The sequence below is a fragment of the Callithrix jacchus genome, chromosome 5 (genome assembly GCF_049354715.1).
Source record: "Callithrix jacchus isolate 240 chromosome 5, calJac240_pri, whole genome shotgun sequence".
Taxonomy (NCBI): Eukaryota; Metazoa; Chordata; class Mammalia; order Primates; family Cebidae; genus Callithrix; species Callithrix jacchus.
Window position 1 is genome coordinate 35033443 of NC_133506.1, and position 72089 is coordinate 35105531.

The window sequence follows — 72089 nt, forward strand, 5'->3', positions numbered from 1 at the left end:
TAACAAGTTACCCAATCACCTGCTCTGTGTGGAAAGAGGAGTATCCCAGGGTGAGACTATATCTTGATTCTGAGGCAGTGGCTGATGGCTTGGCCATGTGATCAAGAGCCTAGAGAGAAAAGTATTGGAAGATTGAGGCAAGAAAGTCAGGGGTAGAAGCACTTGGATACACATGTGTGAATGAGCAGGAAAGGCAATAAGATTTGTTTCATCCCTCATCTCACTAGAAAACGTTACCATGAAAGAAGCACTCAACAACCAAGTAGACAGAGTGACACAGTGACATTGGGTAGCTTTCATTGTGAGCCACCTCAGAATTGATACGATGAGCCCATGGACAGAGTGGCCATGGTGAAGAGATGGAGGCTACTATGGGCCCAATGGCCTGGGCTTCCACTTATCCCAGATAATTCAAATGCTGCTGTCCCTGGATATTTACCATGTCCCCAGTAGTAATCAACATTAAGCCCCCAGTATGGCACTATTTATTGGAGAGTCCAACCAGTCATTTGGTAGCAAGTCAACCTCAGGTGATTCCTCCTATCTTGGGAAGGTCAGCCAATAGTCCTTGTGGGGACAGATACATACTCTGAGTATGCGCTTGCCTTTCCTGCCTGCAAGGATTGAGCCAGCACCACTCTGCAGGGGCTTATGTAATGCCTGATCCAAAGTCATGGAATTCCATGCAACACGGCATCCACACAGCATTATAAAGAGACCAACTTTTCACTATGAACAGGGTTTTGGAATGGGTTCTTGTTCTTATCATCTACTAACTTAAGTGGAATTCTCCTAGAATTGCTCAGCAGTATGAGACTCTTGTCACCTAAACCTCCCTTCTTCCTATGATCTTTCATAGGTGTCAGACCAGCATCACAGTCTGAAAGCTCTTTTCACCTTCTCTAACTCATTCTCCTTTTACTACTGAGAAAGCTCTTGCATTTCTAGTCCTACTTTGGTATTTGCTTCTCTGAAGACTGGAGCAAATAAAAATTCCTTCTCAAAGAAACGTTTCTCTTTCCCATTTGCCTATAATGTTGGTCAGCTTTCACAGGTGAATTGATTCTATTTATGTCCTTTTATCACCCAGTATGATCCTACTTAAAAGTTCTAACTTTACTATGACTTTGCCAAAAGTATTAGAAGAGTTTTATTTCACCTTTTCTTTAGAAAACAATAAAATAAAATGAAATGTTGGCTCAAATCACTTAATCACAGAACTCTTCTGTTAATGCATTATACATAATTATATTTGAACTTTCTGGCTTAGAAGGAAATTAAAATTTCTACTAATGGAAACATTCAAATTATTTTTAAAACTTATCTTTGCAATAGTGGTAGAGTTTTAGCCATTAATCTTTCATGACATATTTGAAGGAATTTGTAATGTTACGCAACCTAAATTTCAGTGATGCCTAATCTGCTTTTACCATCTACGAAAACCAGAATATGAAAGTTTTCATTCATTTAACATTCTATGTTTTAAATATATTTCACTCTTAGGACACTATATACTGAGAAGTATAAAACATCAATCAATGGATTCATAAAACATATGTATAATTGCTTTATGTACTGTACTTACAAATTTTCAATTAATTTAAATTTAGCAAACTTCCATATTTTGAGGGTTTCCAAAATAAAGTATTTTGCCCAATTCATCATAGCAAACAATCAACTTATTTTTTTCTAATTTAAAAATAACTGCTGATTTTCTTTAAATGACTTTCTAAATCTTCCCAAAACTACAGACAATAACAAATCAAAGAAATAAATAATAAAAATAAGAATTTATTTTTAAAAAAATTCTTGAAAGCATGCTTTCTCAAATGTTTACCTTTTTAAAGCAACTTCTGAAGCTTCTAGAGAATTGTGAGATTCTTGGAAACAGACAGAGACTGGGTCATTCCTCTTTCATTTCTGTGATCCCTAGAAAGGCAGTAGGCAGGTAGTTAGTTTTCAGTAACTGTTTCCTGTTCTTCTGTCAGATGCTCCCCATTCCTCCTCAAGAAAAATCTTGCTCTAAGGAGCAAGGACAGTAGAGATGGACCTGTGTTTCCTGCATGGGTCTTGCACAAAGAGGAAATGAGAAGAATTTTAAAGTGCTTGTGAAAAAGGCTCTCCGCTTTTGATTTTTCAAATTTTTTTTCTGCTCCTGAGCTAAAGCACAATATTAGAAAATCATAATGCTTGCTTCACAATATTTGCCTGTGAAATCCCCATTTAATCAAAATAATGCTAGACGGTTTCTCTCTTGATCTATTTAGAATCAAAATAAGACAAGATAAGGTCAGGCATTGATTAATATTGAATTACCAAAAAATTCCTATGGAAATGCATATGACAGCTACATTATAACCATAATTAGCTAATTAACCAATCAATTATAATGATTAATGTGATCATAATTAATGTATGGCAAATGGTTATTAATTCATAGAGTTTCCAAAGTGAATGCATTAATCACAGTTGAACCTGTGGTATAATGTCTTTTTGTCTTTCTGAACTCTAGGTGTGATGTAATAATTTTCATCTGCTTAGAACTTTTGTCACACATTGTCTTACTGTTTTCCCTGCAACAAACTTGTGAAGCACTTGAAGGAAAGTGGTACATTTATTGTTGCTGTTTCCATTTCACAGGTGGTTAAACTAAATTTTAGAGAGGTCAAGTGATTTTCCCAATATCTCACATCTTCATGTTCTTCCTTCAATAGATCTTCCAATGATCTTTGTTGATATTTGGAGTTCTAGGCTTGAACGTTTAGACTAGCTTTCCCCATACCTTCCCAGATATTCTGCTACATACTATGTTGTGTTCACTTAGAAAACTAGTCAACTTGTCATCATATTATAGATATAAGGTGGAAGAGTATTTCACCTTACCACTGGGGGAGAGAAATTGTGAGTCATCTACAAAAGAAAAGGGACTCTGGGAGCTGGGGTCCTGCTGCATCTACTGTGTGGTTGTATGTGAGAGGTGGAAGGCATGTGTGTAAAGAACCATTGAATATTTTTTTTACTAATTTTCCTATAGTACAAATCTCATAGCACTGAGCATGGTTTCAAACACAGAGCAGCAATGAACAAATGTACTTGCTAAATTAAAGATACTTAACTGGAAGAGAAGCTGAAAACATAACCAACTAACCAACCAAAACAAAACACTGAAGGGTCTTTGGAATCAGATACCAAGACTTATAATGAAAAAAAGATCCTTAGAGCTTTTCATTCATTTATTCTCTGATTTCCCCTGGGGAAATGGTGTGACTTTGGAATACGTGATCACTATATGTATATATGGAGTAAGTCAACTAAGGAATGCTGTAGGAGGTAAACCTGGAGCTTGCAACAGTGTAAGGCTTGGAATAGGATGAAGAAGATAGAGGGTATTCTAGGTCAGAGCAAGAGCATCTATTCAGGGCAGAAGTGGGAGCAAAAACAGTAAGGAGAAAGGCCTTGCAGAAGTCAGGATAGTGCCAGGAAGAAGAGACATGAAGGGGCTGGAGACCAACTGAGGGAGAGTCTATCATGGAGGTACTTGAATACCAGAGAAGGAGCTGAGGCAGCACATGGTAGAAGAAAACCTAGAACAGCTTCGCTAAGGGTCAGTTTTCATAGCACTATACAAGAAATGCTTTCACATTAAAGGGTTTTGGGGCAGTGGATGAATTTTTGAGGTCTTGCTCTACTTCAAAGCCATTTACTCTCAAGTACTTCAGAGGCATTTTAAAACTGACTCTGAACCTGGTGCATATTTTAATGAAAATTTTGATAAGTGACATCCGCAGTTTCATTTCAAAGTGAGAGGGGCTACCCAGAAGAGGATCAGCAAACCAGGATGATGTCCATGTTCACCTGTGCCCTGACTGACTAGGAAGGGCAGCTCTTGCCAACTGAAGGGCTAGCAGTTAATATCAGAATGTTTGTAGGTATACTTACATGAGGCCACAGTTAAATTCTGTTGCTTTGGAAAAAATTCTATTCTGTGGTTTATTTATTTTTGACTAATTATCAAGTTGTAGGCATGAACACTAAATTTAAAGTATCTTTTCTAATATTTAATTTGTACAATAAATTAATATATATTATAGAATTAATATCTATTATTAAATACATGTTAATTATAATAATATATATTAATTTTATGTATTCCTCACATATTTATTCAGTGATGATACCGTCTGAACACTGTGCCTTTCCAAAACGTATATGTTCAAATCTAACCAAGAAGGTAATGGTATTAAGAGGTGGAGCTTTTGAGGAGCGTTAGGTCTTGAGGGCTCCATTTTTCACGAGTGAAATTAGTGCCCCTAGAAAAGGGATTGAGGGTACCTGTTAGCCCTTTCCACCCGGTGAGGAGACAGCAACAAGGTGACATCTTTAGAAGTGAGGGCAAGCCTTCATCAGACACTGAATCTGCTGGCTCCTTGATTTTTGGACTTCCTAGCCTGTAGAACTATAAGAGATACATTTCTATTGTTTATACAGTAGCTAGTCTAAGGTATTTTCTTAGAGCAGGAGGAGTGGACTAAGGCAGGTACTTACTAATCTATAATGGGCCCCAGGAAGACAAAGATGAATACAATGTATTTTTCCCTCTAAGAACTCTTAGTTGAGCAGGTCAGGAGGACATATCTGTGAATAAGTGCCTTTTGGAACTGGTTCCACATGACAACTGCAGTCCTGGCTAACGTGAGCAGAGCGTGTGGAGCAGAAGCCATCCCCCTTACAGACCAGGCTTAACTAGGCTGATTCAAATCTATGTGATTTAGATTATGTAGGTGAGCATGCTGGGAGAATTTTACCAACAATTCTCCCTATTTTTAATGGTATCCAGAAAGTTCTATCACTATTTGGAATAAAATTGTATGTAGTAGTTAAGAATATAAACATTGAAGTCAAAAGAATATATGTTTATATTATGTATAAAATGCACACAAAAAAGTGCCTGGATATTGGATTCTTAGTCTGGATACTCCTGAGACAGAACATGAAACAAGGTTCCAACACTAATGTTTCATGGGAAGGTGTAATTCCAAGGCAGTGAGGGTGAAGAAAAAAATAAAGAGACGCTGGGAAGGGTGGAGCAAATACCTATGTGATTATTGCTTCATGAAGATTTGGAACCAGCCATTCAACCACGCAGGAGATCTGTTTAGAAACAACTATGCTTCAGAATAATCCCAAACACCCATGCTTCCGAGAAATGCATGCAGAGGGACTTGTCGGCCAGATCCCTTCCTTCTCCTGTTGTCTGTCAATCAAAGGGCTCAACCTGGTCTAAGAAATGTCAGATTTTGAGGTGGTGATGTGGGAGCAACAGCACTGCTGAGAGAGTTCCCAGGCTGGACTGGCCCTAGAAACATCTGCTATAGCATCAGTGTGCTGCCTGGCTCCAGCCTGGGGTATCTTGTTTTCGCCTGATACCTGGTTTTGATTAAAGGCACATGTTGTGTTCAAAGGCCCCTTGCTCAGCTCAGCCTCTGTGTGCCCTTATGTAATTAGTTTGTTTAAACTGTGTCTCTGGTTATGTCAGGTCTTGACTGCGGCCCTAAGTACAAGAGTGTAATAAGATATACCTATTAAACAGATGTTGGACTTTAATGGATATGTTTTGAACAATCAATTGGAATTAAACTTTCAATAACTACTGTAGAACAAGAAAAGCTATCTCTTTACATTAAACAAAGCAATATGGCCTCTTACTGGTTCTCTGAAGCAGTGATTTTCCCAGATGGGCTGTGGCCAGAATCAATGAGAGAAACTTTTACAATTCAGGTTTTTGGGTCCTCAATTGCCAAGTATTTCAGTTTGTGGCTCTAGGGTGAAATGTAGGCAACTGAATTTTTAAATCGTCCTAAGCATAGAGATAATCAGAGTTTGTCATTTGTAGACAGATGTAGTCATTTATCAAAAATCAGTTTATGTTACTATAGGTCAATTATTTCATTCACCCATTTATTCTATATCAATTGATCAATTCATTCCCTAGTTCTTCATCTATTCTTCATTAGTTTAATATCTCCTGATTAACTGGTAAACATAGATTGCTAGACTAGACTCCATTCAGTTACAAAAGATGTCTACCTAAGTAAGACATGCTTCTGCTCTAAAATGTGTTTTCCATTTAGCTAAAATGGAGAGTCCAAATATCTATTCAGCACCTGTTCTGTTTCATGCACCAACGACTTGCTTTTCCACTTGATATTTTATAATAGCCCTAGGGAGGAGATCATATTGTCTCCATTTTATAGATGAGGATACTGAATTCAGATAGTTTAAGTAAACTGTCCATCGTTACTCTGTTTGTAAATGCTAGAGAGGAGGAGATAAGATGTGTGCAAGGAAAATAAGCACCCCAAAAGGGAGAAATTAATCTTATAAGTCATTCAAGATAAAGGGGTATTAGAGGGTTATTAAAAGAGGAAGTCACTTTCAGCCCAGCAGGGCAAAGGCAACTGTCTAAACTTAGAACAAAGTGAAGGACATTTCAGTCCCAGTGGACATTTGAGCCAGGCGTTCCCAAACTGGCAGGTGATTTGAATCACCTGGGAGCTTTAAAATGATTCTGATGTAGTGAGTCTCAGGTGGAGCCCCATAATCTGTATTATTTAGAAGCACTTGAGGTGATTCTGAATTATCAGCCAGGATTAGGAATAAGATACTTGTTTACAGAATGGATTGAGACAGAAAAGTATATTTTTAATCACATACTAACACTGCAACTTAACTCTGGCTGGAATTGAGTTGTTCAGGAGGAATGTGTTGCCATCACCCTCCTCGTTAGACTCATCCTCAAGTCCTACCTGTCCTGCTCGCAGCCTATCACTCTAGTTCTGCTCTGCCTTCTCCAGCTCCATTGCTACTATGTGGTGTCACTCATCCTGCTTTTCAGTTCATTACCTCGAATCTCTGTCTGCTCAGTAGACTAAGCTTCCATGCACAGCAGCTTCAACTCTCCTTCTAAAATTCAATGGATCATACTACATAATTCCCGTAACCCACTTAAAAACCCTTCATACTCTTCCTCGTTAAATTCTTCACAATGGGCTTTAAGGCTTTTCTCAACCACTTCACACCTTCATTCATTTGTTCATTAATTTATAAAATGTACTTAGTGTCTATGATATGCAAACACCATGACAGAAATTGGAAATACATGAAAAGAAGACACAATTCCTTCTATTAATAAGTTCATACGGCACAGTAAACACTGCCAGGGGGTGAACTTAAGGGGATGAAAAACACATAAGAGGAGGTGGTGATCTTACCTGTAAGAGGTAGGGAAGGTTTTCTGGAGAATATGATGCCTGAAGGACAGGCAAGAGAAATTCACTGGGTAGAAAAAGAAAGGCCCTTGCAAATAGGGACACAATAAGAGGAAATATGGTTTGTCCTGCATGAATAACAAGTGTAGAAAGAATAAGTATTGAGAAATAAGCATACATGTCAACACAATTCTGAGATTGATTTGGGTAGAGTAGGTGCAATGTTCAGATCCAAATCTACCTGGGTAGATTGAAGTAAGTGATTAAATTTTGTATTTTAAATGCAAAGGATCATACATTGATCTAAAACCCAGTTACACTCTAGGAGCGGGGAAGGATGTGGCTTAACATCAGCAGTGCACATGTAAAATATTCATAGTGGTGCTAATGTCAATGGTATGAAGTAGCCCTTGTGTGGACCCAGTTTTGGAACAAAATGTCCAGAAGTCCTAGGACACTGGTGTCCTTGTGTTCAGGGTTAGTAGCCACAGTATAAGTGGCACAGAGAAAAAAGAGGCAGAAATCTCCAGAGGCAGATTACTGGAGAAGAGAAGAAATGCTAAGCCATAACACATGAGAAAATCTTGGGGGAATCAGGATGGCTTCTCCTGGCGTTCTTTACCAGCTAATTATCCAGAGAGCTGCCTTGTGGAAGAGAAACTGATCTCTGGAACTCTAGGGTGCAGGACTGAGCCCAAGGGACAACAGTCATCCATAGGCAAGTTTCTGATAAGTACGAGGAAGAAGTTTACTAGAATGGCATTTGTGTTCCCAAGGTGTCTAAAGGAGAACCACACATCTAAGAACAGATAACATGCCAGTGCCTTTCTTATCTCTATGAGGTTTGATTCTTTGATCGAAGACAGCGGTTTTTAGTAAATAAATGGTTGTCTGATTTCCAGTGGTCAGGAGAGTCAAGAGGATGTTTTAGCACATGCTCTTGACTCTCCTGACCACTGGAAACACTAAACTTTCTGTAAAGTGTTAGGTAAATAACAAATTAATGTGGCTGGAAGCTAATGAAACTTAGCTTACAAAACCAGGCAAGGACAGGGTTTGGCTTATGGACTGTACTTGGTCAATTCCTATTTTAGCAGATGGTGAGGACCCCACCACTGAGGTTATTCAAGTAGCACTGGGGGTTTGCACTAAAATGATCTTCTTAAGAGATGATAACTATAAATGTAGGTAATCTCTGTAGCAGACACAGACTAGTGGGGTCTTCAGAATAACTTAGCTCAATTCTCCCTCTATAGAAAATGAGACTGAAGCTCTACCTCCCCTGAAAAGGATTTGCCCCTGAATGTAGAATTAGGTAGTAGGATTTGCTAGTTGAAAGAGATCTATGTTGCTCATTTTATTTACATCTGTATATTCAAGAGATTAAAAAAAAAGAACAACTTGTTTTTATGATTTGTAAAGGCTTCCAACTTTCCTGCCTTTGATTAAAGCATTTTCTAGCTGGAGCCTGAGCTTTCCTCCGAGGTGTGCGAGCCTGCTTCTCTCTGTAGATTAACATGTGCATTATGAATTCACTGTCAATGTCAGCAGGCTAGCTTTTCCAATTTTACAAACGTCTTTTCTTTCAGGAGCTGGAAATGTTCTCAAAACTGTCCTGAAAGCAACTAATGCTTTCAGTCGTTGTCACCTTTGTGAGGAACACGCTGCAACTTCGCTTTCTGACTTCATTCTCCCGGTGACATTTTTCACACAGGCTCTGACAGAGACAGCAATTATAAAGACATCCAGGTTGGCATTCAAGGATTCTTGAAGTTAACAAATTGTCCAGGGATAAATGACAATGAAGTTGGCAGACTACACATTTCTTCATGAAAATGTATGCTCCGGGGGATCAGAATATGCCTTGGAAGGAGATGGTACCCAAGCTCATGGTGGGGCCTGTCGGAATGACCCCCAGGGCTTGTGTCTTCAGGAAGCTATTTGGCTTAGGTCGGCTGGACTGTAGACTTCTGGGTAGCTGTAAGGGATCAGAGGAAAGCAATGAAAATACATACTTAAATACAATGTAGACTTTTGATTTGCTGACAATACCTAAGTGTAGGGATGGTGTTTATTCAAATCTAATTCCCTCTTGCGTATATTCACCATTCATTGGCTCTCATGGCCCAAAGCCTGTCCTCTCTGTGCAGCCCAGGCTACCCTACATTCCAGTGTTTTGGTCTCATCCCATCACTCCCCATTCAAGTATCCACTTTCCCAGCTATTCAGAACACACACTCCACACAGTCTGTTCCCTCTACCTGGAATTGCCTCCCACAATTTCCCACTTAGCATTCATCTCCAAAGGCACCTTTTTCTGTGAAGCCTTCTTATTCTCATAAGAACCATCTTTTTTCATGAACAGAGATAGAAGGTGGGGGCGGCGGGGGGCATCACCAGTAATGTCCCAGAAATCAAGGATGCTTTACCTTAGAGGATAAGAGTTGTACATAACTGAGACCCAGGCCAGTTTCTAGAAATAATTCCTTATGGTATTGCTGTGTACATCACGAAGCAGGAAGCTCAAAAGTACACCACCACGTCTTGATGGGCAAAATCAGTAACTTTATGCTACCGAATGCTTTGTGTGTGCGTGGTGGGGGTGGTAGGGGGAGGGGGGAGTGCTTCTAACCTTGTGTACATACTACTCACCTATTTCTTACAACTTAGAATCTATGATCTATGATAGAATCTATGATGTATGCTATTAGGCAAGCCCCATTTTACAGATGAGTAAATGGAGAAGTAGCCTTAGAGCTGTTCCAAGGTCTTACAGCTAGTAGGAGTAATAAGCAAGCCAAAAGAAGAGCTTAGGCAGCCAGTGTGAAGAGAGGTTGGATTGGATCAGGGTCTCAAAGTGCCGAGACTGAAGGGACCCCTAAGCCTCTGAGCTCATTGCCACAGTGCATTTGCCCTGGAAATTTAATGGTGTGCTGAGGATATGACTGTGGGTAAGCCTTCCCCAGACCTCCTTCCTAGGGTGGTGGCTGGAGCTGGTTAGAGCTTTTTCTAGAAATGTCCTGACTCATTATCTCAGCTACACTCCAGAGCGCAGAAAAGTTTGTGCTGCTCCTCCCTCCAGGGCACCTTGTCCTGGATGCGACTTGGAAAGAGGAGGACATTTCTGTAGACCAGGCAGAGCAGAGAGCTAGGAGGGTGTGGGAGGGGTAGGAGAGTGAGTGAAGTGGTAGGCAATGAAGGGGATGGGGAATAGGGAATGGGGGTCCATGAAGCGTGGACAGCTGTAGCTTAGGGATTGTATGTGATTATCTTTTCCTCCTTAAGGATAATGATGGCTATAGGAGGCAGCCAAATGCCTATGCTGGTGGGGGTGGGTCCCCAGTAAAACCCCACCTTCAAGACAAAGCCTGAAGGCTAAAAGACTGGATTGCTAGTCCTGGATGAAACTTGCAACCCAGAGCAAGGACTTACATTCCTGTTTGCCTGCCCTTCCCTGAATGATTCTGAAGAATGTCTTTTAACCAATGGAATGTTGCCTTTTCAGTACTAACTACCACCTGTCTTGCCCCTATTCTGAGCCCATAAAAAGCCCTGGACCCAGCTATGCAGAGAAGAGAGAACCACCCTATTTCTGGGGTGGGCAACCACCTCCCACCCCTGTCTCACGCCTCCTTTCCACTGAGAGCTGTTCTGTCACTCAATAAATTTCTTCCCTACCCTCGTCATCCTTCAGTGTCCAGCATATCCTCATTCTTCTTGGGTGCAATACAAGAGCTCAGGAATCACCAAATGCAGGTACAACCTAAATACAGGCAAGCTGGGGCATGCCAGTGTAATCAAGAGAGGCCCAGGTGGGGTGTTACCAGCTACCCAGACCAGGCCAGGGGAAGATGTTTTTCCATTTCAGCATCTTTCCTGGTAATCAGCACTAGTGAGAGACACTAAGGCTGTCAGAAGGTATCATGAAGTTCTCCCGGGTGTAGAGAGAGTTGACCACAAGCTAACTCTGTCTTGGTAAGACAGCTAAACTAGACACACTATTAGTAAGTGATACAGCAGTTTATTTATCAGTTCCTGACACAGGGCCTGGCATCAAAGAGTCACACAGTAAATGACTCTGGAACACATTTTGAAGGAAGTCATAGTGAATGCACTCAGGTGGACCAGCTCTGACCTCCCTGCCAGTGCTTCCCCAGGCTCAGATAACACATACTTCAAATTCTGGAGAACCCTAATACCAGGTTTCTTCTCCAATTCCCCAGGGCATCCATCTCCTCCTCTGGTTCAAATAACACTCAGCCTCGGTCTGTGACCAGATCACCTCAGCATCTCATCCATCTCCTTCCCCATTCTGGCCTGGAGTCTTGCCTGCTGCACCTACCCACCCTGTTAATCTCCAGCTCTGAACCTGCCCAGCCAGTTCTCTCTCTGCTCCTATTCCCTTGTCTCTAAGTTCTCCTGAAGAATAATCCCACATGTGTGTTAATGGTTGTCTATAAATGTGCATTCCAATCTCACCAAACTCTTGGACTTTGAGATTATTTTACTTGTTTTCTTTCAGTTCTTTCCCATCAACCACCACAGTCAGACTATGAAGGTTATTTGGGGCGGGGAGAGAAGGAATACGATGGAAGGAGTAGGAAAAGGTTTTGTATGGGGTTGTAGGTGATGTTTTACTGTTTTGCATTGATGAATAAAAATAATTGTTACCATAACCCTCAAAACAAGTGGACCCATAATTCTTATTTTGCACAATATTTTTTCTACTTTTCATAGATTCATCATGTTTGTGACACTTAAAAGCTATGTTTTTGGCCAGGCATGGTGGCCTACGCCTGTAATTCCAGCACTTTGGAAGGCCAAGGCAGGCAGATCATGAGGTCAGGCGATAGAGACCATCCTGGCCAACATAGTGAAACCTTGTCTCTACTAAAATACAAAAAATTAGCCGGGCGTTGTAGTAGGCACCTGTAGTCCTAGCTACTCGGGAGGCAGAGGGCAGGAGAATTGATTGTACTGGGAGGTGGAGGTTGCAGTGAGCCAAGATCATGCCATTGCACTCCAGGGTGGTGAAAGAGCGACACTCCATCTCAAAAAAAAAAGAAAAAAAAATGCTGTTTTTCTCTGGATGCTAGGTGGGATGGTATATCCTCACATCTCTATCAGAGCTCATCTGTGTGTTCTAAAACTTCATCTCCATGGCACATTTTGCATCCTCTTATCTTAAGGCTGTTAAAGCAGATTTAAGAGCTACCTTCCTTCCTCTCAGCACATGGACTTGCATTCTTGTGTACATCTTCATCTACTGGGAGTTCTCAAACTTAGGTGTATTAATACCCAGATGGCTGAGCCCCGGCCCCCAAACTTTCTGATTCACTAGGTTTGACATGGACCAAGACTTTGCATTTCTAATAAATTCCCACGTGATACCAATGCTGCTGTTCTAGGGACCCCATTGTGAGAATGACTCCATGACACTTGTTCTTGCCTTCTTAACTTCTCTCTCCTTTCGGTGGCTAACCTCTCTAGTTAGGGACACTAACCATTTCTTCTCAAAGTACATGTAGAAAAATCACTATGGCCAGGGTCTGAACTCAGTCTCATGGATTCAGCAGTAAGCAAAGTTGACTCAGACACTTCAGCTAAGAAGAGAGGTATCATTTGGATGCAGATACATGTGATTAATTCTGAATTGGGTGAAAGTGTTGCTTTTAACAAACTGATGACAGTGATTACCTACATGATGGTGAAATATATGATAGATGCTGAAACAGTCATATAAACAATCAAACAATTCTCCAAAGATTAGGACCACTACAAAGAATTTGCCTTCTTCAAATGAGGTACACCAGCAGAGAATGTTATTTTCCTTTTGCAAACTGATGTCAGCTTGTTATGCCTAATAGAGTTGTCTATTCCTCAATTTCACATCTTTTGCAAAATATTTCAGTGAGATTCAACCCGAAAATCAAGAGTAAGAAAAAAATATAGGAAGGTTGGCTAAGCAGTGCAGCACCTACCTATGGCAACTCTTAAATCATTTGATCTTTTAGAAGCTTTTGCTCCAGTAGAAAACTCAGAACTCTGAGCTGGATGGAGGTAAAGGAAGTATAAAACCAACACCAGGGGTTCCCTGCAGCAGCCCAGAAAGCACTTGTGAATGTGGCAGGAAATGAGATCTTAAGTCAGTGCATAAAACAATCAAATCCATCACAGCCTTGGAATGGCCCCTCATAACTCAGGGACTGTCAAAGCCCTTTGTGTGCACAGAGGCAGTCTTAGAAAGAGTGACGAACTGAGCTCAGAGTCTGCTAAATCCATTCTGGCAGCGAGAGGAATATATTTCCAAAGCCAAGTCACATCATTTTCCTTGAGCTCATTTGACTGCAGGCTAAGAAGCTGTTGCAGAAAACAAAAGGATGGTGGTGGGGTTGCTGGAATAATGTATATTAATGAACTTAATTCTCTGATTTGGGGTTGGGCTTGTACTAGTAAGATGCAAAGGCAGATAAAGAAGAACGAATTCAAACTGATGCTTCAAAATGGACAGTCTTGGCCACTCATCTCCGGATCTAATACATGTTTACCATGTGCCTACTATTTGCTTGCTCCTGGGCTTGGCAAAGATGAAAATGCCCACCCTCTGTCCTTAGGGACTTCCTGGTCTGTTGGAGACACAGATGAACATGATATCATGACAGTTCAGGGCTTTGCCTTCTATTATAGAGAACACACGCAAAGTGGAGAGGAAGTCAGAGAAAGCACTGCAGAAGATGCAAATGCTTAAACCAAACCTCCCTCTGGCAGGTTTCCTATATTGACTGACCCTCCTTGAGTTATGAGCTTGAGCTTTGGTTAAAGCTGGCAACTGCAAAGATACAGTAGCTAGATCTCCTGATTTCCCAGGAGAGTCTTGATTATATACGTTTTTCCTGTTGCCCCAGTTGAGTTGTGTCTTCCCCAAATAAACGTCTGAATCTTAAACCCCCATACCTGGGAATGTCTTACTTGGAAATAGGGTCTTTGCAGATGTAATCAAGTTTAGATGTGGCTCTACTGCAATAGGGTGGCCCTAAATCCAGTGGCTGATATCCTTATAAAACCAGGTGAAAATGCAAAGATACAGAGACCCAGTCATAGAGAGGAGAAGGTCATGTGAAGATGGAGGCAGAAATTGGAGTGGTGAGGCTATAAGCAAGGAATGCCAAAGACTGTAGGCAACCACCAGAAGCTAGAAGAGACAAGGAATCATTCTTCCCTAAAGCCTTCAGATTCATCCCTACTGACACCTCAATTTCAGACCTCTTGCCATCTGAACTGTGAGATAATAAATTTCTGCTCTTTTAAGTCACCTAGTTTGAATGTCCTTTCGAATGTCCTTTCAATGTTGTTCTGTTAAACTATGAGAAAAATCTAGATTTCTAGCTGGGTCCACATTGCATGTTCTCCCCAAGTGTGTGTGGGTTTTCTCCAGGTACTCTGATTTCCTCCCACTTCCCAACACTGTGCCTGTTAGGTGAATTGGCATAGTCTACGTGATCACATTCTGAGTGAGTGTATGTGTGCAAGTGCACCCTGTGATGTGATGGCACCCTGGCCAGGCTGGGTTTCTGCTTTGTGCTGATAGATTTCAGGAAAGGCTCTGGCCACCTGTGACCTTGAACTAAAATAAGTAGGTTGGAAAAGGTATGAATATGTGAAACAGATTATTGTAAAATAAAAATTTGTAAAGTCTATGGTAAATCATCCAGATGCATGGCAATAAATGATTCAGTAGAAAAGGACTCAACGAACCCTCCAGATCTTGATTGTTTTTGAACTGTGTGGTGTTAGGAGGCACTCCTTACAGTTTATGCTTTGCAAACATTTATTCCTTAATCTACCACCATGATGACCACCATCATTGATTTACCAAAAATCTGGTAAATAATTATTTTACTTCTTTTCATTAATCTTTAGTAAATGTATATAAAGCTCACATTTACTTTAATGTTTAATATTAGAAGTGTGTTGAGTCTTCAGTTAGAAATTTGTTGACTTTTTGTGACCAGAAATACAACCTAGGAACCTAACTCTTGTTTACATCAATCAGGCTGTGGTAAAATTGGTTCGATTATACATCTTTTAAGTTGATGTTGCAGTTTCCAAGAACCTATCAGCAATATATAATGAAGGCTTCCTGTACTTTGTTACAACAGCCACAGGAAGCTATTACAACTCTCACATTTGAATTTTGATTCAGAACATGTGGTGTTTGTCTTTTAGTGTTCCATACTATCTAGAATGAAGCTAAGGAGGTAACTCCTAGCACTTTTTCTTGCCCTTTTCTCTCCCTGCCGAACTCTTCCTAAATTCAGTTCTGGATTAGGAAGGTCACTCCTAACTCCACCTGGCAGGGTCATCTCCTTGACTGTACCTCTCCAGTTTCTCTCTGAGACTGGAGAGGTACACCAGAGATAAGGCTTGTCATAACCAATCAACAATCAGAAAACATCTGTGGACTGGATTTGATATAAGGTGGGTTTCAGGTAAAACCTGAACTTATCAATCCTCCAGAAAGTTACTGACCTCTCTGAGTTGGATAGGGCCAGATCTAATAATGAATATGTGCAAGACTACTAAAGAGAAGCACATTTATGACAATGTTTACCCAATTTGGGATTGCACTCAGACTACCGCCATTTACAGATTACATTAGCAGATACTTTTGAAAATAATTTGTCATTTTCATTAGTATTTATAAAATCTTTGGGTTCTTTGGCTCAGTAATTGAACTTTAGGAAGACTGTCCTGAAAACAACCCAGAAATGTAGACAGAGCTGTTGCTACAATGATGTCAAAATGATATAAGAACTGAAAGCAATATGTCCAACAACAGAAGAATGACTTAATAAACAATTATAGTGTATTCATAAGAAAAGAATACCATACAGCTACTTAAGGCAGTGATGTTGAACATCATATAGTAATATGGAAATGCATTAGTATGCTAAGTCAAGGGAACAAGTTTTTAAAAATTGTTTACTAGGATGACATCCACTGAAAATTGGCTGGAAGAAATTATGCCAAAATGGTAACTATATTTGTGTTTGTTCTGATGAAAGCCTTTCTCATGTCTGTCTTTTAATTTTTCTGTAATGTTTTCATTTTTGAAATTTTTTTTCTTGAGACAGGATCTTACTCTGTTGCCCGGGCTGGAGTGCAGTGGTGTGATCACGGCTCACTGCAGCCTCAACCTTCCACCTCAGCTTCCTTAGTAACTGGAACTACAGGTGCATACCACCACATCTGCCTGATTATTAATATTTTTTTTTCATAGAAATGGGATCTCCCTATTTTGTCCAGGCTACTCTCAAACTCCTGGGCTTAACTGATCCTCTTGGCTTAGCCTCCCAAAGGGCTGGGATTACAGGCATGAGCCATATTTTAAAAATTTAAAATGAAAAGGAATAGACCTTCAGAATCTTTTGTGTGTCTAACGTTGATAGAAAATAACAAGTCATTTCAGTTTATTCATTAATTAAGTACCAGCTGTTGTTTCATATTTATGTGCAAAAGAATCTTGTCTATTTCACATGTTTTATAGGGAAATTATCTCCTATAGCCTTAGACTATGACCTCTGGGCACCAAATTCAATCTACTGCCTGTTTGTTAAATAAAGGTTTATTGGAACAGAACCACATCCATTTACTTTAGGCTGCATTTCAACAGCAGAGAAAGCTGAGTAGATCTTACAGCTCTAAAGTCTAAAATATTTAGTCTCTGGCTCTTTACAGAACATTTGCCTACCCTTGCATTAAAACATTCTTCCATTCTAACTTCAAATAACTCCAATTGGTCTTCTCTGTCATTGCTGATAGAAAAGCCTGTTTGAGCTTTTGGTATGAACATCTGACCTTAGCTGAATCCATAGACCCAGGACTTGATGTATTTACCCAGGCATTTATAATATGACTCAGTTTGGATTTGGTTGGAGGACACTATGCATTGGTGGGAAATCAGAAATTTTGTTTTATTTTATTTTTGAGATAAGTCTTGCTCTGTCACCCAATGAAGGGGCATGATCTGGGCTCACTGCAACCTCCAACTTCTGAGCTCAGGTGATCCTCCTGCCTCAGCTTCCTGAGTAGCTGGGACTGCAGTTATGCACCACTATGCCTGGTTGATTTTTGTATTTTTAGTAGAGATGGGCTGTTATCATGTTGGCCAGGCTGGTCTCAAACTCCAGGCTTCAAGTGATCCACCTGCCTCAGCCTCCTAAAGTGTTATAGGCATGAGCCACCATGCTGGTCTAGGAATTTGTTTTTTAAAGAAGCTTTAAATCCTTATGTTTGGGCCTCTGGACACCTCCCCCTATCCCAACCAAATAGGTTCTGGGTAACTAACTCCCACTCCTATGTTAAATGCACTCCACAGACTTAAAAGAATGGTCCAGAGTATCGGTATTATTGTTATTATCCACTCCAAAAGATAGAATTGAATTAGATTAGCAATATAGCAGGAAGGTTGCTGCTCCAGTGACTGCTTTTGTCTTACCCAAAAGCAACTCAAGTTCATTAAAATCACAATTATCTGACTCTTAATTAGGTGAGATGATAATTTAATTAACAGTGCCCACTTAATTGTCGATGGCAGGAAACTGAGACAGGCAGGCTCCATGGTGGCTGAGGCAACTTAGCTTGAAATACAGTGGATAGCATTCTGAACCAGCCGGCTAGGCTCTGTGAGCTCTGTGCATGCACTTGGCAAATGAAAGACCTGAGACAAATAAACTTGGCTCTGCTTAGAAAAATCTAATTCTGATCTGGAATGGTGAGGCTGAAGAATTTATAACATGATGCCCAAAATGACGATCCTGAATCAGCTCCCTAAATGCTTGTCATTCATTCATTCACTCATTCATTTACTCATACATTCACTCATTTTCTATTTCTCTGACTTTTATTCCTTACCTTGTTTCTTCCTGCTCTCTCTACCTTCCAACATCTGTTAAAACCTTATTTTCATTCTATTAAATATAAAGTGCTTTGTAGGATACCAAAAACAGATAAGGAGTCTTTTTTAGTTTTTTTTTTTTTAATGGGAAGAGGCCCGAGCAGTCTGAATTTCAAGAAAAGGAACAATGATGGTAACTCTGATAACCACAGTTTATTGAGTCCTTATCATGCACTAGGCACTATGCTAAATGCTTTAATCTCATTATCTTATTTTATGTTCACAAACCCCTGTAAGCTAGGTATTATCACTTGCATTTTACCAGTGAGGGAAAACTGGGGCTTCAGTAGATAAAGTAACATGTTTAGGTTCACACAGCCAATAAAGGGCAGAACCTAGATGCAGCATGGATACCTGTAATCCCCTTGCTTTCAAACACTGGATAATGGTTCTCTTGTGCAGCTCTTAAACCCACAGAATGGCACACATTCCACAGCATTCCTCTCAAACCTTGGGGCCTCCAGTCCTTACACTGCTCGCTTTAGTGCAGGCATACCTATGTGTCCAGCCTTCAAAATTCATAACCCTGGGCCCACAGGGGCCAGGTCCTTTGTTTTAAATAGTACATTCTTGCTGTTTCAGCCTTCTGTTGTGGGATGTGCTAAAGAAGAAAATTATTCATGACACTTGTTAAAGATTTCAAGGAAGACTCTTCAAGGTAGGGGGACTGGGATGGGAGTTATAGGGACCACTGCAATGGGGTCTTACAGTAGGGGAGACAGACTGGGCTCAACTCCGACTCCAGGAAGTCTAAGTGGAGATTTATAGCCAAGGAGCAAGGTAAGGGGTCAGGAGGTGGAAAATTACTAAGAGATGTCAGGGATAGGGGGATTCTGGCTAGACTGACTTGATAAGATTCTCGCTTAAGGCAGGCCAGAGTGGGGATAAGGAATTTAATTAGATTACCAAGGATGAGAGATTTTCACTAAACTGACCAACCAAGATTCTGCTGAAACTGGACTAACTGGGCGGGTCACTAGACTAAGGTCAGAGCCGAGGACCAGGGCCTAGTCAGAAAGAGAATTCAAAGGAGTCTGACTCAAGTTTTGTCCAGGGAGAGAATCTTTTGCAGAAGCCAGTTGCTCAACTTGACAGAGGATAGAAGGGTGGCGCTCAGGGCTCAAAGCAATGCACTTCTGATCCTGGATGGTGGCGCCATTCAGTGACTTCCGCTTCAGGTCCGGTCTCTTACTCCTTTTGCCTTGCACCTTTGATTATTCACTCTTTCATTGACATACAAGGACTATGCGTCAGCATGTCTGTCAACCCTGAAACTGCTCAAAGTTTGGTAAAAAATTTCCATAAAGTACTTTCATAGCTTTTAGCAGATTCTCTGCGGGGTCCCTACAAGGTTAAAAAAAAAAAGTATCCAGACTCGTCCTAAGTGTTTCTCAGAGATATGACCCACACACTCATGGTGACTTGTTAAAAATGCAAATTCCTAGGCCCCAATCTGGAACTGGCTCAGGAACAGGCGATTTCCTAAAATGCCCAGCAATCTGCATGTTTAAACAAATATCTCTTATTTAGAAATGCCCGATCTTCAAGGTGGCAGCACCAAGCTGTGATGACGTTTGAAGTCAGGACTGAAGTCTTCCTTTTCTTTTGCTAGGACCTGGACTTGGAATGTATCCAGCATCCTGCTGAGGCCTGGGGGAGCTGCAGGGGAGGGGGCAGCCGGCTGTATGTTTGCAGGTGCAAACATGGCTGTATTTTCTCACGTGGCCTTTTCCCTGGGGCTTTATTTTGTCGGGCAAGCCAGCCCGGTTTCCATTGTTCTCAAAAACTGTGATTGCTGCCAGTGTGGGGGGAAATGTGAACTCGAAAGCTTGATTCAAACACTGTGACCAGCTTTTATTCTGAGCAGCAGTCCCTAGAGCTCTGTTTGCAAGGCAGCCTGGAGGCCTTTGAGGCCAGGGTCACAATTTCCTCTATTTGGGGGCAGCAGGAGCACAAGCTGACCTTCCCCGGCTTTCTACAGCCTTGTTAATGTTGGAGTTTGTGTAGTTTGCTCGTTCTTTACAATCCCTCAGAGCGCCTTGGGGCAGTTTCAGCACAGGGAGCTCTTGACTATCAAGTGTTTTTGAGGACCCTGGGCAGGAAATACCCATGCTGGCCCTCTTGCTGGTAGCACCAGGTTCAAAGTTGGTCATGGTTATAGTCCTTTGGGCAATGATCTCCTTGCTTCAGGTCACAGGCAAGGTAGTGACACAACTAAACCCCACATTTGACATCTAGCCCAGAGGCTCAGTTCTGAGCCTTCCTTGCTTTCAATGGAGAACCAGTCACCTACACAGCAGAAACTCAGACACATTCTGTTCCTCAGACCTGTGGGATATAGAAAGGCTCTTTTCCTATGGAAACTTTCCACGCCCCTTTCCTCTCCCAATCCACTGAACCGGAAAATAGAACGAACTCTAAAAAACATCAGACATTACTCTTGGGTCCTAGTTTTTGAAGGCCAATGTCCTGGGACTTTCTTCCCAAGTTTCTCAATCATATAAAAGCTATTGATAATGTAATAAATATTTATTCCTGGTAGAACTCCACACAAGGTAAACTATAATCCCTAGAGATTATATACTTCCTTCTTCCTCACCTCAATTCATTACCAAGTTCTAGTATGTTAAGTCCATTTACCTCTTGACTCCATTGACTTCTGTCTCTATCCACAGTTCCCAACCTGGTCAGGTTTCCAACTCCTGAGCCTGAATGATTGAAGTAGCCTCCTATTTCTGTTCAGTTTCACTCCTCCCTCCAACTTCAAATCCATTCTCTACAAAGCAGGTAGAGCTATATTTTCCAAAATACAAATTTGATTATGTCATTGCCAGCTTAAAGCCCATCAAGAGCTTTAGAAAATATACAATAATGAGGCCCCTTTGTGATGGAGTTCCCACCAACTTTCCAAGTTTGCTTTCCTTGTCTTCTATGTGTTTTCTGTTACATTTCTAGAAAACACTGTGCTATTTCTCTTCCTTTCACTGGTCAATGTCTACATCATCCTTCAGAGCTCATCAGAAAACTCTTCCTCTGAGAACTTTTCCTGACCTCCCAACGGGTCAGGATTCCTTGTCAAAGGCTTGTAGCACTTATCAGCACTTACCACCATCTATAATTATATGTTTTCATGTGATTCTTTAATTAGTGCCTGTCTCCTCTGGCTTGACTGTGAGTCCCCAGAGGGCAGAGACTCTGTTTAGTTACATCCTCCTTCTTTTCTGATTACAGTCACTGTACCAGACTCAGAGATACTCGTTCTATTGCTAATGAATGAGGCTAATAAATGAAGAAAAGAGTAACTTCCTATATTAAAGAAGTTGATTGTCTGGGTTGGAAACATTGAAATCTCCCTCTCTTGTACTTGCTAAGTGAATCCTAGAATTTGTGTGACAAAAAGCCATATATAGCTCAAACCCACTTTAGAGGCTTTGAGGGGCCACTGGGTCAGCAAGAACACCTGGCTTGTGCTCTGAAACAATTAGCCTGACTTGGGTTGCATTGGATTTTATTAAAACATGTGCAGATTGCTACGAAAACTGTTTGCATGTAATCAATCTTCAGCTGCAGAGAGACGTCAAGTATGGGAGGGCATGTCATGCTGGCTGTTATAAATTCTGCATGGCTGAGGACTCTTCTCCCACATCCCAGAGTCTTTAGTCCCTGCCTGCCCTTTCCCAATGCAGAGGTGCCTTTCTGGATTAGCCCATTGAGTGAAGTATTTTCTTTTTGCTCACTCAGAATCGAATGGACCTATGTATTTGGGGCCCCAGAGTAAGGGAAGAATGTAAGACACATTCCTAGTGTGTTCAAGACCATATTGAAGGAAGGTCCAGTTACACAAGGTGAAGTGACCGTAGGGGTCTATGGTCTGCATGTTTCTGTACTTCTCTATGCCTCATTCTCCTCATCTGCAAAATGGGATGAGAGTGATTCCTACCTCATCAGAAAATTGGAAGAATTAATAGAAATAGTCCATACAAAACAGTGGGAACAGTGCTCAGCACATAGTAATTACTCAATCAGTGGTACCCTTGGTAAAATTTCACCAGGGACACTCAAGGTGACTGCTGACCCCCCTACCCCATGCCCACTACAAGGGGAATACAAGCTCTGATTCTCCTCCTAGGACGTGTGGCAGGGGTGTGGCTCTCCTGTTTCATCACCCCAGAGCTCAAACTCCTAGGGGGAATCTGCAGATGGGCAGGTGCAGAGGCTGGGGTGAGTGCTTTGGCCTCTCAGCTCCACGGCAGAGTCTATGGGTAAGTGCCTACACCACCAGTGTTAAAAGCTCTTTCCTTTGCCATCTGCAGACAGCTTTGAGTGTTAATCAGCTCAATGGACCCTCTGCCTTCTTGCAAAGGAAGAGGGTCAGGAGGACAGCCTTCTGTATCCCAAGCTCTTGTCCAGTGTCCTGGAAGAATCAGTCACACGTGGGCTTGAAGGATGAGTTCAAGGTTTTGAGTGGTGGAGGTGGCTCTCAGTGAGACTGATTGGGAGCTGGAAGGTGGAGGGGTGGGTAGATAATCTTCTCAGCTGAACTCCTTTCAACATTCAGGTGCCCCTTAGCTCCTTCTCTGCCATGCCACCTTCTGTGCTCTGCCTCTCTTCATGGATCCTCTTGATATTCAGCCTCTTGTGTGTGTATCCAGTAAGATCTCAGGTTTATATGGTGGCAGGATGGGTGGGCATGGCAAGCCAAAAGGCAACTTTTTGGCTGCAAAACCGGAAATGCCTGTCTTCATTTAGGGCTTCGGGTCTTCAGGCTTGAGGGTGGGGCCTTTTCTAGGGAACCACCCTCTTCTACCCAGTATTTCCCTGACTCCTGTCTTTATTGCTGGTTCTAGGGCCTCCTGTTAGTGGCAACCAGCTCCAGCTGATAACTAAATCACCTGGGAAGCTGTTTAAAAGTGCAGACTTTCTGGACTCATTGAATCAAAATTATCGCAGAAATTCTGACTTGGACATGTGTATTCAAAAAAAAAAAGTGCAAAGTGAAGTAACTCAGAAATGGAAAATTGAATACCAGATGATCTCACTTACACGTGGGAGGTAAGTGTTCATTATGGGTATGCCTTTTTGAGTGGAAAAAGGCATACCCATAATGAATACTGGAGATTCAGAAGGGGGAGGGTGGGACGGAGGCGAGGGATGAAAAACTACATATTGGGCTGCTTGGGTGACAGGTGCACTAAAATCTCAGCCTTCACCACTACACAATTCATCCGTGTAACCAGAAACCACTTTACCCCCCAAATCTATTGAAATAAAAAATATTAAAGTCCTCAGTTGATTTTGAACCATAGCACAATCAATGACCACAGCACGGGCTCTGAGTGAGATCTGGGCAAGTGTCTTGCTCTCTTTGTACCTCAGCTTTCTCCTCTTTACTTAATGTTGTGTCTGGCCTTATCTCTATTTCATAGCAGGTCAAGAGAGAAACTCTTGGTAATGTCAATGCTTAAGTTAGAGCAGACTTCCTTCCTAAATATGTGTATTGCCATCTGCCAAAAATTGACAACTTTTATCTCTGCTTGTTCACTTTGTGTCTTTGTCTAGATGCAAATATATACTTGAAATATAATTCATGTTGCTAAATATCCACTTATTTCTAGCTGCTGCTTTTATAAGCCATGCTTCTATGTTTCCATTTTAGCTAAAAAATTTTAACTGTAGTTGTTGCATAAAATTTCAGTAACTATACACGCACACACACACATGTGTATGTGTGTGTGTGTATATATATATGTGTGTGTATATATATGTGTGTGTGTATATATATATGTGTGTATATATATATATATACATACCTACTTTAAATTAACTGTATCTCTGTTTTTGGATGGCTCGGTTGTTGGCAAGTTTTCTCACTATTATAATTCATCCCAGAATGTGTATTTTCAAATATATAGTTTATCTATATTTAGACATTTTACTCTGAGTACATTCCCAGTATTATTACTGAATTAAACGTATGAAGTCTTTTTTTGTTTGTTTTGGGAATCAATTGCCAAGTTATTTTCTGAATACGTGTTGCCAAAATATACTCTGCCAACTACTAATTAATGACAGTTTCATAGTCGTCATGCCAGCATTTGAAATTAGCACTTTGTTTTATATTTTACTAACTTGATAGTTACGTATGGCACTTCACAGTTGCTTTATTTACATTTTAAAGCATACTTTATATATATATACACACACACAATCCTCACATGCTATGTCGACTTACCATGTAGTGGTATAACTACCAACTTGATAATACATAGATTCATCAACTCTGTTCATCAGAGTGACTTTACAGGATTTATGTCAGGAATTGCTCAGGTAAGGAGAATAGCACTGCTGTTCTCTCCTTAGCCAGCTGCTTTCTGTTATAGGAAGGCTACGGCTGGTGGGGCAACAGACCTCTCTGCCACCCGACCCAGGGCCTGGCTAAGGTTTCAGAACATTTACTTCCCACCTCTCTTTCCCAGGCCCAGGTCTCAGCCTCTTTCCAATTCAACATCTGCACCAACCCTCACCTTGGTACAGGAAGCCTTCTACATGTTCATTTTCCTCATTAGCTGGCTAACAATTTATTAAGTCAATAAGTATTTATTGGGTACATACCATGTGTAGGCAATGTGCTGGGGCAGGAGAGGAGAAAAGGTAGACGATAAGACAGATCTTGCCTCCCTTGATCTCATAACCCATCAGAAGAGAAAGGCATTTATTAAGTTACCACACCCAACTGAGTGTTAGTCACTCTGCCTCAGCCTTCCAGGGGCCTTCACCATGCCTCCTTTCTGCCTCTGGGTGTTTGTGCATACTGTGTCCGATTCCTAGAGTCTTCCTGTGGCTGGCTCTGCTCCTCTTCCTAGAGTCCTCTGTGGCTGGCTCTGTCCCCTGAGCCTGGAGTACTGTAACTAGCTCTGCCCCCATCCCTGGAATCCTCCTGTGGCTGGCTCTGCCGCATGCACCTGGGCCTGGAGTCCTCTGTGGCTCTGTCACCTGAGCCTGGAGTCCTTCCGTAACTAGCTCTGCCCTCTGCCCCTGTAGTCCTCCTGTGGCTGGCTCTGCCCCTGTCCCTGGAGTCCTCCCATGGCTGGCTCTGACCTCTGCCCCTGTAGTCCTCCTGTGGCTGGCTCTGACCTCTGCACCTGTAGTCCTCCTGTGGCTCGCTCTGCCCCCGTCCCTGGAGTCCTCCCATGGCTGGCTCTGCCCTCTTGCCTGGAATCATCCCATGGCTGGCTCCGCCCTCTGTGCCTGGAATCCTCCCGTGACTGGTTCTGCCCCCTGTGCCTGGGCCTGGAATCCTCTGTGGCTGGCTCTGCCCCCTGTCCCTGTAGTCCTCCCATGGCTGGCTCTGCCCTCTGTGCCTGGAATTTTCCCGTGGCTGGCTCTGCCCCCTGCACCTGGGCCTGGAGTCCTCTGTGGCTGGCTCTGCCCCCAGTGCCTGGAGTCTTCCTGTGGCTGGTCTGCCCCTGTCACTGGAGTCCTTCCTTGGCTACCTCTCTCACTCCTTCCAACTGTGCTCAGACATCAATTTTTTTTCAGGGAAACATCTCTGAGAATGATGCACACAACACCACTGGGCTCTTCTTTCCACCAGTGCTACCTTTCCCAGCCCAATTTTCCTCCATAGCACTTATCACCATCCAATATATTAACCAATGCTTGTGTTTGCTTATAGGTTCTTCCCATCACTAAATTAAGATCCATGAGGGCAGGAGCTCTATGTGTTTTTTTAATTGCTGTGAACAATGCCTGGCATAGAGGAACCTCCTAATAAATATCTGTTAAATAAAACAGAATGTGTGAATAAATGGGTTTTATTCTGATTTCCACTTAGATAGGTGGCCCCTGGAGAATTTGTATGGACATTTGTTGACCGCAGTGGGTGCAGTGGGTAGAGGAGTGTCGGACAGGGACCGGGGTGGGAGGATCAGTCTTTTCTAGGGCCCTGGACACACTTCTAGTCTTTGCAATTGGACTGGCAAGAGCATCTCAGAACTAAGACTTTGGGTCCTCCTAGAGGGAAACCCTGGGCTCTGGCAGTGGTGCTGCCCCTTCACCTGACAGGCAGGGACTGCCATTGATTTCTGGAGATGCTGAAAGATGCCTCCTGGAGCCAGAAGCAGAGTCAGCCAGGAAGGCTGTGATTTCCTGTCTGTACAATTAACATTACTAGGAAGGTGTAATCTCTCTAATTGGTTTATTTCACCAAGATTTGATTGAAGGCTTCTCTTATCTGCCACTGTGGCCTCCCTCTACCTAAGGCTCATGAATAATAGGAAGCAAAATGTATGTCTGACTCGGCCTCCTCCTAAAGAGACCAGCCCATAAATAAAACATTTGGGCCTTCTGAGGAGGGGACGGCATGAGGGGCTGTGAGCAGGAACCCACTGATTGATGGAGACAGGAGAGTGTTTTCTTAAGTGAGGCAGGGAGTGATTTCTCCTCTGGACCTGGGCCCCAGAGCTGGGTTTCTCTGCAAGAGCAGCCGGCCTGGAAATAGTGCTGGCAGTGGAGGAAGGAGGGTGGCAGGGGGATGGCTGAAGCCCCAGCGCACTGGCTTGGCCTCTTGTTTTTTCCTTTTCCTGACCAGAATTCTCTGAGAAGAAGGAGGAATAATTTATGCCTTCACAGGTCTTTTCCTGACAGGTTCTAACAGGTCTTCATGTTGTCATGCAATTAACAAATCAATGATTTTTCAGCAACACAGAGAGAATGAGTCCATGCTCAGTTCCGTCCCTGACTTGACCAGGCTCTAGCTCCTTGTCTGTATAATGGACATTGAACATAATATCAGAGAGCACCTGCTCTCTCCAGTGGCAGATACTGCTGATCGATCGTAGCTGCAGACCCAAAAGGGAGCCTTTCCATGGCAGTGCCCAGAGGACCACTTTTAGTAGATGAAGATTGGTACAGAAGAATTGGAACCTCTTCTTCATCCCTGGAACCCATGGTCCTTTACAGCCTTAAGCTCTTTTCTGATTATGGCTGGAAAAAGACAAAACAAAAACATACATCCAAGTAAACTCTCTCCCTCTTAGAAATAAGAGATTATTTTGAGACCTCAGACTGATTCTAATGCAGCCACCACAGCTGAGAATTTTGAGGTAAGTATTTGTCAGAATGGTATTCCCTTCATCATATGCAGAGGTGGTTTGGCTTTTAGAAAATGCCTAATGACAGCACAGGACAGAATTCTAAAGGCACCAGTAAGCATCAAGCCTACCAGAAATAGTAGAAGTCAGGCATGATGCTGGGGGCCTGCAGTTCCAGCTACGCAGGAGACTGAGATGGGGGGATTGTTTGAGGCTAAGAGTTCAAGACTCTAGTATACTCTGATTGCATCTGAAAATAGCCACTGCCCTCCAGCCTGGGCAAGACAGCAAGACCCTGTCTCCTAAGAAAAAATCAATCAAACAAACAAAAAACAACCAATGTTGAGGTTACACAATTCCCATTAACAGCAAAGCAGATGAATATTACCATTTATTTGGCTGTGTGCTATTTACACAATGAAATACTACACAAAAAGAACGCATGGTCTACAGCCACACCCATAAATGAGAATGGATCTGATGATGGGAATAGTGTGAAAAGAAAGAAAACAGAGAAGAGAGTTTGGTGTGTGGTTCCATTTACATGACACACAGCAACAGGCAGACCCAGTCCCCGGTGTTGGACATCAGCATGATGTTTGTCCTGGGTGGGACGGTGACTGGAAGGGTATGTAAGGAAGGCTTCTGGGAGGTGAGAATGTTTACAGTTGTTGGCTGTGTTAGTTTGGGAGATATATTCAGTTTGAGAAGAGTCATCAAGCTGTGTACTTGTGATAAGAGTGCTTCCATAAAAGGTTTTACAGGATTTGGGGGCTGGAGAGGTATATCTGTCAGTGAGAACTCCCACCATCCTGGGTCCCTGTCCCTGCTCTCCTTGGCTTGTGCCCTTGCCCTCTTGGCTTGTCACATCTCCCTGTGGCCTGCCCTTGGGCATTCCTCATGGTGAGAAGTAGCGTGGCAGAGTGGGAACAGACTTGGAAGAGGTGCTGCCACACGTGGATTAGATCTCAGGTTTTACCACATGTGAAGCTTGAAGCAGGTCTTATGCCATCTGTTGAGCTCCAGTTTCCTAGCCTGGTTCCAAAAAGCAGCCTTAGTCTGTCTTCCCGATATGTGCTTGGGTGCCTTTCCTCTGACTTCAGTCCCCTAGGTACCTTTATTGTACCATAGTAGAGACATGAGGATTGTGAGCTTGTGGCATCGGGCAGCCCTGTGTAGAACAAAGCCTTGAGCAGTGATTCTAGATTTCTCTATATGTAAGAGAGGCTAACTATATAAAGTCATATAAAGTTAACCAAGACCATGGTTAACAGGTGATAAGGATAGACATCTTACAAACATGAAGCTGGTGCTCTCAAAACTTCAGGGGAAATGTGTGCTCTTGAAAAACTCATTGGTACCTTCCATATTATACATCTGTTTAAAGTATGCTTGATAGAAAATTTAAAAAAAATAGCTGTAAGTCAGGGGAGGGGAAAAAAGTTTGGTCCCTGAAACCCAATGGGTTAATTCTCTCCTGTGGCAGAGGAAATGCCAAGCCGCCGTTGGCAGCCTTCTTCCTTCTTTATATAACAACACTTTCAAGAGCTAGAGCTGGGATCGTCCAGTAATGCTTTTAATTTGTGTGCGGTTGGGAAGAGGCCAGAATTTAATCGAAATTGTTAGAATGGCTTTGCTTGGAGTAGCTGAGTGCTTGAAGTAGGGCTAGGAGGCAAGGGAGCCCTGGAATAATTAAAAGAAATACCTAGGGCCATCATCATTGCCTGAGTTATTCCAGATACCAGGCTGCAGAGTAAAAAGAGTGGAGTAGAATTTGTGCACAGTTACTTTTCTATTATACCTCAATTTTCTCTCTTCCCATTCACCTAATAAAAGGAGCTAGGGCTCCATATTTGCTTAACCGGGTGGGGTCTGAGTCCTGGGAATTGGCTAATCCTCATCCAGCCCAGGTGCTCCGGGTTCCTGTTTTTATCCTGTTCTGTACTGTGGGTGGTCTGAACTGGCTCACCCTCCTGAATTACACACAGTACACAGCTGTGCTGAGAACATTTTTCTTGTGGAACCTTCCCTGGGTAATGGGACAGCAAGAGTTCCAAATCTTACCCTCCTGAGTGTCATCCTTAAACAACATGTGAAAAAAAAAATAGTCACAGGAATTGGGGTTTCCATACCTGTCCTCATTTCTCTCCTCTTTCTAAGGAGAACCATGTGCCCCCAAGCCCCAAACAACATATGGCCAAGATTGGGAATTATATACCCAGAAGACTGAATAATTCAAATAAAAATTGAGCACATCTGTGAAGCACAGACATTTACCTGACTTATTTATATGTTATAAACTCTTACATGTGTCATAGGGGACCAAGCAAATGCCAGGCCAGTTAATCAACAAGCATTCATTTAGCTCTATAAACCATTCATTTTTTCTTTTCTTACTGCAAGGCCCTGTGCTAAGTTCTAAGGTAAGGATGAGAGAGAGAGTTAAGCCTTCTATTCTGAAGCCCTGCTAAAAAGTTAGCTATCACATGTGGAAAGGTTGGAGGTGGGTGTTTATCCAATGCGATCAGGCCCATAGGACACTGCTTTCTCCCTGTGGCAACGTGTTTCAGCACCTCTGGCATCAAGGGTGAAGGCCTTAGCAGTTACCCATAGTAAAACCACCTCTGCAAAATTATAACTGAGAAAATTATGATGGTGAAAGAGAGCTAATGTCCCAGAGTTTAGGGACCTTACAGGTATTCAGTAGCCCAGGTGATCATATCCTTCTGAAAGCAAAGTCTATTTTATTTATCACCACTAAATAACTTATTCATGCAACCAAGCGGATAATGGATATTTTGAAAATTATGACTGGGAAAAGAGTTAATGTCCCAGAGTTTAGGGACCTTAGTGGTACTCAGTAGCCCAGGTGATCATATCTCTTCTTTGGGATGGTGTGGAGGGTGGGCGAAAGTTTGGGATACGTTTTAGTGTAAGGAGCCACATGTGAGACAGAGCAAAACCAGAATGGAGGAGTTTTTGCCCTTGTAACCTTAAGTTCTAGAGTTGGGAAAATATCAGTTATCTATTGCTCCATAACCAGCCACTCCATGAAATAGTGGCTTACAATTTATTATATCTCTCCTTCAGCTACAGTTAGTTGATGAGTCAGCTAGGAGAGTTTGGAAGTATGGGTCTCTCTCTATATTGATTTTCATCCCAGCTTCTTCATTTCATGAGGGCTCCAAGAGAATGAGTAAAAGGTGGAGGATCTCTTAAGGTCTGAACCCTGGAATGTGCACAACGCCACTTCTGCCATTTTCCACTGATCAAATCATGAGACCGGCCCATATTCAAGGAGGCAGAAAATTAGGCTTTACCTCTGGATGGGAATAGCTGCAAAGCCCCATTTAATGGGGCAGGGAAACAAGGAAGCTTCATCTATTGTGGTCATTATTACAACCATTTGCCATAAGGAGGAGGCCAGGCGGAATGGGTGCCATCGGAAGTTTGAAGTTAAAAGGGGTGAATTAGAAAAGAGAACAGATTCTAAGAGTCGTTGGGGGACAGGAATCAAGGTAGGACATCTCTGTTTGTTCAAACAGTTTGGAGGCAGCTGCATAAAATTGTATTGGTTTCCCAGTTTCAAAGGCTCAAGTCTGGACTTCTTCCGTGGGAAGGATTGTGGGAGAATATCAGTCATGATCTAGGCCTGGCTGGACCTGCCACAGAATGGGTGCTCGGCGAATGCTGATGACTGGACCCTACAGTCCTGTTTTCTGCAGGTGTTCTTTAAATCCAACGTGCTCCACAGGAAGTGACATTTTCAGAATCCCATGGGAAAGGCAGTGAGCAGGAGAGCCCCTCTTTCCAAAGGACCCTGTGGTCACCTGAATCCTTTCTCATGCTGGGTGTGCCTATTTCAGATGCCAGGGCTATCAGGACCTGTGGCCGAATGTTTGACCTTGGCAATAAAATAGACTTTGCTTTCAGGAGGATATGATCACCTGGGCTGCTGAGTACCAGTAAGGTCTCCAAACTCTGGGACATTAACTCTTAATGAGTATTCCAAGTAAAAACATGGAGGAAACACACCAAGTCCCAAAAGGGAAAAAAATGGAGGCAAAGGGAAAGATTTCCTGCTGCCTTTCATAGTGAAACTCAGAGGCTCTGGATTTAACTGAGGGAGGCTAAAGCCCAGATTCAGCAAAGTAGAGACCAGGGATGGGGGGTTACCTGGAAGAGCAAGGGCTTTCTATCTACTGCTGCCCAGTTCTGTCTTAGAGGAGCCTGAAATACGGTCTCCTTGTTTCCTGGCTAGTCTGGCTGTCATTTAACCTATATCCATTATATAGTAGCATTATTATATGTTATATATTATTATATGTTATAAATATGCTCACTGTAGTGACATCATTAATATATATCATCATTGTAAATTATTTAGGTTAATAATTTAATAATTTAGGTTAATAATATATTAACAGGCTGGGCACGGTGGCTCAAGCCTGTAATCCCAGCACTTTGGGAGGCCGAGGCGGGTGGATCAGGAGGTCAAGAGATCGAGACTATCCTGGTCAACATGGTGAAAGCCCGTCTCTACTAAAAGTACAAAAAATTAGCTGGGCATGGTATCCCAGCTACTCAGGAGGCTGAGGCAGGAGAATTGCCTGAACCCAGGAGGCGGAGGTTGCGGTGAGCCGAGATCGCACCATTGCACTCCAGCCTGGGTAACAAGAGCGAAACTCCGTCTCAAAAAAAAAAAAATATATATATATATATATATTAACATCACTCATAATATTACTAATATGTAATTATATATGTATGTGTGTATATATTTTTATATATGCTGTACATCCATGTCCCATTCAGGCATATACCTAATACTCATTTAAGACTAAATTCTCAGCACATTTGTTTTGTTCCTAAATCACTTCCTGAGCCATCAGCATAAAGTCTTACATGCACCTTGGACACCACATGTTCCTGATGTCCTCAATTCCTGCGTACTCATCTCATCTCCTGTTTTCCACTTTGCCTACTGTAGTAGATGCTGTCAGTGGCCCACCCATATCCCCTGGGCTTTGCCTGTTTGGTGCCCTCAGGCCCAAGACTTCCACCTGCCAGCGCCTGCATGTCTTTGCCTGAGAGCTGCACTGGGAGCCCCAGTCTCCCTGCACACATTGCAGGCTGGAAGAGCTGGAGAAATGACATTTTTTCCCACCCCACCCAGCTCTTAATCAGTGACTAAATACTCAGCTCTGGTGTCCTTGGTGGGTGACTGACTTCCTGTACCCAGAGCTCCCCGGCATGACTAAGCTTCAGTTACCCAGAGTGGGAACATGCATGATCAGCACCCTTTATTGGCTGTTGTACTTCTTGTCCCACTGTTTTACCTGCATACTGGTGTCTCCTGGGGTCTTTTCTCAAAAAACTGTTTTGTCTCATGATCCGCTTCTGGCAGTAGCCACAGGAAGACATTTTCAGAAATAGACATGACTGTTTCTGGTGTCTAGCTTCCCTCCTTGATCACAATTGATGCTCATTGCTTAGACTCTCTTCCATCAGAGGGTCTGAGATGGACCCCCGACTTGGTCCAGGATAGCCCCTGAAACCCTACCTAGAACTGGCCTATATGTCTAGTGTCCCTTCCAGCATTAGCCAGTCCTATGAATGGGCACTGGGTCTCCAAGAGTCAGGGTAGGTCTGGGGGACACCATGCACTTGTGAGTGGACAGAACACCAGCCAGAAATAAAACCCGGAGAAGTAGCGAGGATGGACCTCTGGTCTCCAAGTGTGGATGGAGAGAAGCCCACTATCCTGGAGGGAGAAGCACTGTCACAGAGCCATTTGTCTTACTTAGCATGGCCCAGAGGATGACCAAATGCTCAGCACTCTGCACTGGAACCTGGTGTCACAATTCTTTCATCTGTTCCCTACCTCTTGCCCTCCTCCCTACCTCTTGTCCTTGCCATTTCCCTCTCTTACCTCAGAAAACCTAGGAACCAGCACTTCTGCTTCCAAAACATTGTTTCAGTATCTGCTGTGCTGTGAATTACATTCTTAGTGCCCAGTCTCCATTTCTCCCAGGTACTTCTGGCAAGCTCGTTTCCTAAATGCCATTTTCTTTTTGGTCATTTCCTTTGCAAAACCTCCCATGGCTCCTAAATACTTACAGGGTGAGAGATGAATTCCCTTGCCTGGTATTCAAGGATCTCTACCATCTGGCTCTACCTGGTTATCCTCATCAAATTCTGGGAAGACACATCTATCCGACCTTGGTGATCTGGATTCTTTGGCATTTCTAGGCACTGTGTTTTTATTTCCTCTTTTCAAATTTTGTTTATGTTGCTTCATTATCTTAAATTACTATTTGTTCTTATTTTCTATCCATATCCCACGCATGTGCCAAATTGCAGGATAGATTTCTGCAATAGGAGAGAGTAGAAGAAAGGTGTATTCATAAATCATCCTAGGGCAAATCTTGAATTAATTTAGATAAAGAGATTATTAAATAAAATCAAATAATATAATATTGAAATACAGTTAAACTATTTCATCACATCAAACATCTAAATAAATTCGAAGTATATTAAAATGTTACATGTTATAATAAAAACACAGAAGTTGTAAATAAAACATAGGTAAACTTATTTTTATGTTTTATTTTATTTAGAGACAGAGTATTGCCCTGTCACCCATCTGTGGCATGATCATGGCTCACTGTAGCCTCAAACTCCTAGATTCAAACAATCCCCCCACCTCAGGTGTATACCACCACACCTGGCTATTTTTGTTTGTTTCTTTTTGTAGAGACAGAGTGCTGGTATTACAGGTGTGTGGGTCACCCAGCCCATGAATGTTTTTGAAGTTCCTAAAAAGAAATCGAATTTCTAAAACCCAGCACTTTGGGAGGCCAAGATGGGTGGATCACCGGCAGTCAGGAGTTCAAGACCAGCCTGGCCAACATGATGAAAACCTGTCTCTACTAAAAATATAAAAATTAGCTGGGAGTGGTGGCCCATAATCCCAGCTACCCAGGAGGCTGAGGCAGGAGAATAGCTTGAGCCTGGGAGGTGGAGGTTGCAGTGAGCTAAGATCATGCCATCACACTCCAGCCTGGGTAACAAGAGCAAAACTCAGTCTCAAAAAAAAAAAAAAAAGAATTTATAAAACAAAGAAAAAAAGATTAGTAGAGTGACAATGGATAAGCAAAGTCAAGTGGAAAACTGCAAAGTGGGAAATTGTTCACACTAAAAAAGGCAAGTGTCTCGTCTTTTATAGATAGCCATAAGAAAACATTAAAGTGTAATTAAAAACTGAACCGAGAACACTAGCAAACATTTTACCGTGGATAAATATAATTAGACAAAGGAAAACAATTCAAGTTAAAGCAGTAGATCCTTTTTTATACTTATCAGATTAGCAAAGTAAAATAATAAGAGTAATAACCATAATAATTATGGGAAAAGTGCACTCACATAGATATACAACATATTATCCATGAGTAAAACATCTTAGAAATCAACTCAACTTTTTCAAGAACTGAACAATGATTACACAACTTTTATGATAAGTCCATCTATGGAAAGGTATTCTAGTCTATGTTTATGGTAGAGAACATTTGAAAACAGACGAACTCTCACACAAAAGGAGAATGATTAAATAAATGTATGTAAGAGGCAAAATTTGATTTAGATTAGCATACTAGTCTCTAGGAATTTTTGATGGCAGAAAAATTAGTCCAGATTTAATATAAGACAAAAAATGGAATAGAAATATCTGTGTAAAAACACACAAAAAGAAATGTCGACATAACTAATTATCTAAAATATGCAAAAACAGACATGCACAGATGTGCATACACACACACATACACACACCCAAATAATATATGCTAAAAGGAAATCCACCAAGATGAAGAATTATTAGCTATTCTGTGTGTAGAATCATGAGCTATTTTCAATTTATTCTTTTATAATTTTTTTTCAAATTTTACATCAGAAATCTTTATTACTTTAGAATCAGAGGTAAATGAATACTTTAAAATTTCTGATTAATTTCTGCCACCAAGATGACAGCATACTTTAGAGCACTTTATTGCACACACCAGCTATACACCTTCCGTCTATACAAATGTTTATTCAGCCAATTCTTCAACATCTGCTAATCTTGCCTCTCCAAACTAGGCAGTAGTCTATTGCAAGGAAGAGATCATGTCCAGCCCACTAATCTTTCCAAGTCCTCATTCCCTTCAGGGACTATTGATGGAGGACTGATAGGGCTGTTTAACAGTTAAGTGTCACAATTAATACAAAGTACTGTTGACAATGCCTGGCACATAACATGACAATGCCGAGGCACTCAGGTGAAGACAAAGGTGTTCGGGTCATGCTGACATGGGTTCAAGTCTGAACTCCGAGATTTGCTAATGACAAGATTTTGAAAAAGCTTCTTGACATCGCTGAGCCACACTTTTACTGTTAAATGAGAATCACAGCAGCTATTGTTAGCAAGCTGCTGTGATGTGGCATGTCAGGTGCGTTTAGTTTAGTGATTGGCTGTGGGAAGCAATTGATGAAGCGCCACTTTGGTGATTCCTCCCAGGAGCACTGGTGGCAGTAACAGTACTTCCAGTAGTGATTTTCTTCTCCTGCTTCCCTTATCCATTTCAGTGGTAAACTTTTTGAGTGCCAGGATTCTTCGTTAGGTTTCATGCTCTGTCCCTTTCTCAGATGGGCATTCAGTCTGGCATCTTTCATTTAGGAGATAAACATGACAAATTATTCCTGAGTATCAGTGATGAACCAGCTTTTGGTTGAAAATTCAGGGGCTTCCGAGGGAACAGCTAGTGAGTATGTGGTTTCCATCAGTCCTCTGAATTAGATGAGAGTGGCCAATGTGTGGCAGCAATGAGCAGACACCTGTGCACTTAACATAAAGAACAGGTATACTGCTGGATTTGATTGAAGATATTATTCCGCGGCACCTTATGTTTACATTTTCTGTTTTGATTATCATGAAAGATAAAGATCTGTTGACATATCTGCATTCCATGATAGACTGTAAGCTTCAGGAGGGAATCATGTTTCCTTTTCTTAACTCATCCAACAAATGTTTGTTTAATCTCTCTCTCTCCTCTCCCTCTCTCTCTTTGTCTCTATCTCTATTCTCTTTCTCTATCTCTCACACTATCTCTATCTTTTAATCTATTTCTCTCTATCTACCTACCTATCTCTGTGCCAGACATTGCCAGTTATTGAATATTCAGTGGCATACAAAATAATTATGACTTTGCATTCACAAACTTAAACTCCAGTAGAGAAAAGGGCTATTTAATAAATAAATACACAAACAAAAATATACTTAGAACTGATGATAATTCTTTTTTTTTTTTTTTATGAAGGACAAGAACATGAGCTCCATGAGAGAAAATAGAGTTGCGGTGGTGGGAGATTGACCTGATTTCGTCAGGGGGTCAGGGAAGGCCCGTTGGAAGATGTGGCATTTAATGTGAGATTGAGGATGAGTAGTTCTGTCCAGAAAGGAGTGGCGCATTCAATGCTGTATCTTTGGTTACTGCTAATAGCACTATTCAAAATGATACAACCCTAGGTCCCTTAATTTAAAAAAGTTTTTTTTTTTTAAGTGATTCTTTGGGTAGAAAGTCAGAGAATGAGCTGAGGAAAAAGCACACTGATTGACCCAAGAAGGAGAAAACTCATCAAGTCTGCCTGAAGGCTGAAGGAGATTTGGGAAGAAGAAAGAAGTGTTGGAGATGTAGATTGAGTCCCTGGTGAGGGCTACAAGTCCAGAACTACTCATGGTGGCTTGTTTTTGAAAACAGACCACACACAAAGCTCTACAGGTTGATGGTTTGTGTCAGAATGGTGACACATCCAGAAAACAAAGCAGACACAATATTTCAAAGTAGAAAAGGAAAATAAGTCTGATATCCAGAAATAATTACCTACAAATTGCAATCTATTCTACAGTTGCCCCCAAATGCCAAAGGGAACAACATTACATGACTCACAAATTATTTTCTTTCCATTGTCTTAGCTTGGGCTGCCATAACAAAATACCATAGACAGTGTGGCTTATATAACAGAAACTAATTTTCTCACAATTATGGAGGCTAGACATCCAAGATCAAGGTTCTTGCTGATTCGTTTCCTGGTAAGGCCTCTCTTCCTGGCTTGCAGACAGCTGCCTTCTTGCTATGTTCTCATATGATTTTCCTTTTGTTTGTATGCAAGGAAAGGGAGTGAGAGAGTGAGAAAGTGACTTCTCTGGAGTCTTTTTTTATAAGACACTAATCTTTTGGGATCGGAGCCTCTCTCTTATGACTATCTTTAACATTAATAACTTCATTAGAGGATCTGTCTTCACATACAGCCACATTGGGAATAAGAGCTTCAGCATATAAATTTTGGAAGGGATACAGCGTTACTCCTTAGGATCTATTTATGTGCTGAAGGTCCCACTAATCATTGCAAAGTAGCTGGGTCCAGTCAACATGTTCTTGGTGTTTTCATGTCTCTCCTTTTCTCAAAATTGAAAATGATCTCAAGTCTTCCCACCTCTCGAACCCCATACAGCCTTAATCCTGTGACCTGTAATCTGATCTGCTCTTTCTAATGTAGGTGTAGCTAGCCTCTCTAGACTTCCTGTCTACTTACTGATCATCATAAACACCAAAAGCCAACTTTGGTGGTTGCCTAGGTCACAAAAGGCATTTTCCTCAGCAAGCAGGACTGAGGAGTGGCTCATGATGACTCATATTTTAGTGTTTCTCTTTCCCTGCTCTTTGTTTGCCATGCCCCCTTTGTCTCCACATCACTTGTCTTAGTTGCACCGATAGTATTTGAGTGGCACAGACAAAAAGGGAGCTGCTACCACCATCATGTCTCAAGAGCACCTTTAGCACCTGTAGAGCTCCACATTTGCAAACCAAGGTCCCAGCACTGACATTTCTGGTTTCTGCTAATTAGCTATTTCCCCTTCCAGGATGAGTACTGCCCTCTGTTTTGACCAAAGTAAATGAATTAAGTCATTACCCATACTTGAGGGCAACCATTTTGTCAGCAGTAGCAACTTAATTGTTCTCCCCTACAAGGCAGGGCTGGATCTGGTTCAGGCATTCTACCTGTGGCCAGCAGGAGAAAAAAAATCATTAGAAAATCAGTTCTTACTTAATTGAAGATTTTCCCTCCAAATGGAAACAAAGTGGGATTTATCACTGCAGTAGCCTCACAGCCTGGGTAATGACTGCACTTTTGCCTTCCTGGGTTTCCCTTGGTAGATAAGATGTCTTCAGCACCCAGGCTCAGCAACACCACACGTGCTGACTCCTGAGGGTCTGAGAGAACTGAAGAAAGCAACAGCCTGGCTGATGAATCCACTCAGGATATGGGCCAAAGCTGTCCAACCAAAAGATGATGAGAAACAATGCTTAGAAGTAAGGTAAATAAAGGAGACTGTAACCTGTTGGTCTGTCTTCTTGTAAACAAAATTTAAAATAGCCTAGTTTTTAAGGCCGCTTATTTGTCTTAAGGATTATTGCCTGCAGCATTGAGATTCCCAGGAAGTGCTGAGCCATGGTCTCCAGCATTTTCTGGGACAAATATGAATTCCACCTCGTTATGGGCACTACATTGGGACTTTGACACTCCAGGAGTGGTGACAAGAATGATGACTCGCCCAGAAACTGCAGCATTGGAGGGATAATTGAAAGCATTGAGAGCTTTTTGTTTTGAGAAATCAATGTTCAGAGATGTGAGAAGTGTCTTCAAACATCTGAATGGCATAGTCTTGCTTTGAGTTGGTGAAATGGGTAGAACTAGGGTACTCCTCATAGAGAGGCAGACTATGATATATTTAGTGGAGGAACTGTTAACAGAATTGCTTAGAAAAGTTTAGGATTATGTTTAGGGAATCTGGGTTTGAGGAAATTAATATTTCAAGGCCCCAAGTTTCTCCATTATCCCCCCTCAAACAAGTATCTCTCTATCTAATCTACATCTGTCTATTATCTATCTAATCTAATCTATATATCTATTATCTATCTGTCTCAACTGAACAGTGTACCACAATTCAACAAGCTCTCTATCAAGAGATCCCCTGAGAAATTGATAGCATAGCATAGCATTTGGAGAAATTAGGTCACGATAATATCGATTTTAAAACTCCAGTTGCTCCTGTTTTCTGTTAAGTTGAAACTGAGACCATTGGAAGGAAATGCAATGTCTGTTTTTTACAATGCAACTCCAGCCTACCCCTCTGGCTTATGTTCTTTGCTTCTCTCTCCTATAAGACCTCTCTATTCTGTGGAAACAATGATATTATAGTTTTCCTTATGAATGCCATACTTTTTCCATCAGCTTACTGCTGCCCATTGAAAAGGCTGTCTGGAAACCCTTTCTCTCATTTTCTTTGGGAAATACCTGTTTATTCTTAAGACTCAAATTTTCTGGGTCTTGCCTCTGTGCACCAAGAACAACTCATGCCACCATTTTAACAGTCTTCATTATTTTATGCTGTAAATTTGTGTTTGTGTGTCTGTTTCTCCCACTAGAATAAGATCATACTCAAGGATAATAATCATGTCTTATTATTTTGGAAAAATTGTCTCTATAAGACCTGTTCGAAGGGATAGGGATTGCTTATCACATGTTCATACCCAGAAATAGATGAATAGAAATTAGTTTGTGCCATGAGTCACACACTTGGAAATGAAATAGGAGAGAGTTAAATATCAAGAAGAAAAGGGAAAAGGGCTTTAGATTTGGCCAACGGATATCAAATATAATTGCAATGGTAGATCAAGAGCTGCAAAAGAGCCCTGGATGTCTTATCAAGACTTGGAGGTGAGGATAACAAATAACAACTATCACTTAATTAAGAAAACCAAGGTGATAACTACCCAAGTAAGTGATTTTGCAGATACTGCCTAGTTCAATGCTTACAACAACATGAGGTAAGAACTAATGAAGACCCACAGAGTCAACTTTCAATGTCGCACAACAATTAGGGTGTTGGTACTTGGCTTTAAACTCATATCAGACATGAAATACCATTTTCTTCAGCACTATGCAATAATGTTTCCCTAGATAAATCTAGGTGGCTTCAGAAACTTGTCCCTTGGATGGACCTTTGTATTAGTTATCAATTGCTGCATAATGAATTACATCATAGCATAGTGTCTTAAAACAAGAGATATTTATTATCTCACAATTTCTGTTTGGCAGCTATTTGAGTGCAGCTTAGCCGAGAGCCTCTGCCTCAAGGTCTCTCATGAGGATGCAGTCATGCCAGGAATTGGGCTGTTGTCTTATCTCAAGTCTTGACTGGGGAGAATCCACTCCTGTGCTCTGTCACATGACTGATGGCAGATTTCAGCTCCTCACCAGCTGTTGGCCACAGACATCAGTTCTTTTTCACATGGACCTAATCTCAGGCATGATATCCCAACACTCCAATTTGATACAAGTAAGTCTTAAGGTTCAATTATACTCAAAGCTGGGGGACTGTCAAAGGGCAGGAATTGTGGGAGGAAGAGACCATGCGTGCTGTCTTAGAGATTGTTTCCCACCCCTGAACCACATGCTGTACTCTGGAACAGATGGCAGAATGTTCAGGGGACGGGATGTGAAAGTGAGGCTGTCATCAGCTCCTGAGGACCCGAAGGGCATGAGCTGCCCACAGTCTGAGGAAGATTTTTCCTATTTACTAGCAACATTTGTAAAGGCTCCACATCACAAGGACTCTCAAAAGCTGGCAAGGTGGAGATGCTCAACCTCATTTTCAGGTGTGCGAACTCAGAGAAGCTGAGGCAGAGGATTCTATCAAATGTAGAAGGGACTCTCAGATGAAACACTGCCTGGAGGTATGAGGACAGTCAGAGAAGAATGTGATACTGTGATATAATAAGAAATATCTATTTGGTCTCTACCTCCATTTGCTGAGACAAAGTTCCAACACAACCCTTGTAGATATGGGTACTAGGAGAATCTTCTCTTCTAGTATTTGGTCTTTGATACCAGTTTCTGACATAGAGCTCCTAAGACTTAGGCAATTTCTTGAGTTGTAGGAACATCTGATACAGAGCTCCTAAGTTCCTTGGGGGATAGAAGTGTTTTTTGTTCTAATGAGGTGACTTTTGTTGGGTTTCTGTATTGCTCAGGATGGGGTTGGTTGCCAGGGGAACCAATCATGTGATTAGAGCATTGGAACTTTCAGCCTCACTCCTGACCTCTGGGAATGATAGAGAGGCTAAAAGTTGAGTTGATCATCAATGATCAATGGTGTAATTAATCATGCCTCTATAATGAAGCTTCCATAGAAACCCCAGAAGACAGGGTTCAGTGAGTTTCCAAACTGCTGAACATGTGCAAGTTCCTGGAAGGTGGTGTGCCTGGGGAGGGCATGGAGCTCCACATCCCTTCCCCCACACTTCACCCTCTGCACCTTTTCTGCCTGGTTGTTCATCTGCATCCTTTGTCATATCCTTTATAATACATGAATCAACACAAGCAAAATGTTTCCTTGAGTTCTCTGAGCCACTCTTAACAAATTAATTGAACCCAGAAAGGGGTTATGGGAATGCTAGATTTATTGGTAGGTCAGAAGCAAAGGCCATAACCTGGGGCTAGAGGACTAGCATCTGAAGTGAGGGCAGTCTTGCGGACCGAGCTCTCAATCTGTGAGATCTGATGCTATATCCTGGTGGACAGTGCCCAAATTGAATTGAACTGGGGGGCACCCAGCTGGTGCCTGTCGAATTGTGTGGTGTGTAGGGAAATATCCACACACATTTTGGTGACAAAAGGTGAAATGTTCTGTGCCGCATTGAGTGTGTGAGAGTAGGAAAAAGAGTTTGTTTTTTTCTATTGCTTACACTTTTTTTTTCTATATCAAATAAGGAAGAAGGACAGAAAGTTCCTGTGCTGGGGGAAGGTAGCATATGACCATGCCTGACCATCCAGCTTCTTCTGCTGTGCTGGCTCCCTCACTTGGCATGTATCTGCAAGTTGCTTGGAATGATCTTTCTCACGTTTTGCCCAGTCTCAAGACTGGGGTCTTCATAGTATTTCAACATTTGGATTCTCTCAATTTTAGTTACAAGAAGCACAGCACCACTGTGACAGGTTGGCTTCAACTTTGTTAGATAATCAATAGTACATTAATGGAATGGACTAGAAATATGTGGCAAAGGACTCGTGCACCAACTTTTTGTCGATGGCGCATGACTGACTTTGTGGCCACCTGAAAATGTGCTTGGACCAGCTTTATCCTACATCCATATTTTCATTTTGGATTCCCCTGTAAGTGGGCATTTTAGACCTCATTTAATCCTCCCCCTACAAGATAACCATTGTTGTTGGTTCTGGGTCTACAGTGTTCCCAAGTCTGCTCACTTTCCAACCAATTGGTCTGAAATATTTAGTTTGAAATAAGAAGGGGAATAATGGATCATTGGGATAAATCAGATATGGGCAAACTTATCAAAGTTCAATAAACATAAAAGTGATGAATTTTGAAGTCACACAATTAACTTAGGATTACAAGTGCAATAACTGAGTAATTACACCTTTAATAATGCATTAAACTTGTCAGGAATACTTACTCATTCTGCTCAAATTTTTTAACAAGATAGCCTATAGCAAGTGACAGTAATTAGATATTGCCTCTGAAAACATCGACAGCTCCTAATTGATACCTTTTATTATAAAGCTAGATGCCAAACATTTGCTGTTGAGTGGATTAAGGGATAATATTAGCTGTGTTAAGATCATAATATCTACTTGCAGGAATCTCATATAAGTAAAAAAAAAAAAAATCCAGGTCAACCCATCAATCACCTCTGTAAAGTTGGTTCAAGTTTGCACTGGTTTGCTTTAAATTACAGCCTGACAGCAATTACTATTGCCAGGGCTCTCAGGAAAAGAAACTAGAAGCAGAAGCAGATGGGGATGGAGATGGGGTCCCACACTGCTTCCTTTTTCCTACATGGATTTTCAGGAGAGATGGCACTGGGAGAATGCAGAGATGGCAAAAGGTCTCCATGTGGTGAGGGAAAGGAGAGACCCTATTTGCTCTTGCCTTTCGATGAAAGATTATTTTTTCTTCATCAAGGTTGATCTTCAGGGCTTTTGTTGTTGTTGTTTTATATTTTCTCAACAGCTATTTGAGACAGGACTCTAACATTTATAAAGATAAAAGAGAGAGGCTATGGTTTAGGAGTGTCGGGGAGGTTTCCCACCCTCAGGCCCATTTTCAGGGTTTCTTCTCTACACGGTTTCCTCTAAATCCAGAATTCCTATTACAGGGAAGCCTTGGGAACCTTTTGAAGGAGGCAGATTAGGGAGCAGGTAAACCACCTCCAGATGGCAATCACTTAGCAGCCCATGAGAGGCAGTTTTCAGGTGGTGAAGAGCTTGAGCTCTGCCCTGTTTGGATCCTCCTCTGCCAGGGTTACCCACTGTAGGATTCTGAAGCAGGCAAGTTGAGTTGATCACCAGTGGTCAGTGTCCTTGTCTGTAAAATTATCCTTACAGTCCAGACCCATTCCAATGGTGCAGGGCCAGGGCGTGGGTACAGATGAAGACCCTCCTAGCAATGGCTACATATTTAAAAGCTATATATCAAACAAGCAAACTGTGAAATCAAACACTTTCTATCCTCCTACTTTGGCAGAAACATCTTCAAAAAGAAAATGTGTAAAACTAGGATATTTCTACCAGTGACACACATCAAAGTATAAAAGATGGCCAAATGTAATTACTATTGCATGATTCTGGGTGTACTATTAGTAAACAGAGATCCTGGGTGAGTTATTAAATAAAGATGCATGTTATTCACAAATTATTTTATATTTATTCCATAAAATTTATTTATTCTTTTGACTTCTCAGCAAAATCACTAATCATGTTGCTATAATCAAGATTTTCACATAAGTTTGTTCTATTGGCAATAATGACCTGAATGATTATAGCATAAAATGTAATTTATTCAAAATATGTATACATTTTGTATATTTATATTTTATATCCATAAAAAATGCCAACGGTCAATGTTGAAAATGTAAGAAGAATTTTAAGATGTAAATGTAAAAACCAAAAAATGTATTTTAAGGGTTTTCAGAGAAGTCAGTATTCTGAAATATTGAAAAATACTAAAAGCAAAAGGAAAAATTGTTTAAATAGGAAAACATAAAAGTGTCATTTAATAACATTAAATAAAATGGCATTTTAATGTATTTATGATTTAGTTAAGATTTAGTAGAAAAATTCTAACAAATCCACAACTCTAGGAGTTAATATTCATGCAGTTGTCAGTGTAAAAATGTGGTATCATGCTTCATGCATGTCATGTCTAGACTCACATATATTCAGATTTCAAAGTTCTACAAATTGCTTAACATTGCAAAATATTTCATGGCTTCTCTGTGGGGCTGTTGTGAATGCAGGACTGATTTGTGAATAACTCGAGACTCAACATTGGAACACAAAAAGAAGCAAGAAAAAGATACTTCATTACAAAAGAATATTGCATTCATGAAGAGAAGAAAGATTTGACAAGCTAATCAATTTATCTTTTGTATCATCTCATATCCTCCTCAACTCCAGAGTAGTGTCCATCTCTGAAGACAGCAGCACAACTCACAGATCTCATGACATTCAAATATAGTCTCCTTTGCTTTCAAGGTCATCCACTGGGCAAGAGGGGTGATGAGTATTTCCCTGGGATTTTAATCTTGTCAGTCATAAGAATGGCTTTGTAGGACACTGGCTCCCATGTGACAAAGACATTGTGAGATATATAACTTTTTTAAAATAAACTTTATTTTAGAACACCTTCAGGTTTACAGAATTATAAAGATATACTTTTTGAAGATATGAAAGTGCTAGATGTTTCCATACATTCATTTTTCTCTTTTATTAGCATCTTACATTAGTGCATTTATTACTAAGGACCCACATTGGCATATTGTTATTATTAATTTAAGTTCATACTTTACTCAGATTTTCTTGATTTTCCCCTAAAATCCTTTGTTAGTTCCAGGATCCTATCCAGAATGTCACATAGCGTTTAGTAGTCTTGTCTCCTTAGAACCCTCCTAGATGTGACAGTAGTTTCTCAGACTTGCTTTGTTTTTGATGGTCTAGGCAGTTATCAAGAGCACTGGCTAGGTATTTTGTAGAATGTCTCAATTAGGATTTGTCTGATGTTTTTTTCATAATTAGGCTGGAGCTATCGGTTTCTGAGAGGAAGACCACAGATGCCATTCTCATTGCATCATATCATCAAAGGACGTATGGCTCTTGATGTTGACCTTGATCACCTGGCTGAGTTAGTCTTTGTCAGGTTTCCTCACTGTAAAGTTGTTTTTTCTTCCTTTTCACATCATTCTCTTTGGAAGGAAGTCACTATGCACAGCTTACACTTAAAGACCGAGGAGTTTTGCTCTACCGCCTTAAGGGTACAGTAGCTACATACATTATTCGGAGTTCTTCTGTTCAGGAAATTTATCTCTTCTCTTCCATTTATTGATTAAATAATTTATTTATGTCAGTATAGACTTATGAATATTTATTTCATACTTTAGATTATAATCCAATATGACTTTGAAACATTCTTTTCCAAAATTGTAATTATTATTATGATTATTTATTTTTTTATTGCATTTTAGGTTTTGGGGTACATGTGCAGAACATGCAAGATAGTTGCATAGGTACACACATGGCAGTGTGTTTTGCTGCCTTCCTCCCCTTCACCCACATTTGGCATTTCTCCCCAGGCTATCCCTCCCCAGCTCCCCCCCGGCTGTCCCTCCCCTATTCCCCCCAATTGACCCCAGTGTGTAGTACTCCCTTCCCTGTGTCCATGTGTTCTCATTTTTCATCACCCGCCTATGAGTGAGAATATGCGGTATTTCATTTTCTGTTCTTGTGTCAGTTTGCTGAGAATGATGTTCTCCAGATTCATCCATGTTCCTACAAAGGACACGAACTCATCATTTTTGATTGCTATATAATATTCCATGGTGTATATGTGCCACATTTTCCCAGTCCAGGCTATCATTGTTGGGCATTTGGGTTGGTTCTAGGTCTTTGCTATTCTAAACAGTGCTGCTATGAACATTTATGTGCATGTGTCCCTATAGTAGAACGATTTATAGTCCTTTGGATATATACCCAGTAATAGGATTGCTGGGTCAAATAGAATTTCTATTTCTAAGGCCTTGAGGAATCGCCACACTGTCTTCCACAATGGTTGAACTAATTTACACTCCCATCAACAGTGTAAAAGTGTTCCTATTTCTCCACATCCTCTCCAGCATCTGTTGTCTCCAGATTTTTTAATGATTGCCATTCTAACTGGTGTGAGATGGTATCTCAATGTGGTTTTGATTTGCATCTCTCTAATGACCAGTGATGATGAGCATTTTTTCATATGTTTGTTGGCCTCATGTATGTCTTCTTTTGTAAAGTGTCTGTTCATATCCTTTGCCCATTTTTGAATGGGCTTGTTTTTTTCCTGTAAATCTGTTTGAGTTCTTTGTAAATTCTGGATATCAGCCCTTTGTCAGATGGGTAAACTGCAAATTTTTTCCCCATTCTGTTGGTTGCCAATTCACTGTAATAACTGTTTCTTTTGCTGTACAGAAGCTGTGGAGTTTGATTAGGTCCCTTTTGTCTATTTTGGCTTTTGTTGCCAATGCTTTTGGTGTTTTGGTCATGGAGTCCTTGCCTACTCCTATGTCCTGAATGGTTTTGCCTAGATTTTCTTCTAGGGTTTTTATGGTGCCAGGTCTTATGTTTAAGTCTTTAATTCAGCTGGAGTTAATTTTAGTGTAAGGTGTCAGGAAGGGGTCCAGTTTCTGCTTTCTGCTCATGGCTAGCCAGTTTTCCCAACACCATTTATTAAACAGGGAATCCTTTCCATGTTGCTTGTTTTTGTGAGGTCTATCAAAGATTGTATGGTTGTAGATGTGTTGTGTTGCCTCCGATGCCTCTGTTCTGTTCCATTGGTCTATATCTCTGTTTTGGTACCAGTACCATGCTGTTTTGATTACTGTAGCCTTGTAGTATAGTTTGAAGTTCGGTAGTGTGATGCCTCCCACTATGTTCTTTTTGCTTAGAATTGACTTAGCTATGCGGGCTCTCTTTTGGTTCCATATGAAGTTCATGGTGGTTTTTTCCAGTTCTGTGAAGAAATTCAATGGTAGCTTGATGGGGATAGCATTGATTCTATAAATTGGGCAGTATAGCCATTTTCACGACATTGATTCTTCCTAACCATGAACATGAAATGTTTCCCCATCTGTTTGTGTCCTCTCTTATTTCGTTGAGCAGTGGTTTGTAGTTTTCCTTGAAGAGGTCCCTTACGTTCCTTGTAAGTTGTATTCCTAGGTATTTTATTCTTTTTGTAGCAATTGTGAATGGCAGTTCATTCTTGATTTGGCTCTCTTTAAGTCTGTTATTGGTGTAGAGGAATGCTTGTGATTTTTGCACATTGATTTTATATCCTGAGACTTTGCTGAAGTTGCTTATCAGTTTCAGGAGTTTTGGGGCTGAGGCGATGGGGTCTTCTAGGTATACTATCATGTCGTCTGCAAATAGAGACAATTTGGCTTCCACCTTTCCTATTTGAATACCCTTTATTTCTTTTTCTTGCCTGATTGCTCTGGCTAGAACTTCCAGTACTATATTGAATAGGAGTGGTGAGAGAGGGCATCCTTGTCTAGTGCCGGATTTCAAAGGGAATGCTTCCAGTTTTTTCCCATTCAGTATGATATTGGCTGTTGGTTTGTTGTAAATAGCTTTTATTACTTTGAGATACATTCCATCAATACTGAGTTTATTGAGGGTTTTTAGTATAAAGGACTGTTGAATTTTGTCAAATGCCTTCTCTGTGTCAATTGAGATAATCATGTGGTTTTTGTTTTTGGTTCTGTTGATGTGGTGAATTACGTTGATAGACTTGCGTATGTTGAACCAGCCTTGCATCCCTGGGATGAATCCTACTTGATCATGATGGATAAATTTTTTGATGGGCTGTTGCAATCGGCTTGCCAGTATTTTATTGAAGATTTTTGCATCTATGTTCATCATGGATATTGGCCTGAAGTTTTCTTCTCTTGTTGAGTCTCTGCCGGGTTTTGGTGTCAGCATGATGTTGGTCTCATAAAATGATTTGGGAAGGATTCCCTCTTTTTGGATTATATGGAATAGTTTCAGAAGGAATGGTACCAGCTCCTCTTTGTGTGTCTGGTAGAATTTGGCTGTGAACCCGTCTGGTCCTGGGCTTTTTTTGTGTGGTAGGCTCTTAATTGCTGCCTCGACTTCAGACCTTGTTATTGGTCTATTCATAGTTTCAGCTTCCTCCTGGTTTAGGCTTTGGAGGACACAGGAATCCAGGAATTTATCCATTTCTTCCAGGTTTACTAGTTTATGTGCATAGAGTTGTTTGTAATATTCTCTGATGATGGTTTGAATTTCTGTGGAATCTGTGGTGATTTCCCCTTTATCGTTTTTTATTGCATTTATTTGGTTGTTCTCTCTTTTCTTTTTTATCAGTCTGGCTAGTGGTCTGTCTATTTTGTTGATGTTTTCAAAAAAACCAGCTCTTGGATTTATTGATTTTTTTTGAAGAGTTTTTCGTGTCTCTATCTCCTTCAGTTCTGCTCTGATCTTAGTTATTTCTTGTCTTCTGTTAGGTTTTGATTTTTTTTTTTTGATCTTGCTCCTCTAGCTCTTTCAATTTTGACAATAGCGTATCAATTTTGGATCTCTCCACTCTTCTCATATGGGCATTTATTGCTATATATTATCCTCTGGAGACTGCTTTAAATGTGTCCCAGAGATTCTGGTATGTTGTGTCTTCATTCTCATTGGTTTCAAAGAACTTCTTTATTTCTGCCTTCATTTCATTGTTTATCCAGTCAACATTCAAGAGCCAGTTGTTCAGTTTCCATGAAGCTGTGCAGTTCTGAGTTAGTTTCTGAATTCTGAGTTCTAACTTGATTGGACTATGGTCTGAGAGACTGTTTGTTATGATTTCAGTTGTTTTGCATTTGCTGAGGAGTGCTTTACTTCCAATTATGCGGTCAATTTTAGAGTAGGTGTGATGTGGTGCTGAGAAGAATGTATATTCTGTGGATTTGGGGTGGAGAGTTCTGTAAATGTCTATCAGGTTTGCTTGTTCCAGGTCTGAGTTCAAGCCCTGAATATCCTTGTTAATTTTCTGTCTGGTTCATCTGTCTAATATTGACAGTGGAGGGTTAAAGTCTCCCACTATTATTGTGTGGAAGTCTAAGTCTCTTTGTAAGTCGTTAAGAACTTGCCTTATATATCTGGGTGTTCCTGTATTCGGTCCATACATATTTAGGATCGTTATCTCTTCTTGTTGTATTGATCCTTTTAGCATTATGTAATGACCGTCTTTGTCTCTTTTGATCTTTGTTGCTTTAAAGTCTATTTTATCAGAGATGAGAATTGCAACTCCTGCTTTTTTTTGCTCTCCATTTGCTTGGTAAATCTTCCTCCATCCCTTTATTTTGAGCCTTTGTGTATCCTTGCATGTGAGATGGGTTTCCTGGATACAGCACACCCTTGGGTTTTGGTTTTTTATCCAATTTGCCAGTCTGTGTCTTTTGATTGGTGCATTTAGCCCATTTACATTTAGGGTTAATATTGTTATGTGTGAATTTGATACTGCCATTTTGATGCTAGCTGGCTGTTTTGCCCATTAGTTGATGCAGATTCTTTGTTTTGTTGATGCTCTTTAGCATTTGGTATGTTTTTGGAATGGCTGGTATTGGTTGTTCCTTTCTATGTGTAGTGCCCCTTTCAGGAGCTCTTGTAAAGCAGGCCTGGTGGTGACAAAATCTTTGAGTACTTGCTTGTTTGCAAAGGATTTTATTTTTCCTTCACTTATGAAGCTCAGTTTGGCTGGAGATGAAATTCTGGGTTGAAAGTTCTTTTCATTAAGGATGTTGAATATTGGCCCCCACTCTCTTCTGGCTTGTAGAGTTTCTGCCGAGAGATCTGCTGTGAGTCTGATGGGCTTCCCTTTGTGGGTGACCAGACCTTTCTCTCTGGCTGCCCTTAGTATTCTCTCCTTTATTTCAACCCTGTTGAATCTGACGATTATGTGCCTTGGGGTTGCTCTTCTTGCGGAATATCTTTGTGGTGTTCTCTGTATTTCCTGGACTTGAATATTGGCCTGCCTTGCTAGGTTGGGGAAATTTTCCTGGATAATATCCTGAAGAGTATTTTCCAGCTTGGATTCATTCTCTTCATCACATTCTGGTACACCTATCAAACATAGGTTAGGTCTCTTCACATAGTCCCACATTTCTTGGAGACTTTGTTTATTTCTTTTTGCACTTTTTTCTCTAATCTTGGTTTCTCGTTTTATTTCATTGAGTTGTTCTTCTACTTCTGATATTCTTTCTTCTGCTTGGTCAATTCGGCTGTTGAAACTTGTGCATGCTTTGCGAAGTTCTCGTGTGTGTTTTTCAGCTCCTTCAATTCATTCATATTCTCTCTAAGTTGTCCATTCTTGTTATCATTTCCTCGAATCTTTTTTCAAGGTTCTTAGTTTCTTTGCATTGATTTAGAACATGTTCTTTTAGCTCACAGAAGTTTCTCATTACCCACCTTCTGAAGTCTGATTCCGTTATTTCATCACACTCATTCTCCATCCAGCTTTGTTCCCTTGCTGGTGAGGAGTTTTGGTCCTCTCTAGGCGGCGAGGTGTTCTGGTTTCGGGTGTTTTCCTCCTTTTGCACTGGTTTCTTTCTATCTTTGTGGATTTATCCACCTGTTGTCTGAGTAGTTGCTGACTTTTCGATTGGGTCTCTGAGTGGATGCCCAGATTGTTGATGATGAAGTATTTCTGTTACTTAGTTTTCCTTCTAACAATCTAGCCCCACTGCTGTATGACTGCTGAGGTCCACTCCAGGCCCTGCTTCTCTGGGGTATACCTGTAGCAGCTGCGGAACAGTGAGGGATGCTACCAGTTTCTTCTTCTGCTACCTTTGTCCCAGTATGCTGCCCGCCAAATGTTAGTCTGATCAGTCCTTATTGAGGTGACTCTTTGGATATACAGGGGTCAGGGAGCTGCTTGAGGAGATGGTCTGTACTTTATAGGAGCTCGAGTGCTGAGCTGTGAGCTCCGTTGTTCATTCAGGACTGTTAGGCAGGTACATTTAAGTCTGCTGCAGCAGAACTTATAAAACCCCTTTTTTTCGTCAGATGCTCTGTCTCAGGGAGTTAGGGCTTTCTTTATGAGTATCCGTTGCACTGTCCTGCCCAGCTAGGAGGCAGTCTAGTCACTATTTGACTGCCGAGGCTCCGCCTTGCTGCCCTGGGGTCCGCCCTGTTGCCGTGGGCTCCGCCCTGCTGTTGTGGGCTCTGCCCTGTTGCTGTGGGCTTTGCCCTGCTGCCAAGTGTAATTCTCTGTAGTCCTGTTTATATGGGTGTGGTTAAAACTGCTGTGGTGGTAGTGGCCCACCTCTGTATTGGTGGAGTCTCTCTGTTATGGCAGGTTGCCTTGGCAACAGCAGGCTGCGTCAGCAATGGAAGTGTACTTCAGTAGGGTCAGAATGCCTCGGTAATGGCAGATGCTCCTCCCCCACCAAGCTGCACCGTCCTGGGTTCAGCTGTGCCCACAGTGAAACTCTCACCCCCGAGTGTTTCAAATCACCGTTTATTTGTCCCTGTGGGGGTGGGACCCGCTGAGCCCGATCACCTGACTCCCTGCCTCAGAGCCCTTTTATTTTTTTAAGTTGAAACGTTGACTCTATCCCAGGTGTTTCAGTTGCCTGCTGATAGGGCACCGGGATCTGTGTGATTTCCCGTGCAGCGACCCACTGCGCCGGCTCAAATGTTGCTTCCCGGGAATCTCCTGGTCTGGCTCACTGTCCAAGTCCCGTTTAATCAGATGGATATGCTAATCTGCCCTCCCACATCTCAGATTGCTGGTTTAATAGGGCACCCAGACCAGTGTGTTCTATGCGGAGTGCCGCTGTGCTGCGGCTCTGGCTGAAATGGCCGCATCAGCCAAAACAGCGGCGCTGGCATCCTGTGTCTCTCCTACACCTGGGAATTTCCTCATTGTGTGGGCAACAAAGATCCGTCTGGAAATGTGGCTTGCACTCACCCTCTGTGCCTTCACCGAGAGCTGCAATCCTGAGTTGCTCCTACCGCGCCATCTTCTTTTTCCCCATTCTGACTTTGAAACATTCTGTTGCTCAAGTTGTTTCAGCTTTGGCCACTGTAGGTCCTTTTAGCTAGGTCCTGTGTCCCTTAGACATACCTCCATAACTGCGTTGTTTTTCTTTTAACATTGTTAGAGCAGTGCCTTCATTTTCTTTATTTGTATTTTTTAATTTTCCAATTTCTATTTTTAGTTTACCAGATGTAGTCTTGTAGGCTGCTCCTGAAGTCTCACATATATGAGAAAAATGAAAAATAGATGTGGAATGCACATATAGGCTTCATGTCTATTTGCCTAGTGTACTGAACTATTTTTTTCCTTTCTTTTCTCTGAACATGTTTTATCTGCAGGAAGGAAAACAGAATGAGAAATGAAACTTAATCCATGCAGCCAAGACTCATCTCTGCTACTTCATACCCTTTCCTGGAGGAGCTAAATGTTTTAGACAGTGACTTTACATTGCCTTCCTTCTTGTTTTTTAATTTTTTTTTAATTGTACTTTACTTTTAAGCACTATGTGATGCTATAGGCTTATCTTGTGTATTTTTTTTCTCCTGTCCTAGAATCAGCCATTTGTCCAAGGAGCCCCACTATGAGGTTTCCATAAATATATTGTTGTGTGTGTGCTCATAAAATGCAAGTTCAGGGCCCAGGAGATGAGCTTCTCTTTTTCAGGTCCAAGAGCAATGCTGGTTACACTCTCTACATCATGGAGTTGAAGGGACAGCTAAAGGAGTTCATGAGAACAAAGTGCTCGGAATAGTTCTTGGCACATAGCAAATGCCCAATAAATGTCAACTATGATTATAGCTGCACGCAATAGAAACTTCCTCATGTCTCACTAGTGAATGCTGCTTGTTAGCAGCAACCATGGCGGTAGAAGTAGGAGCCAATATTTGTATTGTACTCTACAATGCGGAAGCATCCAGAGATTACTCACATCCAGAGATGATTTCTATGGTTCATTCTCTGGAGCAAACCTTTTTAGCATTGACCCATATGGGTTGCCCTGTAAGTAAAGAAAAATCATCTGTTACCTATCTCACCTGGGATGACTTGCCCAGTGGCTTAGTCTGTTCTCACACTGCTGTGAAGAAATACCCAAGACTGGGTAATTTATAAAGATAAGAGGTTTAATTGACACATAGTTCTGCATGTTTGAGGAGACCTCTGGAAACTTACAATCATGGCAGAAGGCACCTCTTCACAGGGCAGCAGGAGAGAGAAATGAGTGCCAGCAAAGGGAGAAGCACCTCGTAAAACCATCAGATCTCATGAGAACTCACTATCACGAGAACAGTATGGGGGAAACCACCCTCATGGTTCAGTTAGCTCCACCTGGTCCCGCCCTTGATACCTGGGGATTATTACAATTCAAGGTAAGATTTGGGTGGGGTCACTGAGCCAAACCATATCAGCCAGTGTCTTTTATTTGAACTCTTTTTTTTGAGAGTAAATGTCTTATGTGGTGTCATGCTCTACTTGTACTTTCTTGTTTTCCTTGCCTCTACCCTGTACACATTAGACTTTTGGTGGCTTGATGCTGAAGTGGCTCCCTTACCTCTGCTCAACCTGACTTCTGGCTCTAAGAACTCCCCCTGTCTAGAAAGGAGAAAACTTTCTATTGGAAGTTGAGGCAAAACACTCCAGGATGGGACAGCTCCCTTGGGCTGCACAGAGTGACCATGAGTCCAAAGCTTGCTGGAGTCACTTGGAGTCTCACCTTAGTACTTTTACATTTAACATCTTACTGCTTAACTCAAGTATAATTTACAAAACAAAAATTGTGCTACTGTTGGAATGTAAATATTTTGGAGGAATTTCAGTCCGTTGGGTAATTAAGACAAATGCATGAAAATGTAGTAAAGCATTCTGTAGTAGCTGTCACATTACAGTTGAAGAGGAGACATTCTGTAGGAGATTGGTAAGAAGAAAAAGGAGAAAGATGGTACACGTTTACTGAGTAGAGCTACAGAACTGTGGATGCCGAGACCAGATGGTCTGGGCTCAAATACTAGCTTTGCCCCTTGTTAGTCATGTGACCTCAGAGAAGTCATGTAACCTCTTTTTGCTCCACTTCCCTCATTAGGGGATATTTTAGACCTCCTTCAGAGGTGTGTTTTGAGGATAAAATGAGTAAATATGCACAAAGCACATAGAATAGGGATTGGCACATACTCAGAGCTATATAAAGTTTATGCTGTTTTTACTAGGTGTCATGCACCATGCCAGGGACTTCATGGAATATTTCCTTTTGCCTTTTATGCAACCCTATCAGGGCTATTTAACCTAATTTTTAAAGACAAACTCAGAGAGAGAGGCTGAGGATCAAGGATGATTACGTATTGGTAGGAGTGAACTTGGCACACATGAGGCCAAGGAGTCCCATTTGGGCAGGAAGAAGGATAGTATTAGGTAGCTAGGAACTGGAACCTGCTGAGGTTTGGTGGCTTTTAAAGTAAAGATGGATTCCAAATAATGGGATGCAGCGACCAGATTGCCTGGGGCTGAGTCCTCCTCTTCCACCTATTGTGTGACCTTGGGGATATCACTTTTTTTTTCTGAGATGGAGTCTCACTGTTGCCAGGCTGGAGTGCAGTGGCATGATCTCCATTCACTGAAACCTCCGCCTCCTGGGTTCAAGTGATTCCCCTGCCTCAGCCTCTCAAGTAGCTGGGACTACAGGCGCATGCCACCATGCCGGGCTAGTTTTTTTGCACTTTAGAAGAGTTGGAGTTTCACCATGTGGGCCAAGATGGTCTCAATCTCCTGACTTCCTGATCCAACCCGCCTCGGCCTCCCAAAGTGCTGGGATTACAGGCGTGACTCACCACGTCCAGCCAGCTTAAGTACTTTGAACCCTGATTTCCTCATCTGTAAAATGGAGATAACTAGTTCTACCTTCTGGGGATAGTATGTGTTTATATGCATTTATCTCTAAAAAGTATTTATCTTTATACATTTTTACATTTGTATCTTTTTTTTTTACATGTAAGTGGCATTTATCTATTCCATGGTTTTTCAATTCTATGATTCTGTTATTTTTAGTGTCCACCATCAATTTAATAGCAGGTCTTTAGAGGCCAGGGAAATACTGCCACTTTCCATGTAAATGTTAAATATAAAATGAATCCTTGTTGCAGAAAGGATCAAATGTAAAATGAACATCTATCTTACAAGAGAGAAATGGAGCAGCAGAATCTCATTAAGCATCTCACCCTCTCTCCTCCATCTCTTCTGCTAAACTCTCCTAAATTACAGACCCACTCCCTGGGACCTAACCCACAGCCCTGGGCTTGCCCAAACTCTGCCTATGGTGACCCCCAAGGCAAGGCCTGAAGGAGGGTGTAGAGCCAAAGGCTTCAGTGGACTTGTAGCTCAAAGGAGGTAGAAACTGCCGTAGGGAGTGTACAAATTCTTCAGCTTTGAAGCACTTCAGACTTAGACATCATTAAATCATAAAACAGGGCACCTAAGGGGAGTTAATATGCAGAAAAGTAGAGCTAATTTGGGCTCTCAAGTGATTAACTCAGAATTGCCCACTTAAACTCTGAACCCTTTAATTCATGTAAGTACATTCTGGATTCCAGAGAAGACTTTTTTCTCCTCCTTCAAATTTTGGCCCTCCCTGATAGGCAAGACAGAAGGTGGAAGTAGCTTTTGAAGAGTGGAGCTCACCACCCAGAAACTCGGCAGTAAAAATATGCAGGCAAGGGTTTTTTTTTTTTTTGGCTTCGAGTAACAATGATTAGCTACTGTACTGCCTAGAGCTCCTCACTAAAGCACAGATTTTAATAGATTTCACTGCTGAGATAAGATTAGATGAGCGGTTTTCAGCAGAGAGTGATTTTACCCCCCTACCCCACTCCAGGAGACATTTGGGAAAGTTTGAAGACAGTTTTGGTTGTCACAGCTTGAGAGGCAACAGTGCTATTGGCATCTGGTAGGTGGAATCCTGGAATGCACAAGACAACCCCCAACAGAGGAATATCTGGCCCCAAATGTCAATAGTATTGGCACTGAGAAACCTTGGGTTAGACCTGCAGAAGATATTAGGTTGGTGCGAAAGAAATTGCAGTTTTCACAATTACTTTCAATGGCAAAAACCGCGATAACTTACCAACCTAATAACTTCTCATCAGGCCACTCTTCCTGAATGCAGAGAGCTACTAACATCCTCCACACCCTTTGCTTCCAATTTCTAGCTCTGACAAATGTGGATAAATATATCTGGATTTTGACTCAGAATATCTTGCCTTGAAATTCAGTCACTTCATCTTTCTAAGCCTGTTTTCTCATTGGCAAAGTGGTGATTACAACAGTCATCACCAGGTTGTTGTATAGAATTTAGTGTTTATGCCGTAAGCACCCAATACATGCTAACTGTCATTACTTCCCAGGATTGAAGCGTCCTTGTTTAGGAAAACTTGACTTCCCAAAGGGACATACGGCATCTTCTAGGTCATGAACTTCTGAATCCTAGGCTCCTTTGTGCCATTGCTGATTCTGTCACCTTTCCTGAGGCCTCATTTTCTTCCAAATGCGATCGTTGCAATAGGGCTGGATGGCCAAATTCCCCATTTTAATCAGAATCTCTGCCAGAGTGAGCTATTGAAAGTGACAATTTAAACAGGTTATTCTCAGGCCGAGTCTTGCCACAGGGCCCCTCTGCGTATAGAATAAAATTTACTTCTTATCGTGCCCTTAAGGTCTAACTCTTACCCTAAACTTTTAGTATTTGCTCGGCTCTACCTTCAACTATTCTTACCGTATGCTATTTCCCTAATACATTGGTCCATGTCTTCCTTCTAAGTTTCTGTTTTTGACATGGACTCTCTCTCTTGAGTGCCCACCCCTTTTTAAGTTGTTCTATCAAATATTTATTTCCCAAGATTCAGGCCATGACACAGTTGAGAAACTATCATGAAAACCCAAAGGGGTCTAGGCTTCCTTTACTTGCATACCTAAGGCACAGAGGGCATGCTTCAGTTCACCAAATTCCTTGCAGTATTAGACTTTCGTGAAATTGTCTGTTTCACTCATTGTTTGTTTCAGAAACATACTCTCCTGGACATAAATCATTGGAATCAGACTTTTCTCTCCCTCTAATTTTGTCAGAAGCCCATTATAGCTACAAAACTTCCTAATTCTCCAGCTTTACTTTCCTGGTGTTAAGAAATAAAACCCCACTCTGTTCTTTCCTAGCTCTATGACCCTGAGTGAGCTATTTAACCTCTCTGAGCTTGCTTTCTATTTTTTAGTCTGTAAAATTGGACTAATAGTCTCATAGGTATCTTTGTGCATATTACATGAGAAATTTACCTAAAGTAGTCAGCATAAAGCCTGGCACTAGTGCTTACTGAAAACTATTTTTCATGTGATAGTCCCTTTAGCCTTGAAGGGAGAAAACAAGAGACTTTGATGATGGGGGCAGTAGACCAGGCATCTCTATGGGTTCAGTTATTCACTTGGAAGGCAAAGGAAATCAGAAGGTGGAGATGAGAATCTTTAAAAAAAACAATTTGGCTGTGGTTGAGTCATGCCAGGCTGGATAGGCTGGTTCTGGAGCATGTGCACGCCTGTGTGCATACATTTGTGTGCATGAGTGAGTGATGAGGGGCTCAGTATTGAGCCACACGGTTTGGGTTTAGAAACAGGATTCAGCCATGGGCTTCTGCTCTGACAGTTGGGAAAAGCTGGGAACCCTTCGAAACCAGGATAAGGGTCTCTGAAATAAGAAGGTGAACAATAAAACCCTGGAAGGCCAGGAAGCAGTTGAGACACGTTACAGCCCTTTCATTGCAAGCCCCAGGAAACAAAGGAAAAATAAATCTGGTCTGACTTCACCACTCCTGAACCATAAAATATTTATCTCAGGGGAGGGCAGGGACCCAAAGGAAGGAAGGTTTTCTGTTGTCAAGCTCTCTTCTAAGGATGTATCCTGACCTTCGCCCTCTGGTCTCCTGGGCCTTAACACCCCAAGGCCTGGAGAATGCTAATGCAGTGAAGGGCTTGCCCTTTCAGCCACTGGGCTGAGCTCAGCCTCTGCTCAGCATTGTGTCCTTGGGGAGCCTCCCTTCCTCTCTCTGGTCTCAATGTCTCCATCACTGTAGGGAGGCCATGACTCTGTCATTCTGCGGATTTGATTCTGGGTGATTCCCTGTTGCCCTGCAGGGTCTGGGTCAGGACCTACAACATGCTAGCCTTGTCAAGGCAGGGCCTCTCTTCCCCAGGGCTGTGTCTCTCGCCCAGGCTTCCTGCACTTCCTGTTCTCTAAGAGAGCCACGCAAAGCCCAGTGTCACTACCAGCTACTGCCCCATCACTCTGCTTGTCTCCTGTGAACTTGTCCCTGGTTTGTTTCAGAGATGCGTCGATTTAATGTACTGCTTAAACTCACAGATATTGGGGTCAGATGTGCAGAGTTCCTAGTGGGATGTCCTTGGCAGAAGATTTAGCTTTTCTAAAGTTCAGTATCTTTAGCTATCAGGAGGGAATGATGACAGACTTTCCCTTATAAAATAGATGCTGTAATTAGAGGTGAGAATGCAGGTGGAGAACTGAACTCGGTACCTAGCTCACTGCAGCTACTCAGGAATGAATTATTAAATGACAGTATCTGGGTTTAGCCCTTTTCAGAATTGCTGTCACTTTACACTTGCATGCCAGTTCGTTCACCTCCAGGGTGTGGACTAAGCTGCAATTGGTTCTGGGCAGCAGGAAGTCCGTTATAGCTCCATACACCATGATTCTTTCGGCTTTAAGGAGATGGGACTTCCCTAACCCCTCCACATCCATGCGCCATTCTGCCAGCTTCCAGAGAACATTTATCTGAGTCCCTTGAAGTCCCAGGGAGCAGGTCATGCAGCCGGACAAGAAGACTAGCTGAGGACCGGGGTCAAGCCCTGTTTCTGGCACTGTGTTTGTGCTCCACGTCCAAGCGAGGCTGCTGTGGATGCTGGAACAGCAAGCCGGGAAGCAGGGAGGGTTGGGGAACATCATACACAATGGAGCTGCGATGAAAAGCAGGCCTGGGCCACACACAGGTTTAGAGTAGAGTGGCCTGTGAGTCTCAGAGATTCAAGTAACAGGTGGATCAGTTGGGTCAGTTTGGATCCTTGAAGAAACAGACACAAAGAGGAGACAGGCAAGAGATTTATTTGGGTTGAGGGGGGTGGGGGACATTTGTGCAGTATGAATGGAGAAAGTGAAATTAGGTAGAGTCTTCAGACCATGATTCAGGTAATACATCCCAAGGAAGGACAGAGAAGAGAAGGATTGGGCAGGAGAAAGTTCACACAGTGACACAGTTCTGACAAAGTTCCGGCCAGGCCCATGGGGAGTTTCTGCAGCAAAGTCGCTCAAGAACAGGATCCTGAGTAGGGCAGGAATAGGCCTATTCGGATACTCTCTGATGTGCTCTATCTTGGCTGGGATCACTCAGGGGAAGTTGCCTGACATTAGTTGATGCGTGGATTCAAAGTTGTGGCAGCTGGAGCTGTCAACCACCCATGCTTTCCTCAGCAGATTCCCCTGAGGGAGATCAGAGCATGGCAGTTCCATGGCCACCATAACAGCTGAAATGATTTCTTTTTAGAAGCTTCAATCATGAAATTGTCTGTGATAAGGCTGATGGTCTCACTTTCCACCTGACATGCATGCACACGCAAACACACATTTACTCACTGTGCATACATGAGTATACAGACAAGCATAAACAATATGCATGCAGATGCATATACATATAGTGTATCATGACATAACTACTGAATGAGAGTTGAGTCTAAAGTCTGATATGAACAAGATATATAACCTTGAAAACATCCCTTTTATTGAATTTATTTTTTTTTACCAACTATATAATTAGAAGCAACACTAGACTTTATCATTTTATGAGGTTATGGATTACAGTACTCTTACAACCAAGATCAGTTCAGACAGACATTGTCAATGAAAAGTCCCAGCCAGACAGAGAACAAAGGGCACACTCATTCATTGAATGCACATTCATTGGGTTTTGAGAGACTATGTTGGGTGCTTCAGGTAGGCTGGTGAACAAACAGCATGGTTCTTGACTTTTTAGACCAATATTCAATGGAAATACAAAGGGAAAGAAGAAGTCAACAGTGGTGGGCATTTGCAGAGGACAAGCAAGATTCAGCATCAGAGAACTGTTGAGAGGGGAACTCTTGAGAGATTCCAGGGAAAGAAGAAGTCAACAGTGGTGGGCATTTGCAGAGGACAAGCAAGATTCAGCATCAGAGAACTGTTGAGAGGGGAACTCTTGAGAGATTCCACACACTGTTCACTTGTCCAGCGTGAAGGGCAATTTACCCATTCCACATATATTTATGGCTCACTTGCTGTGTGCCAGGCATGGTGCTATCTGTTAGGTTAAGTGAGTTTTCAGTCAAAACCGTGGACGAAGACCTCCTTTTGGACATTTTCCCAGACCTGCTTGGCTGTTTGTTAAAATGGTACTTGTCACAAACTTGTTGGTGCAACTCTTGTTAATGAAAGCATTCCACAGCTCATGTTCTTTGTGTTTTATTTTCTACTGTGAAAAGGACAATACTAAACCAGCAAATGAAATGTTTTTGGCATAGAGTCAGGAGACTGTTACTCTCTTCCAGCTCTGCCATGTATTACCTCCAGCTGACCATGTTGTCTTTCTGGTTCACAGTTTACCTATTGGTAAGGTGGGGATGGAATGACTTCTTCCATCTCATTCAGTTCCCAGGTTACTTCACAAATATATTGTTTTTCTTTTCTGTGAAATTCAAGCAAGTCTCTTTGTTTTATTAATTCATAAGTGTATGTTCTAATTTAAAAACTGATATTCTAGGCCGGGTGCGGTGGCTCACACCTGTAATCCCAGCATTTTGGGAGGCCGAGGCAGGTGGATCACAAGGTCAAGAGATCGAGACCATCCTGGTCAACATGGTGAAACCCCGTCTCTACTAAAAATACAAAAAATTAGCTGGGCATGGTGGCATATGCCTGTAATCCCAGCTACTCAGGAGGCTGAGGCAGGAGAATTGCTTGAACCCAGGAGGTGGAGGTTGCGGTGAGCCGAGATCACGCCATTGCACTCTAGCCTGGGTAACGAGCAAAACTCCGTCTTGAAAAAAAAAAAAACCAAAAAACTGCTATTTTTTAAAGCAACAAAGAAACAGAGGAACAATTGTACTGAATCCCAACCAATTCCTCCCAGAAAATTTATTATTATTATATTTTATTTTTTGAGGCAGGGTCTCTCACTCTGTCACTCAGGCTGGAGTATAGTGGCACAATCTTCACTGCAGCCTCAATCTCTCAGTCTCAAGTGATCCTCCTGCTTCAGTGTCCCATGTAGCTATGACTATAGGCATGTACCACCACACCCAAATAATGGTTTTCTTTTTTGTAGAGAAGAGGTCTCTATGTGTCCCAGGCTGGTCTTAACTCCTGAGTTTAAGCAATCCTCTCGCCTCAGCCTTCCAAAGTACTGGGATTACAGGCATGAGCCACCATGCCTAGTAGGAAATTATTTTTAAACAAAATTTACATTTGGTTCCCATTTCTATTATTTTCTAACTATATGGCATTGGCCACTTTACCTATTTATTTAGAACCTTGTTTTCCCCGTTGGTAAGACAATTTCCGGTAGATATCCCTTCTGTGCTTCAGTGTTTGGCTTAGAGGTAGAGGTGTTTTGGCTTGTTTTGGAAATCCCAGGAGAAGCCCTGACTAGAGCCAGCAAGCCCAGCTATTTCCAGATTCTGATAGAATGGGTTTCCTTGTTGGGCATCTCTCTCACTTTCACACTTTAAGACCCTGAGGTTGCGGGAAAATCGGGTGACTTTTGTTAAACAGCTGCAACTCGGCAGTTGTGTTGGAGGTCATGGTGCTCCGTCAGAGGCAGCAGTAATGTGTTTATTTATCACTGCCTACTGTCCCTGCGTCCCCCTTCCCTTCAGTTTGTTCTGCCCAAGGCCGTTGGGGTCCGACAGAGATCAACAGTGTTTCTACCGAGATGAAGCAGCTAGTCAAAACCTGAATTAGATGTTAAATCTTTTTGAAGCGGGGAGGAGGTGAAGGGAGGGAGGAATCATATTGTGCTAAGAATTTATCCTGTGTTGTTTCCTGTGAGATAATGTCCCTGGAAAGATTTGTTATCAGGCAAGTTGCAAACTGCTGTTTCAGGCTGATAGGTGTTGCCAATTCATTTTGATGAATTCTGCCAGTCGGAAAAGTATTATTTCCTTCTTTCATTTGCTGGGGTTGGCTGGAGATGGACAACAATTTTAAGAGCTAGGATGGCACACACTGGCATGCCCAGGGTATGAGGAACTAAAGACACTTTGAGACGTACTTGGTGCTGCATAGAAAAGTCAGACAATCAGGCTAAAAATGGCCTATCCTCAGCTCTCAGCTCCCAACCCACGTTCTCAGCTGTTGCTTTTCCTAGTTACCTACTATTGCTCCATTGATCCTCCCCTCCCAGACTCCATCTCTGTACCCTGTTAGCTTCTAAACAACACTAATATCCCTATCCCCACTAGGTGGGGAAGAGGCACACCAACTAGACTCTGGAGTCAGAACCATGCACAAGTTCAATTCCCTCTCTAATGGGCTGACCTGGAGAAATTACATTTATGTGACCACCAATTTCTTCATCTCTAAACTGGAAGTAAAAATAGAGTGGGTCTCCCTCACTATTTGAACTCAGTATCTGCAGGCTTGCTATCCAAACACAAGAGCTGAATAGATTCAGGTAGATATTTAAATAAATTGTTTGCTCTCTGAACTTTTGCTCCTCACTCTGAAACTCAGGAACGAGACAGAGATGCCCCTTGTTATCCTCACTCGTTCTCCAAACAGATACAGAGCTTGAAGCACACTTGTACTGGTTTATGAAATTTAGTGTGAAATAGTGTCAGTAAAGCAGTTTGTACAGTACCAGTTAATAATGAGTGCTCAATAGGTATTCATGAGGATGATAAGGATAATGAGGTGACCTTGAATGGAGAATGGCACTGGTTTGGCACTGACCTTGTTCCTGGATTTTTTTGGAATTACAGTCCTTTAGCAACCCCGATTACTACTTCAGCTGCTGGTCCTTCTATCTCAGCCTCCACCTAGGCTCATTTCCTAGGCACTTTTTTTGAGCCATTGCCTTCCCTTCCCCTTGCCAGTCATGAGACAAGTGCAGACATGTTCCCCTATTCTGGTGGTATTGCCAGCACTTAGACTCACACTAACCATTCCTGGGTCTACAATACATCCTGCCTTCATATTCTTGCTTCTAGAGAGGACTTGTCTTTCCACCTTCGCAGACGAGGCACCTCCTTCCAATTCTGGCCCAGGCCCTGCCCAGCACAATTCTTCCTACTATGACTGATAATCTGTATTAGTCAGTTCTCACGCTGCTAATAAAGACATATCCAATACTGGATAATTTATAAAGCAAGTGAATTTAATTGACTCATAGTTCAACATGGCTGGGGAGACCTCAGGAAACTTACAATCATAGTGAAAGGGGAGGAAAACAGGTCCTTCTTCACATGGTGACAGCAAGAATTGCCCAGAAAAAAGGGGAAATTCAGATCTTGTGAGAACAGCAGCAGGGAGGTAACCACCCCCATGATTCAATTACCCGCCACAGGGTCCCTCCCATGACACGTGGAAATTATGGGAATGACAATTCAAGATGAGATTTGGGTGGGGACACAGCCAAACTATATCAACATCCTACAAGTCCAAAGATGACTGTCAAATCCAAATGGAGCATTTCAAGGTTAGTCACAGTCACTCTGGGTTTTATATTACTTTTGTTCGTCACTCTTAGCCAGTCCTCTTTCTTTCTGTCTTGTCTTTGCCCTAGCTTTTGCCTGTTAACTCTAGAAGTTCTTTATCTCTCTGAAATTGGCGCCTTTGACGCTTCATGCTGATCAAAACCTGTGGCTATTTTGACCCTGTAGAAAGCTTCCCTCACTGGCCCGGGGAGTCTGTCTTGATCGGGCTCACCTCTTCAGTCTGCCCTGACTTGCTTCTGGACACCTCCATCCCCTCTTGCTTGTACCCAGCTTCTTCACTGTGGCCTTGCAGTTCAGGAACAATGACTTCTGGTTTTTCACTTCAGTTTTCCCCGAGGAAGCATCTTAGGGATTGTCTACTTGGCTCTGTACATAAGAGGCACCAGCCTTTGCCCCTCCCATGGCCTTTGGTTGCCACCAGCAAAGCCTCACTTGTCATGCTGTGTGCTGGGGGCAGCTTAGCATTTTGTCCTCAGGTCCACAAGACTCCCGCAGAATGTTGTTAGATGAATCTATCCTTCTCCCTGCTGCAAGATTCAAGCACATTCATCTCCTCTCTCAGACTCAGTTTATTCCTCTGTACAAGGAGACTGAGAAGGGCTCAAGATATTGTTGACTTTTTCTGGGGTGTGTGTTATTTTCTTGAATTTCTTTTTGAATGAGATTGTTGAGGATTAAATCATTTATATATGTAAAACACATGAGAGGCTACCACATAATAAGTGTTTCTAAAAGAAACTATGAACATCTCCAGTATAGCAATAAGTATTTTGCCAATAGCCATGTTGGGGTTTTAGAGGGAACCTAGGTAGGCTGGGGTGAGGACTCCAGGTGGGTTCCTTGGGCTGGGAAATGACTGGAAGCCACAGTTTGCCTTAATGGGTCTGTAGCACAAGGGTAGAGGGATGAGGATGTGGCTGTACCAGAAAGGAACATATCATAGACCCTCTGACTAGACCTCCCTCTGGACCCTCACCTACTTTTCACCTCTTTGACTTTGCAGAGCTTTTCTATTCCTCCCACAGAAAAGGGGCACCAAGGAGGACTGGAACACTAAGAGAAGCTCTCTTGTTGTTCTCTTATACTTTTCTGTTATACTGATTCTGAATCAGCCACTTTTATGCTTTTATAGGAATAGCCTTTGAGGTCTTCTGCAAACGTCCCAAGTGCAAAGCAAGATCAGACCTCATTCTCGGCTTTCTTGTTTGTTTGTTTATTAATTTATTTAGAGATAGTGTCTTGATCTGTTGCCCGGCTGGAGTACAGTGGCACAATATCGGCTCTCTGCAACCTCTACCTCCTGGGTTCAAGTGATTCTCCTGCCTCAGCCTCCTGAGTAGCTGGCACTACAGGCATGTGCCACCATGCCTGGCTAATTTTTGTGTTTTTAGTAGAGATGGGTTTCACCATGTTGGCCAGGATGGTCTCTATCTCTTGACCTCGTGATCCACCTGTCTCGGCCTCCCAAAGTACTGGGATTACAGGCATGAGCCACTGAGCTTGGCCTTTCTCAGCTTTCTAACTTCTTCTTCACTTGAACTTGGTCTAGAGAGATGGGTAGAATCCCATCTCCCACTGAATATGCCCTTACTTCTTCCACAGTCCTCCAGGGTCAAAGAGGCAGGATTCATCCTTCTTTGTCTCTAATTCCCAGGGGAAGAATAATCCCACTTACCTTCCTCCTTATTCTGAAGGGAGACTTTCTTCCTTCTTTCCAAAGAAGTATCCCATACCCCTTTTCTAGAAACTGCAATGGTAGACAAAACTGAGAGAGACCATGCGAGAGAGAAACTAGATTATCTATAAGGTAATGTAAGGTAACATATACAGAGAGGTATTTATGAAGTATTATATTTATTCACACATAATGGATGTCCAATAAAAATTTGCAGAATTGCATGATGTGGTTGAAAGAGCATGGACTTGAAATTCAGGCTGGTCTGGTTCAAGTCTTGGCTTTGCCACTTACTAACCATATGAAGTGAAGACAGACACCATGGCCATGAATAGAAACGAAAATTGTTTATGCCACACCACTGGAGTGATTGAAGTAAATCCCTTTCACTGTGCTTTTTATGGGCATACACTTAAGATTTTGTTTTACAAGCTGATGATTCTATTGACTGTCAACAGAACTTAAATCCTGACATCTAGAAACCCACTTTAATACTTGCTCAAAGACTATCTGGTCAGAAATACTCCCCTTTTCCTTCTTGAAATGTTAAAATTAAATGGGAAAGTGACCTGTTCAAAGATGAACTCTATTTTATAAAGATGTTTTCAGTGGGCCCTGGGTAAAAAATATTTCATAAACCAGGGGAAGCCACTAAATCAAGGAGTAGAGAAAGAAATAGACTTGCTAAAGCAGTACCATATTGGTACAGGAAGGCAATATATTCAATACCTTTTACTATATTTGCCTGCAAACTCCATACAGTTTTTGCCTTGATCTATGACTGAGATTCAGGGCAGGGGCACCATTTGAACTAATCCTCCTCAGGGCTTCTTTCTCTAATGAGGAGACCATAAATGATACTGATTGGGTGAATATTTAGAAAAGGAGAGAAGGAGGTGCTTTCGACTGCAACGTTGTGATGAATTCATGCAGCTACAGAATATGATTCAACCACAGGAAACTATGCAGGTAGAAAGTGGGTTGCTACTGATAGAGGGCAAGACTGAGACTAATGTGGATTCGTGAAGGTGATGAATCCTTCTCTGCTGTCAGTTGGATTTCTTGGGCAACAGACTCTGAGAGAGTTCTTTCAGGCAGGTTTATAAGGAATACCCTTGGGTTCTGCACCTGTGGATGGAAGGAGAGGAAAGCTGAGGAGGACAGAAGGAAAAATACAGCTTTAATGTAGCCCAAAGGCAATCCCAGTTGACCCCATGGGGAAATCTGGTAGAATGGCCTTCAAGGTTACCCCAGTTGGGCTAAAATGGCTGGGCTTTTAAACTAAGGCATCCATCAGTTGTTGACTCCAGGGTACTCCATGAAAGAGTGTGACTTTGGGTGAGATGGGTCATTTGGGAAGCTGAGGCAATTGTTGATGAGGCTGACAAGTGAAAGGTGTTGTTCAGTGGTGCTTATTGAAATGCTTTTGGGAGAAGTCATCACAGTATCCACTGAGGTCTTTCTCAGGGGCTGAGAATGCCAAGTCTGTGCATACGTAGTTGGAGGTTTGACTCACGTTTACATGCTATGTTTGAGGATTCAACTATTAATTGATTTGATAAATCCATGCTATGTTAGAGATTTGGCTGAGAACAAGCAAAGCAGTTCCTTTGAATCATCCAGACTTCTATGGAATCTTTTCCCTTCCTCCAAGCATGAGTATATAGACTGGGATGTCATTGTGGTTAAGTGTGGAAACAGATGAACTACCCTCAAAACCTAGCTCAGCAACTCTCTAGCTGCCTGACCTTGGAATGACTTGACCTCTCTTAACCTTCATTTCCTCCCCTGTAAAATGGGAATGATAGTAGTATATAACTTACATAGTGTTGCAGAACTCTTTCCTAGTGCATGCCTCACATAATGGTAGTCAATAAAAGTTAGAGGTTGTTGTTATTTGTACCATTAGTAGTATATCAGAGAAGGGAGAGGATTTATCCATTTTTTTTCTAATCCTGGTGTTAGCATAAAGACACTAGAAGTCCCAGTCTGGGCTTTGTGGACAGAGGTTCTGTTAGGCTCACATCTATACAATCTCTGGGGTCAACTCCTCCTCTTGAAATCCTACAGATGACTGAAACCACAAAATTAGCTTCCATGTTGTCTTGGCAATGGATATTCTGCTTGATTATAACTAGAAGGCACCTTGGATCATTTCAATGCCAGGAATTATCAATGTTGTAGGCCCTGAAGTTTCAGCTGTACATGTGTCAATTCAATACATGGAACCACATGGGTATATCTGAGTATACTCGAATATTAAAGACCAGTGATTCTCAAAGTGGGTTCATGGACCAGTAGAGACAAAGTCACATGGGATTCTGCTAGAAATGCAAAGTTTGGCAGCCCTCACAGACCTATAGAAACTCTGAAGGTAGAGCTCAGCCATCTGTGATTCTGATGCATGCTAATGTCTGAAAATCAATAGTCTAGATAAGGGGTCAGCGAATTTTGTTGTAAAGGGCCAAATAGTAAATATTTCAGGCTTTGCAGCCAATGTGATCTTTGCTACAACTATTCAAGTCTATTAGTATAATGCAAAACAGCCATAGACAATAAGTGAATGAATGTGTCTAGCTGTGTTCCAATTAAACTTTATTTTACTGATTAAAATTTATTTAATCAAAATTTCCAGGCCATAGTTTGTCAACCTCTGGAATAGGCACATGTAGGATCATAATTTACTCCCGTAAGGTGAATTATTTATTTCTCTACAATATGTTAATTCATTCATTTATTCAATCATTAAATTAATTTTTCCATTTTATGAAGGATCTCTGCATGCTAGGCATTTTGATAAGAATCAAGAGATACAACAGTAAATGAGACAGATACCATCTTTCTATCACAGATCTTAAAGTTTAATGGGAGGCACATAAAGGTAATTCACAAATAACTGTTACAACAAATGTATGACATAAAGGACAGAATTAGAAGAGTGATGGGTGAACTAATCTAGTCTAGGGAGTGTATAAAAAGACCTCTTTGAGGTGGTATTCTTTAAGATGAAGACCTGAGGATAGTAACTAGGTGTAAGTCACCCTTGTATGAGTTTTATCCTCATAGTTCATTTTATCATCAAACAACTCATGGTTCACAGAGGAAGAGGTCAAAACCCAAGAAGGTACACATAGTGTGCTCCTAGATTTGAACTCAGACCATTTAGGTCTAGAGGCAGTGTTTTTAACCACAACACTATACTCACTAGTTAATGGGAAAGAGAAGAACATTCAAGGCAAAGAGAGAAGTTCACAGTCTAGTGGGGAACTCACTAATTTTATCATTTTGTTTTGGGGAGCCTGTTATCATCTAGGCATCATGTTTGGTATTAAGCATGCAGCAGGAAAAAAGGAAAGACTTTCTGTTTTCATGAAACTTACAAATGAGTACAGAAGACAGACATTACTGAAAACTAGGGGGAAAAGGGCAGAGGGAGAACGGAGCAGGTAAGAGAATACAAAGGAGTGGAGAGAAGAATCTGAGGCTTTAATACTGAACAGAGAAAGGGTAGAGAGATTAATACCAAATCTCCTTTCCTGACTTCTTTTGTCAAGTTATAGCTCTAGGGCTTTTGATGATTAAATCCAATTCTTGACCACCAATAGCTGAAAAAGAAGTCTCCAATAATACATTTTTACCGATAGGCACTCAAGTGGATAACTAAAGTGAAATGAAATGTGTAACCTGAGTAAATTTGAAGTTGCAGTTAAATTACAGGTAGGCAATTGGGCATTGACTATCCACTGAAGATATAATTGCTCCTCCAACTGCAATTTCAGTTGCAGGGCCCAGTTGTCATGATTGAGCGCCACTAAAATGGGACCAAGTATAATAATATGAGCAAGTTGAAAGCAAAAGGATGCAAAAAGATAGCCAATATTGCTCAGAGATTCATAAGGTATTCTAAGAGAGAATCTCTGATACCTTGGAGTATGACTCAGAGATAACGCAGGGATGTCTATATTAATATCATATAGCAGGCTTCAGAGCAAAGAAAATTACTAGATACAGAGAGACATATTACATAATTATAAGTCATGGTAATACTAAATGTGTATGTATCAAACAACGGAGCAGAAAATATGTGAAGGAAAAGCTGACAGAACTTAAAGGAGAAAGAGATGAATCCATAATTATGGTTGGAGATTTTAACACTCCCTCTATTTCAACACTTGATAGAACTAGAGAAAATCAGCAAAGATATAGAAGAATTTAACATCATCATCAATCATCATCATCAATCAGCAGAATCTAATTTGATATTTATGGAATATTTCTTCCAACAACAGAATCTACATCTTTTTCAAGTGTCCACAGGACAAATATTTTTATTAAAAACTTACATAAATTTAATGTAAGTTTTATTGTTCAGAGTGTACCCTCTGACCATAATGGAATCAAACTAGAAGCCTTTATCAGGGAGATAACAGATAAATTTGCAAAATTTTGAAAAGTAAGCATTGCTTTTAAATAATTCATGGTCAAAGAGGAAGCCTCAGGGGCAGTAAAAAATACAGTAAAATGAATGGCAATGAAACATAACATATCGCAATATGTGAATGCAGTTAAAGTAGTGCTAAGAGGGAAATTTATAGCACTAATTGCTTACTTTTGGAAGAAAAGTTTCAAATCAGTAATAAAACTCCCATCCCTAGAACCTTAAAAAGGGGAGCAAAGTAAATCCAAGACAATCATAAGAAAGGAAATATTAGCCAGGTGTGGCAATGCATACCTGGAGTCCCAGATACTCAGGATGCTGCAGTAGAAGGATTGAGTGAGTCCAGGAGTCTGAGGTTGCACAGTAAGTTATAATTTTGCCACTGTACTTCAGGACAAAAAAGTGAGACTCTGTTTACCAAACAAAAAAGGAAATAATAAAGGTAAGAACAGAAAATCATAAAATTAAACATTGAAAACAATAGAAAAATTGATGAAACAAAAAACTGGTTCTTTGAAAATAGGAATAAAAGCGACAAACCTCTAGCAATATTTACAAAGAAAAAAGAAGACAAAATATTGACATTACAAATGAAGCATCAGATATCACAACAGACCCCATAGACATCAAAATAAATATAAGATATGTATAACACATTACACATAAATTTCACAACATAGATGAAATGAACCAATTTCTTAAAAAGCAAGAACTATGACAATTCATCCAATATGAGATAAATAATTTAATGGTCCTACAATTATTAAGAAAATTGAATTTGTAATTTAAAAACTCCCCTAAAGAAATCTCTAGATCCAGATGGTTTCTCTGTAGAATTCTATCAAAAGTTTAAAGAAGAATTGAAATCAATACTATGCAATCATTTCCAAAAAAGTAGAGGCAGAAGGTTTTCTAATTCATTTTATTACATTAATATAAATAAAATAAAACTATAGAGCAAATATTCTTTATAAAATTAGCACAAAAAATTTTAATAAGATATTAGGAAATAGAATTCCACAATATATAAAAATATAAATAACAATATATAATATATAATAAAAATAATCATACATTATGACTAAGTGGAATTTATTTTAGAAATGCAAGACTATTTAAATATTTAAAAATCAGTTATTATAATTCACCATATTAATGGACTAAAGATGAAAAAAATCACATAATTGTTTTGATGATACAATAAAGTGATAAAATTTAACATTTATTCAGGTAAAATCACAGAAAAGTATGAATAGATAAGAACTCCCTCAACTAAATTACACACACACACACACACACACACACACACACACACAAATCTACCATTAGCATTATACATAATGGTGAAATATTGAAAGTGTTTTGCCTAAGATCAAGACTAAGGTGAGGATGACAACTCTTACTACTGTCCTTCAACATAGTGCCAAAAGTTCTGGCCACTGCCATTAGACAAGAAAAGGAGATTAAGAACATGGAAGAAAGAAAGAAATAAAAGTTTCACTCTTTGCAAGTGACATAATGTCTAATCCCAAGAAATTAACAAAAACTCTTACAATGAATAAACAAGTTTTTAGGATATTTGATCGATGAGCAAAAATCAACTGTATTTCTATATACTAGTAACCAATATGTAGAATTCCAAATTAAAAATATGATACCACTTACAGTTGTTAAAAATGAAGAAATACT

General features: G+C 41.4%; 1 long non-coding RNA gene across 1 annotated transcript; it reads right to left on the reverse strand.

Moving 5' to 3' along the window:
* Nucleotides 1–8604: 8604 nt before the first annotated feature.
* Nucleotides 8605–24912, reverse strand: LOC128932044 (uncharacterized). Its single transcript, XR_008481290.2, has 2 exons — nucleotides 24838–24912; nucleotides 8605–9246 (listed from the first exon to the last, which is right to left on the reverse strand). It is a non-coding gene; the product is annotated as an uncharacterized LOC128932044 (long non-coding RNA).
* Nucleotides 24913–72089: the final 47177 nt, after the last annotated feature.